Below are 72089 nucleotides of genomic sequence, written 5' to 3' on the forward strand. Positions count from 1 at the left end.
CTCGGTTTGTCCGTCGGTTTGAGGGTGGTGGCTGGTCGAAAGCCTCACATCAATTTGAGCCGACCGACAGCAACTTCGCCAAAAATGAGAAATAAATTGACTACCTCGATCCGAAATTAGAACTGAAGGAAAACCGTGTAGTCGGACGATGTTTTCGAGAAATTCTCGGGCCAGAGTTGCTGCTGTTGGTAAGCCTTTGAGTGGAATGAAATGCGCCATCTTGGAGAATAGGTCCACGATTACTAGGATCGTATTGTATCCGGAGCATGGAGGTAGATCGGTGATGAAGTCCATAGAAAGCGTATGCCAAGGGCGAGGCGGGATGTCAATAGGGCGTAAGAGGCCGGCTGGTTTTTCCTTTTGACTCTTGTTTTGGGCGCATACTCCACAGGACATTATAAAGTCTCTGATATCTTTTTTCCAAGACGGCCACCAGAAGTAGCGCTTGATCTTTTCCGAGGTCTTGGTCATACCGGGATGTCCTTCCATTAAAGAATCGTGATAACAAGAGATTACCTTTTTCTGTAAATCTGTGCTGGGCAGGTATAACCGTTCTTGGAAATATAATAGGTTGTCCTTCACCGTAAAGTCCTTTCCCTGCAGATGCCAATTATGTATGTCTGCTGGAGTTACCAGTAGCCTGGCTTTATCCTTAACTTCCTCTATGGATTGTGTGGCGATTACACCTAGAGTTCTTTGTTCGGGAATGATAGGTACAGGTTTAGGATTGATCAAATGTTCTTCCACTCCCATCCGAGAAAGGGCATCAGCTTTACCGTTTTTTGTACCAGGTCGATAGGTAATTATGAAGTCAAACTCAGCAAAGAATAGTGCCCAACGGAGTTGCCTAGAGGATTGAGCTTTTGCGGTTTTCAAATATTGCAGGTTTCGGTGATCTGTAATCACAGTAACAGTGTGTCGGGCCCCCAGAGAATAATGCCGCCAAGCCTTAAAGGCGGACTTGATAGCTAGAAGTTCCTTATCAGTAATAGTGTAATTGATTTCAGGAGGCGAGAATTTGCGGGATCAAAATGCCACGGGATGCAACTGATTGGTTACTGGGTCCTTTTGTGATAGAACTGCCCCCATGGCAAGACTCGAAGCATCAGTTTCAACGATGTAGGGGAGCTCTAGGCGAGGATGTTTTAAGATCGGGGCAGAGATAAATCTAGTCTTCAAATTCTGGAAAGCTTGTTCCGCCTCGGTAGACCATTCAAAAAGTTTGTTTTTCTTTAACAAGGCGGTGATGGGCTGGACTATTCGAGAGAATTCGGGGATAAACCTGCGGTAAAAGTTAGCGAAGCCTAACATGCTTTGAACACCTTTTACGGAGGATGGCGATGGCCATTTGAGAATTGCATCGACCTTTTTTGAATCCATACGCACTCCGCTAGGTGATAATATGAATCCCAAGAATTTAACTTCAGTCACGTTGAAAACACATTTTTCCAACTTAGCGAAAAGTTTGTGTTGACGCAATCTCTCGAGGACCATTTTCACGTGTTTCCGATGTTCAGTTTCCGATGAAGAATAAACGAGGATGTCGTCAATGTAAACAACAACACACACATCTATGAGCTCTCTGAGGACATCGTTCATAAAATATTGAAAGGCGGCCGGGACATTGCAAAGTCCGAAGGGCATGACCTGATATTCAAATAGCCCATACTTGGTGCGGAAGGCCGTCTTCCATTCATCGCCCTCTTTTACTCGTACCAAGTGGTAGGCTCCTCTAAGATCCAGCTTTGTATATATGCATGCTTTTCTGACTTGGTCCACGAGTTCAGGGATCCAAGGTAACGGATATCTATTCTTAACGGTGATCTGGTTCAGGGCGCGATAATCTATACAAGTTCTAAGGTCCCCTTATTTTTTTGGAACGAAGAACAAAGCTGAGGAAACAGGGGACTTGGAAGGACGAATAAACCCATTCGCTAGGTATTGATCCAGGTATTGTCGGAGGTGAAGATTCTCAGGCTCGGTGAGGGCATAAATTCTACTACAAGGAGGAGTAGATCCAGGTATCAGGTCTATCTGGCAGTCATAAGACCTATGAGGAGGTAGAGAGTTAGCCTGATCCTTCCGGAAAACATCTTGGAATTCTAGGTATTCAGGAGGTAACTGGGGAGCCTCCGAGGAAATTGCTGCCAGTGCAACACCAGGTCGAGGGTGACAAGTAGAGACACATTCTGGAAACTGAACCGTTCTTGCTCGCCAATCGATCTGAGGATTGTGCTTCTCTAACCAAGGAATTCCTAGAATAATCTGGAACTGACGGGCCTTGATCACATCGAACACGATCTTCTCATGGTGTCCATCTTGACTTACTAGCGTCACTTCTTGGGTGGTATGCGTTACCGGTCAGGAGGATATCTCCGTACCATCCACCGTAGTAATGACGTCCTTTACAGCCTTTGGACAAAGAGTCAGATTCATCCTCAAAACCATTTCATGATCCACATAATTGCTGATGGCACCGCTGTCGACGTAAGCTTCAATCGCATGTAATCGATCCGGATGTTCAGGGCTAATGAGGACCATAGGTATCACGAAATGCGAGGTCACGGAACTGGTTTTAACGCTCGGCAAGAGGACCTCTATTCTTGTCGGGCGAGGTCGTTTCCCTGCTCAGAGTTTGTGACCCTGGTAACTGCAGCTCCTACTGCCTTCTTGGCTGGTTTCACCGGACAGTCTCGAAGAAAGTGCCCCGAGTTTCCGCAATAGAGGCATAATTGCAGCTGTTTTCTCCTTTCCCGCTCCTTTTGTGTTAGTGGTCCTTTCAGGCCCCCTATTTGCATGGGTTCTCCGGAGTCTACTCCTTTGGTAGGAGTTGGTGGTTTGGAAAATACTCGAGCATCAAACTTGGAACGATCGGCCTTCCTGTTCTGCAGTCTGTGGTCAATTTGAACGACTAAGTCAATATAGTCCGAACAGTCTTGCGGGGGATTCACTACTTGGGCTAACACATCTTTGAGCTCTCCACGTAGACCTCTATAAAACAGCGTAATCCTTTTGTCCTCAGGCCATCGAGTTTCCACTATCAGTCTGTTGAAAGACGCAATATAAGCCAAAAGGTCTTGATTACCCTGTCGCAATGAAAGGAGCTCATTGTCCAAGGCCTGCCCCTGTGAATGTCTTGCAAACAGTTTTTCCATACTGAGCTGAAAAGCTTGAAAATCATGGAGAACCGGATCATCTTGATTAACTAGAGGGATCGACCAGTCTGCCGCATTGCCACTAAGGTACGAAAGCACGAAAGCTACCTTAGCTTGATCAGTTGGAAAGGCTGCTGGCCGGCATAAGAAGTGCAACCGGCACTGATTAATAAATACTGCAAACCTCTTTGGGTCACCAGAAAATCGTTCGGGCGGAGCCAGAGGTACATTCCCAGGTAGGTTGATCTGCACTGGGTTCGTAGAGGATGTTGAAGGAAGATTTGCCCCTGATGCGGGTAACGGAGTTTGTCCGGCTTGTGACTGTAGCAATTGTCTAGCGAGATCGTCTGTTCGCTCCTTGGAAATAATCAGTTCCCTTCTTAGAGCATTCGTTTCCTGACGGGCTGCATGCACTTCTGCTCTTAGTTCCCCAGGTAACTGGGCTAGCTGGTCAGTATCCGAGGTTTCCATAGCGCCTGGGTGGGAGTTTTGCGATAGGCTTTGCGTTCTGTAACGCTCACCTGATTCCCGCAGAGGCGCCGGTCTTGACTGGGTGAATGCCGTATCTTCAAAGGTGATGTGTAACACACGGTTGGCTCTTTGGGCTGGACCTCTGTGCACTGTATGTCTGACTCGAAGAGTAAGATGTCTGCAGATAGAAAATATGGGATTAATGAACTGGGGTTATTGGGTGCCTCTCTCCTCTTCCCTTTCTCTTCTCCTGTAGAACCCCAAAGGTTAACACCCTCACCTTAGGTAAGTGAACGCCGAGCTCTCCATCTGCCTCGGGGCAGGGTGCCGTAACCAGTTTCTTCACTGCATAAGGGTGCAGGCCTCTTGACCTCAGAGGACTGCTGTCCGTCGTTAACTGCACGAACGGTAAGTTCTGGGCACTTCAAATGTCTTAAAAGTCTTTTGTAATGATATCTTTTGTTTTGCAGGGTTCCGGCGATGGCGGATGGCGGGCTGATGAGAGTTGAGGATCGAACCCGCATGAGGAATAGCAGCGCCTGGAAGCACGTAAGTAAGCGCTTGTAGCCTGCCTGCTTCACGATACGCACTAACTGTCCCTTTTATCTTGCAGGTACAAGTTCGGAGCTTTAGAGAAGCTGAAGGGTGCTGGAATACCCACTGGATTCGGCGTGGGAAGGAGGAATGGCACGTGAGTAATAAAGTTGCCCAATGTCTTTAAACGCACCTTCTTTTGTCTTTCAGATGCGGGATGCAGCTCCGAAGGCCTCCGGAGCGTGCGAAGAGCTGGTAAGCTTTTGTCTTTCAGATGCCGGAATGCAGTGCGAAGACCTCCGGAGCATGCGAAGAGTAGGTAAGCCTTTGTCTTTCAGATGCCGGAATGCAGCGCGAGGCGTTGGTGACAGCCGATGGACCAGGTAAGAGATGCGCTGCCACTGAAGACCGTAGTGCTAACCTGTTCTTTCTTTGTCTTTACAGGTGCTGCTGAAGACTGGATTCCAGGATGGTAAGCCTTTGTTCCCTTAGGCCCAGGATCAGAAGCAGAAGACACGATGAGCGTTCTGCTGCACAGAATGCAGAATAACGCAAAGCAAGATTCATCCATCGGGTGTGGTTTAAATAGCCTCCTGTAGTGCTTAGGTGTCTCCTTCCACAGCCACGCCTAGGTAAGAAAAGAGTTCCTGCTTTCCAGAAGAGTTCCAGTGTTCTGAACCTAGGGAGTGGCTCCTGCCCCACCCAACAGGAAAAGTAGTCCCAAACAGAAGAGGATCAGGGGTTCAACTGGCAGGTAAGTAAGCAGCATGGTCTGCTGCAGGTAAGTCCACCCAAGCATTATGAGCCCAGCGCTTCCAGCGCTGGGACTGGGCATCTTTATGAGCCTGGTGCCACTGGCACCAGGACAGGGTCCAAAAGGTCCCAATTGGGACTGGCTGGCACTCGGAACCGGGGTTATGGGTCTGCTTCCAAGGGAGTCGGGCAAGTCCTGATCTTTTGGAAGCAGAGATCATGACACACGGTGGGGGTGGTTGTTTCGTGACACTCCCGTGCCTGTACACGGGACCTGTGACAGTACACATCTGTTCATGGTGCATCATTCTATGTTATGTACCACACATGGTTCACATCCTGTTGTGACATTGATTTACTGTGCTACCTTGGTTGTTACATCATTGTGGTAGTACTTGGCCTTTGTGAGGTACTGCTACGTCAAGTCATCTACTGGAGGGTGTTCGGGTTCGTTTTTCTGGCTTGGATTTTGTGATTTTGGAAATGAGTGTGGACTCTGAGGGTGCAGGCACCTTTTTACACACAAGGTGGGAGATGGTGACGAAGGGGAAAGGTGATCCTGTGGCCAGCTGGAATTGAGGGTTGAAGGCTCCATGACCCAGGTGCAGTTGTTCAGTGGGTCATGGTCATTTGTGAGGGGGGGGTTGTTGTTGATAGTTGCCTTGCCCTGCAGTGTGATGGGAACCCTGACATTGTAATGGTGGTATCCTATGTACATGTTGTGTTCTGCTGATCAATGCCTGTTCATGTGTTGTGTTTACCTTTCAGGTGCGAGGGGATAGTTGTGGTTTGACATGCTGGGGTGTACACATGGTGAATGTTCACATGTGATGTGTAGAGGACACTGATGGTCACTTGATTGCACATGAATATGTTTAGTGCATGTCCTTACTGACCAACACACTTGCACTCTGATGCACTACATGTACAACCACCCTTGCATATCCACGTGTACACTGTTTGCCTTCTGGTGCCTACTGTGTCCCTGCAGCACATGTTCTGTGACCAATTATGGATCCTGTACATGCCTAATTTGCTTTTTGATGTGGTCTGTCGCTTAGATGTGATGCTCAGGGTGTTCATCACACACAATGGCTGTTCACTGTGCTGTGCGCTGAGCAGTGTGTTGCAGGAGTTGGACACAGCACACAGAAGCTGCAGTGTTGATTTTGCAATGCACAATGTGCATGTAGACAGGCATTCATTGTTATGTTACGTCTTTAACTCTTGTAATGCATTTGGAAATGACTTATTTTGGGTGGGAGGTTGTTGGTCAGTCATTTCATCTGATTCCATGTCACGCATCATTGTCTGATGCCACTGTACATTTTGGACATGGCAATGTGTACCTTATTGTTACTGTGTTGGTGTATGGGTATTGCTTGCCATGTCATGTTGTGGTTTGGGAGGGTTTGAGTGACATACCAGTGATGGCCATGGCCTGTTTTGCAGGGATGTGTGATTCACACCTTGCATGTCAGGGTCATCCGCTTCTCAAAGCAACTAGCTGGGGGTAGATCTCTCTCCGCGGCAGGGGCCTCCCTCTGGAACAGCCTTCCTGCCTCACTGGAACTTGAGGGGAACCATCTCCGGTTCGGGAAGCACCTCAAGACCTTCCTCTTTGCTTCTGCGTTCTCTCTGCCTCTCCCTTGCAAAATTCTTCACTGGAATTGCACTGGATCTGCAACTGGGCCACTCTCACCGACCTCGGTCCCTGGCCCAGCCACTCTCCACTTGCACTGCCTCCCTGGCAACCCCTGCACTGCGGGACTGTCTCTCTATCCCTACAGCCCCCTCTTCCCAGCACTTGTCTGCACTTACCTTTACAGTTGCCACCAGCTGGCCTATGTATTTGTTTTTTAGTCTACTTACCCTGTACTGCACTCCCCCCTCCTCTTCCCCTTGCACTTTTCCCTTCCCCCTACCCCTGCACTTGCACAATCTACATGACACCTGGCCTAGTAGTATCGTTGTCTGTCTTCCCTTGTTCCCCCCTCCCTGCCTCATCGCACCTTGAAATACTTGTGTATAGGCCATATCATGTCATGTCATATGTGTGCCTTTTGGTCACACAGGATAGCTTGTGTTTAAGTAGCTAGGGATGCAGACAATGTGGCACTTCCATGGCAACTATCTCAGGGTGGTAGGGTTGTGACAGTTGACTGTCTCTTTGTCATCATCGATTGTCACCTGGTATGTGCCAGGCCTGTGTGCACTCCGCAGGGGTGGGAGTTTAGGTGAAACATGTGGCCACAAGCTGGGTCCGGGCTTCCTCGCCACGTGCCCTGTCCCCTCCCATGGGCAGCGCCTGTGCCTGTGGTTGGGCATGTGGGGGCACCACCATGTCCACCGGTACGCCCTGCTGTGTTGCAACATTGTGCAGGACACATGCTGCCACAATGATCCTGCACACTACTGGTGGTGCATAGAGTAGCTGCCCGCCAGAGTGGTCAAGGGAGCGGAAATGTGACTTGAGCACTCCGAATGTGCGCTCCACTATGGCCCTGGTTGCAATATGGGCGGCGTTGTATCTTACCTGGGGTGGTGTGGTGGGGTTCCGGATTGGCGTCATCATGTGGTTGCTCAGAGGGTAGGCACTGCCCCTGGGTAGGTGTAAATGGTTGTGATTATTGGGGTTTGGGTATTTGTGTGTGTGTGACATGCATGCATGTGCAAGGGCATTTGTACTCACCTAGGAGCCAGGTGTCGCCATGCTGCCCAGCTTCCAGGGCCCGGCTCAGGGCGGACATTCTGTATATGAAACTGTCATGGGTGGAGCCAAGGTAGTTTGCATAGACAGAGGTGATGATTCCCTTTGCATCGCATACCACCTGTACATTGATGGAATGCCAGTGCTTGCGGTTTCGGTAGACGTGCTCAGTGGCCCTAGGTGGACGTAGGGCCACATGGGTGCAATCTATGGCACCGAGCACTTTTGGGGAAGTGTGCCACCCTGAAAATATCCAGGACAACGGCCTGCCTTTCTGCGGGTGTTCTGGGCATGTATATGTGCCTGCGGACTGAGGGGCGCGCTGTCATGATTGCCAGTACCTAGTGTAGGCAGCGTGACTGCGTGGCCTGTGAGACCCCCCTCACTATGGCAGTAGTCCGCTGAAATGACCCAGTGGCCAAAAAATGCAGGACATTGAGCACCTTCTCCAAGGGGCTCAATGCTTGGGAGCAAAGGGTGGGGGATGTAAGGTCATCTTCCCACTCCCTGACCAGGTCTAGGATGATATGGGGTGGAAACCTATACCTGCCGTAGACCTGGTCGTCAGGCATCCCAAAAAGGCTTGTCCGTGGTGTGAAAATGCTTTCCCTGGCTATTCTCCTCCTCCTGCGGTGTCCCACGATCAGTGCTGCGACAAATGGGGCATTCATCGTAGCTGTATATACGTGTTTGTTGTTTGCGCGCACTTTTATACTGTGCGCGGGGACACTTCCGCCTGCCTTCATGTGGCGGACGCGTTGACGCCTGTGTGCATCTTTTGCCGTGTGCGGGTTTCCCGTATTCGAATCCATGAATACGGGGTGTTGGCGTGCGTGTGGGCGTTCCGTGTAGTTCCCTGCAGTACTTCCCCAGTTACGCCTTCTTTTTCCCGCGTTATTCCCCATTCCGCGTGTTACGCCCACTGTTCCGCCCACTTTGGTTGTTTGCGCTGCGCTACATGCGCTTTTGCTGTACGCATAGCGCACGCCGTGTGTGCCTGCGTGCGCCATGGCAGGATTGGGCGCACGGACAGCGGGAAACACGCGCAGCGTCTTCCTTGAATCGCACGCATGCGCGTGCGCTGCGTTTCTCATGCTTGCATTAGCTTGCGCCTGCTTGCGCTGGGATTTTCGGCACACGTTTGCTCCATGAATCGACCCCCGAGTGTCACTTTTATGGTGTGATTTTATAAGGTTAAGAATCCACCCCTCGCCTCTTGAACACAAAATCTACTTTCGGCACAATACATATTTCCACATGTGCAACCTCTATAAGAATCGCATATACAGATTACATATTTTCCATAGCAGCTATTCCTCAAAACCCCGTATCTGTGGGATCTTGTCTCTGCTTTTCACAAAGTTTTGCCCTTTTCATCAGGAACACAATGTCCAATTTATAAGAAAATTTCTACAAGTGTGTGCGTTTAACATAGGCATACGTGTATAAAGTTTCATACTTCTTGCAGAAATACATTTTGTGTAAAATCACATTTCCTGCCATTTCTTCCCAGAACATGTCACACGATTGTGCAGCCTCTTGAAACGTGAAGCCAAAATTTAGATTCACAAATCTGTTATTTTCATATTTTTCACAATTTTAAACAGTAAGTTATCCGTCTTTTTTTTTTCTTTTTTTTTTTAATCACTTTATTTAAAGATTCTAACAACAAACAAAGAAAAACAATCTCCAGTACATCGCATCGTGTTCAGATTGCTAAATCTAAAAGAAACTTAGAAAGAAACAAAATAATACTGAATACATGGACATCGATAATATTTGTAAAAAACAAATACAATTTGAACAAAAATTCCTGACACTCAACCATTAAGACAAAACAACAAGAAACCAAAACACACTACAAACACACAACCAAACAGCCCCCCAACTCCAGAAGTATCAAAGTATCCCCAACTCAAGGAAGGGATTATCCCCCCAGGTTTGGATCCCAACCTTCAGCCAAATAGGTCATTAAAGGGTCCCCAAAGTCGAGAGTAACGACCTTCTCTACCTTGTCCAGTGAGCAGAACTTTATCAAAGTTCGATAAGACCTGCATATCTGATAACCACCCATCCACACTCGGTTTCTTCCTTGACTTCCAGACCCGTAGGATTTGTTTCATTGCCAAAATCAACCCTTTATTAATCCATTCCGTACAGTCCCTAGCTCCGTCTCCTCTACCCCTGTTGGATAACAAAATGGTTGAAAGGAAAGAGCGAGGAAGATTCTCTTCCAATACAAGGTCCAGTCTATCCAATACCCCAGTCCAGAAGTCGGAAACTCTCAGACACGTCCACAACATATGTATCAAAGAGCCCACACCACATCCACAGCCCCAACATGAATCAGTGTCCGAGAGACCCAATCTGGCCATCTTGGACGGAGTCCAATACAGTCTAAAGAGGATCCTTTGCCTGATATAACGCAGCTGCAAGTCCATCTTTGCCTGTACTCCCACATGAAGTAAATACGTCCATTCCCGAACCGAGATGTCCGCCCCAAGATCATCCGCCCAGGTCTGACGAAGCTTATCCCATGCTCTCACATCACCCTCATCCGCGGGCATCAACTTCAGATAAGTCGAAACTCCATACGACGCTGAACGGAGAAGTTCACACAATGCAGGTCTCTCATTTATGCCTCCGTCTAACATCCCTGTCCTTTCAATCAGGAGCATCTTTAAGGCCTCATAACGATTTCTTTCTCTAGCTCCAATACCAAAGGAAGTTCTCAACTGTTCAAAGGAGATCATGTCACCATTATGCCACACATCACGGACTCTAAGTATGCCCTTACCTATCCAGCTTTTCCAGCATAAGGGTCTATTTTCCAATTGCAAACATGCATTTTGCCATAAAGACGCATCATAGTGCAACCCATCATTTTCACCTCCAAAGTCCAGAAAGCGCAGCACCGCTTCCCTAGTCGCACTCATTGTGGGCAGCTTCTGTACTGAGGCAGGCAATTTAGACATTGAATAGAGGTCTCTCAACGCATAAGGCGAAAACTGATAACTCTCAATTATATACCAATTGGGAACATATTCATGAACCTCAGAAAAATATGGGGTCGATTTTTTCAAGAGAAAACCTGTACAATAATTCATCAAGTTCGGGAATCCAAATCCTCCATCCTTTACTGGACCATGCAAAATAAATTTAGGAATTTTGGGCCGCTTGCCTTCTCCCCAAAGAAAATCCCGAAAGACTTTATCAATAGGAGCAACAACTCTCCTCGTAAAGGTCAATGGAATGGACTGTATGATGTAAAGAACCTTCGGCAAAAGTACCATTTTAACGGCATTAACCTTGGCCCAAATTCCCAACTGCAGCTGGCCCCATCTCAATATGTCCCTTTTAATTACCTCCAGTATCCTTGACACGTTGAAAACTGCCATCCTTTTCAAATCCCGAACTAAATGTATGCCCAAGTATTTCATTGTTCCCACCTCCCAGCGACAGTCCCAAGAGTCCAAGACATCACGCGGGACACTAACATCCAAAGGAAAAGCTACAGTCTTCCCCCAATTGATCCTATGGCCCGATAAACGTCCCACCTCATCAAAGATCTGTTTAAGTAGTACACATCCCTCAGCCGGATTAGACAATATCACTGTCATGTCATCAGCGTAGCATAGCACTTTCATTTCCGTATCTCCAAATCTAAGCCCCCGAAGGCCCTGCTCTTGTTTTAAGTATAGGATGAGAGGTTCCAAGGCCAGATTGAACAGATACGGAGACAATGGACATCCCTGCCTAGTTCCCCTAGATAACAAGAACGAGGAGGACATAACCCCATTGACCCACACCTTTGCACTAATATTAGAATTCATTGCCCTGATGATCTTAATAAACGTGTCCCCAAATCCCATTCTCTTGAGTGTGTGGTAAAGGAAGGACCATTTGACCCTGTCAAAAGCCTTTTCTGCATCCATAAATAACAACAAGGTATCCCTGGTCTTCGTCTTCGGTAGGCCCATCAAATCTATCAACGTCCTAATATGGTCATAACCGTATCTGCCTCTCATGAAACCAACCTGTGATCCACTGATCAGTTTGCCTATGCACATATTCAACCTATTAGTCAGAATCCTGCTAAAAATTTTTAGATCCACATTCAGGAGCGAAATCGGCCTATAATTCTCACATCTCTTACCATCTTTCCCCGGCTTCGGGATAACAATTACACAAGCTTCCTTCATAGTGGGACAAAGCAAACCATCCCGCATAAAACCATTATATAGATTGCATAGGAACGGCACAAGAACCCCACTCAGTGTCTGATAAAACTCCACCGGAAGACCATCTATCCCCGGTGATTTACCCTTGTTGAGCTGACCAATAGCTACTGACACCTCCTCTTCCTCAATAGGGCTATCCATCATCACAGCTTGGTCCACACTCAAATTTGGCATAACAATTTTATCAAAAAAGGAGTCCATGTCTACCTGACTTGGGAACTGATCTTCTCGATATAAAGTTTCATAAAATGTCCGAAAACCACTACATATCTCATCATTCTTGCTAATATGAACACCATTGTCATCGACCAGTTTTTGGATAAAAGAAGCATCCGATAGTCCCCGTAACCTATTCGCCAACAGTTTCCCACTTTTGTCACCTTGTTCCCAAAACCTTTGCTTCATAAAAAACATACCCTTCTCATATTGGGCATCCATTTTTTGTTTAAGTAAGTCCCTGAACCGTCCAACCAGCAACTTATCCTCAGGTCGCTTGGACACTGCAAAATCCTTCTGCACTTTTTCTAGTTCCCTTTCCAACTTCTGAATCTCCGCCAAGGTTTTTTTCCGCACCCGCGATGTAATATTCATCAGTTCCCCTCTCACAGTCGCCTTGAAGCTCTCCCAGACCATGACATCAGATGCAGTCCCAATATTAATATCAAAGTAATCCCTTGTAAAACTGTTCAGAGAATCAGCAATCCCCTGTTCTTGTAAAATATGAGTTTTAAGCCGCCATCTAGTGAACCCCGACCTTTCTTGTCCCATACTCAACTGCATCATAATCAAAGAATGATCTGAAATACTCCTTTCTTTTATAGTTACCTCCCGCAAACCCTCAGCCAACCGTTCAGAAATAAGAAAATAATCAATCCTCGAATGAGAGTCATGTACCGGTGAGTAAAAGGAGAACTCCCTCACAGCAGGGTTAAAAAATCTCCAAGCGTCAATTAAATCCAGGTTATCCACAAATTCTTTAAAGGATCTACTATTGTTCCCAGCAGTAAATCTACATTGCGCCGAACGGTCCATTTTACCGTCAATCACACTATTGAAATCACCTCCTAAAATTACATGTTCCCCTCTCATCTCCCTCAATAGCGTCGATAGCATCCTGAGAAAAGGGCCACCACTACTACATGGACCATAAACCGAACCAGTTGTGATCAATGTACCCTCATATTTAACATCAATAAGAAGTATCCTCCCCTCATCATCCATCACCACTTTCTCCACCTGAAACATTAGGCCTTTGCGCAGCAGTATACCCACCCCCCTAGATTTAGAACCATAGCAATTAAAAAAGGTCTTAGTAAACCATCTATTTCGGAGTAGATGCACTGACTCGTTCAACAAATGAGTTTCCTGGATGATGGCAATATCCGTCTTTTCCCTCCTCAGTCTGTTCGGCACTTCCTTCCTCTTCCTCGGAATATTTAGGCCCTTAACATTCCAGGTACATATTCTCAAATCACTCAACGACATTTGAACTCAAATCAAAACCAGCCATATTGACCAATCATATTAATCTTGGACAGATCCAAACCAAAAACTAAAGGGGAGCAAGCCAACTGAAGTATGCAAACACTACAGAACAACACGAAACAATACAAAACAAACACAGACATAACAAACCCATGAACACACAATAGCAAAACAAATGATACACCCCACAAAACTGTAAGGTGGTGTTGAGTGCAGTTATTTACAAAAAACAGCAAAGTCTCGAACTGCAACCACCCCAGAATCCACATCCAATGCATATACAGTGACAATCATAACTAATATTCCACCCCTATAATCCCTAACACTATCCACAAGAGCCCCAGAATAGCATGGAGATCAAAATAACTCACCAACCTTCCTTCAAAAGTATTAACCCATTCAAATCCGCCACATCAATTCCACAGTGCGTGGCCCAGTAACCACCCCAATAACATAGAACATATAGAATTCGTCCTTACAATCCCATTAACCCAATTACCCATACTAAATAATAGACCATAGGTGAATGACTACACTTATGATGCCCGACATCCACTTATACAAGTCAGTGAGAGACACTGTATACCGTTAGGCTTAATACCCACGTCAGGCTAAATGTCATCTCAGAATCCACAGCTGAAGAATAGTCCCAGGCCAGGCATGGCAAGGTCCACAGAGAGTCATTTAAACCATTGAAGTCATACAATACCCATAATTCCCATTCCACCTGCTATGCTAACTATGCACAACCATGGTTACCCCCCTCCACCCCCAGCAAACTCGAATCAATTAATCTACCATACTATTACCCACCCAGTTGCCATCAGAATAAAGGAATTCCCATGACCCATCACGTTCTCCCGAAGCCATAAACACTCCATTTCAGATATGTATTTCGCGTGCTGTGGATTTATGATCAATCAGCCAATTATGAAATGTCCTGTACTGTGTACACTAAGAGAAGTGATACCGTACATGAACCACACCAGGCAGGATGATATCTGATTTCCAACCCATTCAGGTGCGTAGCCACAGAAGAAAACACCCGCATGTAACTGAGGCCAATAATGTACGCCTGTTTGCGCTTCTCCTGTTTATGCTTTAACACATCTCATTCCATGCCCTTCAATATGATCCTTTAAGGCTGCAGTCACCAAGAGAAAAGCGATCAAGTCAGATAAGATCACTGTTTATGTTATAATGAATGGCAATGCAGCGTTAGAGGGGGAGGCGCTGCAAGTCTCCATGAGCGCGTTGTTAATCTCTGCCTCAGCCACCATAGTCCATATAACAGCTTGCACTGAATTTGGTCTCAGATCCTAGCGTAATTAACCATGAAATGAAGAAATGCAACCATGGGGCTTATCGCGGCGTTTTTCGAGTGATACCCCAAGCAAGCTTCAACAGCTGCTCCAAGCATCTGGCAGTGGTGTCCATTGACCATCATGGGCAGAGCAGGCTGTCAGAACAATTGGAGGCTCAAGGAAGGTCACGCAATCCAATTGTAGATGCGTGTAGGCGGGAGACACGGTTTCCGCTAGAGGCCGCGTACAGGCGTACAGGCGTCTCCGGAGGCAGGATAGGGGAGGGAGAAGGCGGAAGAAACTCGGTCGCGGATATTCCGAGTACCTCATTCATTAGTGTGAACTGTTACACCTACCGCCAGTCCGCTCCCCCAGCACAGCGTCCTCCATTCACACGCGTATCCTTCGTAACACGCACTGGCATCCACCAATCACATCTCCGTGACATGAAATGACGTGCAGGAGCGTCAAAAGTACTATGGCCTTTCCTCTAATGGCCCGTGACTGCGTTCTCAAACGAAAACATCTATCCCAACTGATTTTAACGATCGTTATATCCAAAATAATTGCAAGTGGATGACAATTAGATAAAAACAAAATGAATAAAACACACTTGTAAAAAAAAAACAACTCCACCGCTTTCTAAGCATCCAGTTTGTCTATCTCTTCTTTTTGGCTGGTATTCTCTGTGAAGCAGACACAGTAGCCTCCATAGCCTAGGTTGCTCAGGATCATTCCCGTTTTCAGTCCCTTCCAAGTCACTCAAAAAAGCCTCAGCTCCTTTGCTGTCATTGAAGGAGAACAACCTGCCATCCTTGATCACCCTGAAGATGGCAGGGTACACCATGTAGTATTTGAGGTTCTTCAGTCTTGCTTTATCTTTGGCTGTATTGAATTCTCTTCTTTTATCCAAGACATCCCGACTGAGGTCCCCGAATAGCATCACTCTGTGGCCATTCCAAGTCAGGTCACGTAATTCACGGGCCTTCCTTAACACCATTTCTTTGGTTGGAAAGCGCAGGAACTTAACCACAAAATGTCTAGATCGCTGGCCTTGCGCTGGCTTGGGTCCCAAGCTCCTATGGGCCCTCTCCAATTCTAGGTGTATCTTGGGATCCAGCTTGAGGACAGAAACCAAAACTCTCTCAATAAATTCAAGGGGCTTGCCCCTCTCCAAGTCCTCAGGAAGGCCAGCCACCCTCACATTGTTCCGCCTGGAAAAATTTTCCTGCTCAGAGAGCTTCAGAAACAGTCTTTCATTTTTTGATTGTAAATCTCTGATTTGGTTTCCCATCCTTTTCACTGTGTTATCCACATTAGTCAGATGAGACTCCACTCTGTTAAAGTTTGAAGTGAGTTCCAAGTATCTCTCTTCCGCACTGGACATCTTATCCTTGATCTCATTTACATCCAAGGTCAGCTTTGTGAGCATGTCCAGAATTTTATCAACTCTCTCATCTGAGGATTTCTCACCAGTCCCCTTCTGCCTCTTAGCAGGTTGTTTTGTATCAGGTGAAGTTGGTTCAGCCATCACAGTGTAGGGTAAGGATTCAGTCCAGGTGCAGGAGCTCAGCCTTCAGGCAGCCATCCCTGAAGCTGACAGTTCTAGAATCATCTATCCGTCTTTTTAAAATGTGTTCTTTGTCCTTGTTAAGCAACAAATGGTTGTTTTAGCTCCACCCCTTGGTCTCTCCTTGGAAGCCCAGGAGCCATCTCCTCCCTGTTTGCTCTTGGCAGAGGCCATTTATGACTGTCCTCACACCTCGCATTTCCTTAGCAGCAGCTGTTCATTGTTCCCTTTTGCCTCTGTAGACCAGGTTCTTTCCAAACCCTATAATTATCGCATTGGTGTGATTTCCTGCTAGAAGGAAATGCCTTCCTTCTGTGAGGAAACCTGATATTCCAGTTTGGTAGCTTTTAGCCAGGCTTGATTTAATTGTTAATTTTGTTGCATTTTCCCTTAGCCTAAAACAAACTTGTGATTTCAAAATAGCAGCTAGAATACTTGTTCAAGATTTTAAACCATGGGATCAAAACAATTACAACATAGGTTACTCTCAGTAACATGCCTCTTAGATTGCAAACATTTGATTTCAGTTTATACATGTTTAAAGTTTAATCAGGCAGGCTCCTGAGAGCTGTTATCCCTACAGTCCTCTGCTGCACAGAGATTTCTGACATCCACAGCCCGGCCACTTTTGCTGTGGAAATCCCTTTACGCTTTCAGCTTTTCAGGACCTTGCAAGTTCACAATGATTTCTTAGACTAAGTGAATTGTAGCACCCAGCAAGAATTTTGGATGTTTAAGGGTGTTCTGTACCGGCATTTTGTTGCAGTTTCAGCAACAAACAAAAAAAAGGGATTTAAAGCAAGATTTTGGGGTTTCATTAGCAAAACACTGCCTTTTCCTACTGTACTCCTTTTTCACTTATTGTGGAGCCCAGTGACACATTCCAGGAGCAATATCTCTGTTCCACCACTGACAACATGCGTGGCAGATTGGACAGCCATCTTTTTGTGCTTTGCAAAGCGTGCTTTTCAGAGGTTTTGGAGCGCACAAGGGTTTTTCAGCCATTTTGATGTTTTCTGGCACCATCATAACACAGTGCTGCAGCATAGCAGAACTGGAGTGGGTTAAAACATCCCACAGGGTGGAGGGCATGCAGTATTAATACCTCAAACCTTTTATATTGGAAATGAGCATGGGATCCTCACACAGGTGTCTGGCGGTGCCCAAACTCCTAATGACCATAATTTGTGCACTTTAGGGCATTTTACTGGTTGGGATAAATGCCAGAAAAAAGTGCCTTGCAGGCTGTGGTTTCACGGACGGCCATTTTTAAAGAGTCAGGGCCTGATTCATGGAAAAGTGTGAATTTCTCCTGCATTTGCCACGTGCCGAGAACCACACTGCATGAGCCTGTGCACAGAATAAAAAATGCATGTTACACATATTCATGGATCTAAATGTGCATTTCCAGCAGACATGCAAAGGGAATTGAGCTGCGTGAGGAACACCCACAAAACACCCCCACTCAAACCAAAAACATAGCCAAAGACCAACCTTTCCACAAAGCTCAGTGTCCGCCTCCGGCACAACATCCAACACCCCAGCTACTCTGTGCAAGGTTCCACGTAATGGCTGCACCCCAGCTACTCTGCGCAAGGTTCCACGTAAGTAATGGCTTCACCGTAGCTACTCTGCACAAAGTCCTGCATAAGTAACGGCTGTACCCAGCTACTGTGTTGCTTGCCCCTGGACAGTGCTGTAATGCAGCTGCCTGGTCAAGTGTACCCTTCACATGCAACCCTGCCATCTGGATGTTGCATTGTGGGGGGTATAGTACCAACACTGTCATGATGTGCCAGCTGCCACACTTATGCCTCTCCCTGTGCATGTCCCTGGGCAGCACAGCCACCACCTTCCCTGTACTTTTTCTGACTTCCACTGGGGCTGGTATTTAGGTGAAGTACGATTGCACCAGCTGTGTGCGTGCAGCCTCTCCATGTGCCCTTCGTCCAGGCATGGCCAAGGATACTGCCTGTGGGTGCAGGCAGTGTCCCACTGTTAAACCGTAATTATATAGTGCCTCCTTATTATTTATATTGGCCTAAGCCTATTCGTGCTACACCGAAAACCACGTTGCAAAGTTCCGATTTTTGGATTAACTTTGCTGCCATTTTAAGATTCATCCGCCATTTTGATTTGCACTCGTGTTCTATGTTCTAAAATGGTGGACTATGTTTTCGATTTACAGCCAAGCCTTACGATCTTTCAGTTCTGTTAATGTTTAACTTGTGTTATTCTTGATCTAAAATGGTGCTGGTGCGCAATGCATTCTGGGAGCCCTCGGAGCCATGATGGATATTTACTTCATACCACAGTGAAACGCTGCGCACATTTTGCTGAGTGTTAGATTCACAGTGCTGAGACAAACATGCTTTCCAAACCTGGTATGCGGTCAAGGACATTTCTGCTGGGAAAGCTAACATTGTTATGGATTGCTACTGTTCTCTGTGGAGCATGTTTTTAGAAAAGGGAGGCACTGCGCTTCTTGGGGGGAAGCTCTCGATTGACCCAGCTGGCAACCGACGGCTGTCCCTCAACTGCGCAAGTGCAATTTCCAGAATGTTCGAGAATTGACTCCCCATTGTGGAGTGTGGGTATATATGCGGAAGCCCGGAGGTGGTTAGGTGAGACTTCAGCCGGAGAAAGGACGCTTACGTCCGGCCCTCCTGTGAGCTGTGGTGCTCTCAGCCTGGCTGTTCCCAGGGTCTTCCAGCCGCTTCTGGACGAGATGAGGAATTCTGTTACGCTCACGGTGATGTATTTCCTTTTGACTTCTTTACTTCTTCTGTGATCTATGTCCATATTATTTTTGTGAATTATTTCTATGTACTTTTAAGATTTGAATAAATAGCCGTAAAGAGCTGATTATCTTCTAAGAGTATGTGGCTGTGAGTTATTGTGTCTGTCTGTCTATGGTTCAAAGTATTTGCTCTACAATACAATTGCATTGATGATTTATGGTTGTTCCGTGCACTTTTGGGGGAGAGCAATACATTTTTGGCGTCACAAACAGGGTGCTCGTGATGAGTTGTTCTGAGTATCTAAGAATCTGTTGAAACGTAGATAGGATTTGGTTGTCGTGTAAGTGAAGTTTTTGAATAGTGACGCTTTTTTCTCTCTTTTGTAAGTGTTTGAGTGCCTGTGGGAGTGATTGCAGTGTTGAGAAGAAAATATATAAATTCAACGAGGTTTTGTTTTGTTTGCGTTAATGAGTAGTTTGTTCAAGAAGAAGCACGTTACTGCTGGCGGTGACTGTTCTGATGTTGTTATTCCAGGCTGGACTAAGAGTCCATATGATAATTGGCTCAGGCGTGGGCATATGGTGCCGGTTTAAGTGAAACTTGGGATCAAGGATTGGGAGATGCCGATCTGGCTGATGTAATAGCATGCTTGCAACAAGTCCCACTAGAACGTGGCAAAGAATTTGCGGCATTAGGTAGGCGAGGTTGGGTTCTTTTGCATGCTTATAGGAAAATACATCAAATGAAGGTGGAAATGAAAAATGAGGTCTTGCGATTAGAGAGAGAGCTAGCTGCAGAACGGCAGTCTGCGTTAATGCAGAAGATTCAAATGAAACTGTTTAAAGATAAGGCCGACACCTATCAGGCGGTGGCCGAGAGGGCAGCAGTCCGAGTAGCCCGGTATAAGTATAGGAAACGACGGACAGGGGTCAACAAAAGAAAGGTGGCAACTGTAATCGCTACCGCTGGCGTAGACTGGGATCCGGATAAGTGGGATGGTGATATTTTTGATTCGACCAGTCTAGAAAGTAGTTCCGCAGAGGGGTCTGACCCCAAACCAGAGGTGAAACAGAAAACATTGGCGGCTAAGCCCGTTAGAAGATGGCGAGCCGGACCACACCTGCAGAATCATGGTGGTGGTATGGTGGATTTAACCACTTTTGAGGATTACACACAACAGGAGGTTGGGGAAATTATTACCCGGTTGAGGCAAAAATCAGGAGAAGCTTTATTGACATGGATGGTGAGATTGCTAGATGGGGGTGCTGCAGGGTTATTGGTAGATTCTATGGATTCACCGCGTTTTTACCCCTGTCAATTGACACCAAAGTACAGGAGGTCTTAAGAACAGGACCGCCACCTGACGCAAATGGTCAAGATACGCAGGTGTCTTTGTTGCACCTGGTAGCTCAAGCATGTAACCGTAAAAATCCTATTACTACAGATTGGCCCAGTGAAGAAACAAAGTGGTATACGTAGAGAGAAGCAATTTAAAAAGTCAGAGAGCATGCTATGAAAGAGGCGATTCACATAGATGTTCCTGATCACATGGGACCGTGCCGCTCTCAGTTTCAACTCGAAACATGGTGATTAGAACTGCGCCACCCGCATACAAAAGTGTCATTATGACTTTGCTCGTAGGTATGACGGGCAAGGCTACTGATGAGGTAGCAGATGCCATTCGGCAACTCGCAGATTCGGCAACTCACAGAGTGGGATAAGAGCGATAACAAGCCACTAGAGAGAGAGAGGGGCGTAGTGAGCGAAGTACTGAAGGCAGGCGGCAAGATAGCAGAGACTCCCGAGTGTCCCGAAAAGACGTGTTTTTGGCTTTGTTTAAAGATGGTGTGCCACACAAAGAAATTGATGGCATTGAAACCAGAGTAATGTATGAATTATACAAAAAACGAGGACTTGCAGCCAAAGAGCACTATAAACAAGTTAAGAAACAAGTAGTCACCACGCCACAGGGGGACACCTCACCTTCTGCTCCCCCTGTGGAAGAACAAGACAAAGGGTCTATGAGGACACCTTCCCCGCACCAGCCAACATACGCTGATCTTAGAAAGGTGGGGAGTGCGATGTTAGAGGCGGAGTCGAGTCACACTCATTCGAAGTTTGACTAGGGCTTCGGCCAAGCTCCGACAGCATCTGCCCGCATAAAAGTGGATAGGCGGCCTCATGTTGATGTTAAGATTTTTTGGGGGCCAGGAAATACACAAGGGGTGCGAGCATTGATAGACACCGGGGCAGAGGCCTCTTTGATTCATGGTAATCCGACACGATTTAAAGGGAAACAGTTTACTATTACAGGTTTAGGGGGAAAGGAGACTCCCGCAGTACAAACGAGAATGGAGATGAAAATAAGCAATTTAAAGAGGCAGAAGTACCAAGTGTTGATTGTCCCAATACCTGAATATATAATTGGCTTTGACATTTTGGAAGGGCTAACCTTGGGACTTGGCGGTAAAACGTACCAGTTTGGGCTGAGTGCATTAATCTGTACACCCATTACCGTAGGCAAATTGAAGATGCCCCCAGTGCAAGTGCTAGTGGCAACCAAGTAGGTAGCCATGAAACAATACTGCATTCCTGGGGGGCACAAGGAGATTTCAGACACCATTAACCATTAAAGAGTACATGGAGGCAGGTGTATTACGCCCTATTACTACCTCATGGAACAATCCTCTCTGGCCTATTAAAAAGGGAGATGGGTCGTGGAGGATGACGGTGGATTACAGGGAGTTGAATAAACACACTCCTCCCTTAGTGCCCGCAGTCCCAGATGCTATTACTTTGATTGAAAATGTCCAAAAGTTTGAGGCGACTTGGTATGCAGTGATCGATTTAGCTAATGCATTTTTCTCCGTGCCAATTGCGGACGAGTGTCAAGAACAGTTTGCATTTTCATGGGGTGGACGTCAGTACACTTTCACGATACTACCTATGCGGTACATGAACAGCCCGACTATCTGTCACCGGCTGGTGGCAGAGCACTTAGACAAGATACCATGTAAACCTGACATACAAATCTCTCATTACATTGATGATATTTTGATACAGGGCAAGGATGAGCACTGTGTGCAAAGTCAGCTAGATGTCCTTATGGAAGGATTGAAGAAGGAAGGGTGGGAGATTAATCCGAGTAAAATTCAAGGTCCAGCTGAAACAGTGATATTCCTAGGGATTCAGTGGCATCATGGGCATCGAGAAATGGTGCCAAAAGCTCGACAGAAAATACTTGAATTCACCACTCCAACGAACAAAAAGCAGCTCAGCAGTTTATAGGACTGTTTGGGTTTTGGAGACAGCACATTCCTCATTTAGGGCAGATATTGCCCCCCCTCTACAAGGTGACACAAAAAAATATGAGTTTCAGTGGGGGAAGAGCAGCAGAAAGCCTTTGAGATGGCGAAAGACACGGTGCAGCAGGTGCTTGATTTATGGCCCTTGAAGGAAGGCAAAGTGGAATTAAATGTGTCTGTATAAGACAATTATGCTAACTGGAGTGTGTGGCAGAAACAAGGCAGGAAACGTGTGCCATTAGGGTTCTGGAGACGTAAGTTGCCCGACGCTGGTAACTCATATACTCCGTTTGAGAAGCAATTGCTGGCATGTTATTGGGCTCTTGTTGATACCGAGCAGATGACGGTGGGCATGATGTATTCATGAGACCTGAAATACCAATCATGCAGTGGGTACTGAGCTCTCCTAAAATGCATCGTATAGGACATGCTCAAGAAGCCAGCATAATTAAGTGGAAATGGTATATTCAAGACAGAGCCAAATCAGGAAAGGGTGGAGTGGCAAAATTACATGAGCAAGTAGCCAACATACCGCCCTCAGATTATATACCACTGGAAGTGCCTGAAAAACATGAGTCTCCCGTGAAATGGGGAGTACATTATAGCGATTTCACCGTGGAGCAAACAGAACATGCTTGGTTCACTGGAGGATTAATAACATACGTTTGTAGTGTTGCGCGTTAGGTGTTAAGCATTGGTAAAAAACATCATTAACTGTAACATCTACACTGAATTTAAGGCCGTGTCTATTAGTAACATACGTTTGTAGTGTTGCACGTTGGTATACGATACTCGTATTTGTTAAAAGTCGGTGAAATGCGTTAGCAAAACGAAAACGGGGCGGCATGTCAAAGCCTGCCAGTTTCGAGCGTGCCATTTCCTGATTGGCCCGTCATTTAGATTCGAAACAAGGTATCTTTCCCAAAATATGGCCGACAGCGTACAGGAAACTGAGAAAGGACTTTTCAAGTTGCCCAGGCAACCTTATATACACGCCTGCACTAGGGGGCTCGCATTTCGAATCCGACGCTTGAAGCGGAAAACCTGATTTTTAAGGTAAGCCCTGAGACTAAGTTTAAGCCCGCCTAAATGACGGGCCAATCAGGAAATGGCCCGCTCGAAACTGGCACGCTTTGACGTGCCGCCCAGTTTTAGCTTTTGGAGTGCCTTTGCAGATTCAAAGTGACAATGGGTCACATTTGAAAGGCAAACTAATCCAGGAGTTTTGTCAGGAAAAGAGCATTGAGTGGATCTATCACGTGCCGCACCATTCAGCTGCGACACGGTTAATTGAACGAATGAATGGGTTACTGAAAGAACAGTTGCGCAAATCTGGAGATGGCAGTTTGGCAGGCTGGCGTGATCGTGTGTTTGATGTGGTGCAAGTATTGAACAATAGGCCTGTGTATGAACATGAAACTCCTTTGATGCGATTAATGACTCCTTCTTTACAGGTTGAACCCAATTCAGTAAGAGAAACACTATTATACTGGGAAATTACTCCAGGTTCTTTAGCTCCCTATCGAGCAACTCCAGAGTCAGCAGGGGTAGACTTGCATTCCCATGAAGAAATCAGATTAGATCCAAGAGGAATAGTTGTAATTGAAACGGGGATTGGAGTACAGATTCCCCCAGAGCATATGGGATGGATTGCCCCTAGATCTGGCCTAGCATTGAAGGGAGTTCAAGTGTTGGGAGGGGTAATTGATGCTGATTACCAAGACGAGATTAAAGTCATCCTAATGAATAGTGGGGATCAATTGTTATCAATACACAAGTGTGATCGAGTGGCCCAATTGATAGTCATTCCATTAGGTTGTCCATGATTAAGAAAGGGGAGCCTCCTACAGTGTTAACTACCCGTGGGGATCGTGGTTTTGGCTCTTCAGACAGTATGGTACCGGGTGCAAAGGTGTGAGTGGAAAAGCCAAGTGGCCCACCAGTGCCCACAGATGTCATTGCATCAGGCAAAGATCAAGTAGTTTTAGTTATGGAGCCTGGTAGAAAGAAATGGCAATATGTACCAGCAGACAAATGTTACCTGGGAGAGTGATATGCAACACTGATATCTCTTTTCTGGGTTTGCTTTGTAGATCCTGGGTCTGGTTGGTGTAACTGTGGCACTAAATGGACTCCATTTGGGCGAGTTAAACAGTCTGCTGCTACCAACGAAAAATGTCACATCTGTGCCAGTGATCAAGGGGATACTGATAGTGAAGAATAATGTTGTCCCCAAGCAGCCTTATGCCAGTGCCGACAAGCCCGCCAGACCGAAGACATGGATTCTTGAAATGCGACAAACACATCAGGGGCAAGTGAAAACAACCTTGATGCCAGTCGTGCAAGATTCGCTTGTAGGAAGACGGAAACACTCTCCTATGATTACCCAAGAGGAGAATATGTGGATATATAATAATATCTGGCACAGCAAGTACTGAACATATCACACTTTTGTCTTACTGATGTGCCCAATGCTGAATCATTATTGACTACGTGTTTAGTAGCGGTGCCGACGCCTGTTCCGGTTTTAAAGCATATCTTCGGCGTCACACATAATGATTCTTTAGTTCAAGACTCAGACATTAGGCAATCTTTTTCAGTTTATGAGTACTGTCGGTTCTGCCAAGAGACTGACAGGAAATGGAGAAATTTGACACGTGTTATTGCTTACAAAATAACTCAAGGTGATGTATGTTAAATTAGGACGTGCAAGGCACAAGAAATTGGCAAAAGCCGACAAACAGAGTTGACCAATCAGTACAATCATACTATGTTCGAGAGGCGATTATGTTCGCGAATGTCGCGCTAATGCACCAGTGTAAATAACACTATGTCCTGCAATCATACAGTGATAACTGCTAGTCATTTGAATCATGTGAAACTTCCAACAGGATGGCTCTTTTCATGTGGTAACATTACATATACTTATATTCCAGCTAACATTTCTGGAGGTCCATGTGCTTTGACTCGATTAGGGCTAATGATGTTTCCTTTACACTCAGCGATAACTCGAGGTAAAAGGTCAACTTTTGAATCTGTAGGGCTATCTCCTGACTGTGATTCACATGAACATTTGTTATCAGAAGCTGAGGTTCTAGCATTAACCCTTTCATTAGTGGGAATTTGGGGTTTAGCTGCTGGAGGTTACAAATCTTTGATGAAATTAGCGTGTTTAGTAGTTCAAAGTCTTAATCATACTTTGCAGGCTTTAGAGGAATTACTCCTTGATAGTCAAGTTATTAGAAAAGCAACTTTGCAGAACAGAGATGCTGTTGATTACCTATTGCTAAAACATAATTTAGGGTGTATTGCATTTGAAGGAATGTGTTGTTTCAACTTAAGTGACCACTCACGATCTATTGAAAGTCATATTCGAGGTTTGAGGGATCTCATTTCTCAAGTGTCTCAAGATCGTAATAGAAATTGGTGGGATTGGTTATTTTCATGGATTCCTGATATTCGGGGTACACTATGTTACATTTTTGCTTGCATTTTTATTATACTGTCTATTATAATTGCTTGTTGTTGTTGCATTCAATGTATTCCCAATTTAGTCTTAACATTTTGTAGGTTTCAGAGACCGGTTCCTGTGCCACCGGGATATGGAAGATAAATATCCAAAGGGTGGAATTGTTATGCTTGGTTCTAAAATGCCGTTGGTGCGCAAAGCATTCTGGGAGCGCTTGGAGCCATGATGTATATTTACTTCATACCGCAGTGAAACACTGCACACATTTTGCTGAGTGTTAGATTCACAGTGCTGGGACAAACATGCTTTCCAAACCTGGTATGCGGTCAAGGACATTTCTGCTGGGAAAGCTAACGTTGTTATGGCTTGCTACTGTTCTCCGTGGAGTGTGTTTTTAGAAAAGGGAGGCACTGCGCTTCTTGGGGGGAAGCTCTCAATTGACCCAGCTGGCAACCGACGGCTGTTCCTCAACTGCGCAAGTGCAATTTCCAGAATGTTCGAGAATTGACTCCCCATTGTGGAGTGTGTGTATATATGCGGAAGCCCGGAGGTGGTCAGGTGAGACTTCAGCCGGAGAAAGGACGCTTACGTCCGGCCCTCCTGTGAGCTGTGGTGCTCTCGGCCTGGCTGTTCCCGGGGTCTTCCAGCCGCTTCTGGACAAGATGAGGAATTCTGTTACGCTCACGGTGATGTATTTCTTTTGACTTCTTTACTTCTTCTGTGATCTATGTCCATATTATTTTTGTGAGTTATTTCTATGTACTTTTAATATTTGAATAAATAGCCGTAAAGAGCTGATTATCTTCTAAGAGTGCATGGCTGTGAGTTATTGTGTCTGTATGTCTATGGTTCAAAGTATTTGCTCTATAATTGCATTGATGATTTATGGTTTTTCCGTGCACTTTTGGGGGAGAGCAATACAGGTTGTCCGAGAGCTGACTGTTTAAACTGAGCAAAGAAACCTTGTGCTTCATATGAACTGCCATTCAAGTGTTGTCTGTGCTCACAAACCTCATCCTCGTATAAACATTGAGACAATGAAGAACAAACCTTGAGTGTATGCTTTAACTGAACTACATTGTAGAGACTCTTGAAATAATGCTTACTGTGGGATCCAAGAACATACATCATTATTGTGTTTTCATGGAAGTACAAACTTGTGTAATCCGTTGCATAATATTGTAAAATCTGTATGTGAACTAGGCACAAACTCTAGACCACAAATTATTAACGTGAAGAGAGGCTGGACAATATTGTAGGAAATTTATAAAAATGCTAGTGTTTAGATGTCCAGCACTCTCTCTCCTCTCTGTGTCGGCTGGTACACACGGTGAGGTGTTGGGAGCCAGATAGCTATCTGTTTTGCTTTGAAAACTGTACAGTAATAAAAAATACTTGTATATTTTTAGCCTGTGATTGTTGTATTTCTTTTGTGGTACTCAGCCTCGATATTTCTTTGTTCTTTCAGATGGCGCCCGAATAGGGACCCTCAAGATTGATGCCACCGCGTTGAAGAGTAGACGCGGCTATCGGACCGGAATCGGATGGTGAGAAAAAAGGGGCCCCTTTTTGATGAGACGCGATACCTCAACAGTACTGCACAATCCAATCCCCATATATCGAGGGGAGCAGTTTTGCCGAAATCACCAACCACAAGGGTCCATGTCCTTTGTAATCCGATCGGACCCCCTTAGTCCTTTGAATCAGGTGAGTCGTGCCCTGATTCCTAAGTATCCTGATATTTAGTTGCAGTTTTGTACTCATGAGCACAAATGACGCAAGGTAACACCAGCAATCTGACAAGCCTGGGAAATTGTCTGCCTGTTTCAGGGGATTATTCTGCAGAGACAGATATCTTTGGAATTTGGCCAACCGGGGCCACAGGAGGGGTTGCCGGCATGTACTATGTACTGCAACTACGGCTTTGTTAGTATAGTATTCAACGATATTTGGTACAGACAAACTAGACATGCTTCTGAATTTCAGTGGCCAGTCAATGGTAGTTTTGAGATTGCCCGAATAGAGTATTTAGAGTCCATATTGTTAAAGAAAAAAGCTAGACCTGCAGCATTTGATGTAATTCAAAATTGGAAAAAAGAAGCTATGCAGCAATTTAAGAGTAAAGAGAAGCATGCACGTCGTCATATGTCAAATTCAGAAAAGGCATTATTGGACGATCAACAAAAACAGTCAGAATCTGTTAGAAACATGGATAGGGCTTTTCAACTTGGTGTACAGAAAACATATCCGTCTAAAGATTTTCATGTCTCAGATGAACTAATTGATAAACTCTTAAATGAACATAGGCTGGTGCCACTGCACCACCTCCTTATGTACCTATTCCTGCGGTCTTACCTCTTCCTGTTGTCGCACCTCCTCCCGTAGTAATTCCTGTTATTCCCGTTGCTCCTCCGCCATTCCAGTTATTGCTCCTCTTCCTATTGTTGTTCCTTCACCTGTACCTCCTCCTTTACTGATTGCAACTGTTCTAGTAATTCTGTCTTTGTTACCAGCGGTAGTGTCTCCACTACTTGTTGTACAGGATCTGTCTACTCTCTTTCCCAAGTGGTTCTGCTCCACTTGTAGCTGATGAAGGAGCGAGTGTTGAATCAAAAGAATCAGAGCACAGTTTCTAAAGATAAGAGGAAAAATTTAAATGCATGGGCTAAGCAATGTATAGAGAAAAGTGAAAAATCTACTGTTTTAGCTACACTCCTTAATCTAGAAAGTATTCCCAAACAGAATGTCTTTATTGAGGGGATGGGAATACATTTGGCTGTAATGTTGAATAATTTGTCGGACATGGATGTCCCACAAGGGTTGAGGGATTTGAATGTTTTAGCCTATTCAAGGGATACTGCGGAGAAAGTATATGAGCATGTCAAGAGGGTTTTTGAGTTAAGAAGGGAGTTAAAACGGTTACAGAATGATGAAACAGATCTTTGATAGCCTGGATGCTTTGTATGTGCAGAAACGGATCCTTCCTCCTTGTAAGTCAATGAGTGAAGAGACGTGAATTTGCACAATGGATACGCTGAGATGGATTTCGGATGTGTCGATGTCTCCAATAGAAGTACATGATACATATAGTCAGTATACTCCAGAAATGTAGAGGAACGTATTACAGGTAATGGTAGAATACCTGCAGGATTAGTGTATAAAGAAAAAGATTTGTTGTCCCGCAGAACTGATGATTATTTATAAGGGAGCTTTTGCGCCTGATACTGCTTCCACCACTTTAGCACTTGATCTGGCTCTGTTGCTTAACAAACATTCGGAGTTGCCTACTTCTCAGTTGCCTATAAGAGAGATTCCTCTGACATTTGTTCTTAAAGTTGAGATTCCAGCTAATGTCGCAGCAGGTACAGTAGCCACTACTATTGAAGCTCACTATGTATCACAATTTGTTCATGTCCCGTTCTCCAGACAGGAAGTAAATACTATTAGACAGTTGATCCCAGACATTAGGAAAAATCCAACAGGGTTTTACAAAGAAATAGACTCTGTCCTGCATTCGTCAGTTTTCACTTTGGGTGATATAGACTTGTTTCCCGTGATCCTACCTGCTGATTTATGGAAGCAGATTAGGACTGTAGATGACCCAGCAGGGTTACGTGACACGTGGGTTAACCTGGTGAGGATAGACGGCGAAAGGAAAGCTGGTGAGCGCCCAACGCAAGTGATACTGACTTTGCCTGACAGAATAGTGATGAAATTAAAAATGTTGGTTCCCGAGAGAAGGATTGTTTGGGACAAACTCACTGCTTTTTCCCAAGGAAAATCTGAAGGTGCTACCGAATTCTTTAATCGGTTCGAACAAGTATTTTCAGATTTTAGCAGACAGGATTTAAGCACTGAGTCAGGGAAAAGATTTTTTGTGGATAAGTTTGTGCGTGGATTGTTGCCTGATATCCAGTGACAAATCATGACTTCCGAGAGTGCTTGGCAAGCAAAATCACAGTCCGAAGTATTGCACATGGCTCAGTATTACGAAAATAGATTCAATAATGAAAAAGAAAGGATTGAAAATAAAAGGGGAGATTTAAAAACCAAAGTATTATTGCAACAGATGGTTCAAGGGCCTAGAGGTGGGAGTACGGAGTTTCGAGGTCAATTTGTTCCACAAGGTAATGCACCGTTGGGTCCTGTACACGCAAACCAATGTGATTATTGCAGACAAGAGGGTCATTGGTGAGCACAATCCCCGATCCTTCAGCAAAGGTTGAATTACATATATAGTTTCATGGGTAGATGATCCAGAGGCCACCCTGGAGTAGGGGGTCCTGGTAGAAGCCAGTTTGCTCAAAACCCACAGTCATTCTAGCAAGATAATCAGCAACCTAGTATGGATAGCAAAAATATTTTTGATAAACCCTTCAACTGCCTATCTTTCTGAAGATCTTGTCTTCGACGATATATTGTTTCGGTAGGATAGCCAGAAGCAGGTTCTGGAACCAACGCCTATTCCCGTCAATCAGAAAGGGCCCTACATTGAAATGACCGTGGGCAATACGAAGCATCTATTTTTGATAGATACAGGAGCACAGAAGTGTTCCATTGATTATTCACGGGTTCCAGACATCCCACTGTCAGGGCAAAATAACATTTCTGTAGGGTTTTCTGGCATACCAACGGTTAGTCTGGTTTCTCTGCCGGTAACAATTTCACTGGGGCCATTCACGGATCACTGTCCGTTTCTTCTGACAACGAACTGTGGAGAGAATTTGTTGGGGTTGAATCTGTTGAAGGAATTAAATGCGGTAATTCATTGTTCTTCGGATGGAGTACGTTTGACGATTTCACCCCAGCAATCTTCTGCCTCAGAGTTTCTGACTAGACCTTTGCCACCAGAATTTAGTAAAGTTCCAGCATGTTTATGGGTGGTTGATGACAATGATGTTGGTATTTTGCAAATTGAGCCTGTAAAATTGTTTTGAAACCAGGAGTTAAGTTGCCACGTATTCCACAATATAAGATTTCAGTTGATGGTGAACAAGTTTTGAAGAGTATAGTTTCCGATTTTGTATATCGTGGAGTAATTGAAGAAATTGCAGGAAGTTTGTGCAATAGCCCGATTTTACCGGTGTACAAGAAAGCGGATAATTCAATTCCTTTTTGTTTCATTATCGATTTGGATGCTATCAATAAGATTGTTGCTCCACAATTTCCAATTGTGCCTCATGTAACTACGATATTAACAATTATCCCAGCTTCTGTTACTCATTTTAGTGTGGTGGATCTTAAGGATGCCTTCTTTAGAATTCCCATACACGTGTATAGTAGATATTTGTTCGCGTTCACCCTAAGGAGACGCTCGTTTACATTCACCCGTGCACCACAAGGGTACACGGAGAGTCCGAGCATTTATAGTAGGGCTTTGAAAGAGCAGCTCGATACACTTGAGTTGCCTTCCATTTGTACATTGTTGCAATACGTTGACAACCTTCTATTAGCTGCAGACTCAGAAAGTGCTTGCAGGGAAGGTACTGTGTTATTGCTTATTCATCTAGCAAAGCATGGGCATAAAGCTTCATTAAAAAAGTTTCAGCATTGTCGACAGGAGGTCGCCTATTTAGGCTACGTCCTGTCAAAGGAGGGAAGAAGATTAACACCTGAAAGGATAAAAAGCATTTCTTGCATGTCTGTCCCAAATACACAGAAGGAAGCCAGGACCTTGATAGGAATGGCTTCTTACTGTAGACAGTGGATCCCAAACTTTTCACTAGTGATAAAACCAATGTTGGCATTGACAAAGAAGAGCATTTCTTTGTCACTACTGTGGAACTTGGAACACCAGAAAGCTTTTGATCTGCTCAAGACTGCACTGTGTTCAGCACCGGTTTTGGGCACACCAAATTATGAAAAGGCCTTTGTGTTGTATGTGCATGAATGTGATGGATGTGCTTTGGCCGTGTTAACGCAGGAACATGGGGGAAGAATAGACTGTGCGGTTATTTTTCCTCCACACTTGATCCTGTTGCATGCGCTCGAGATGTTTGAGAGCTGTCACTGCTGCTGCTGCATCTGTAAAACAAAGTGAGGCTAAGGTTTTAGGTCACACTTTAACCGTGATGGTACCCAAAAGAAGGCAAACGCAACACCTTACTTCCGCACGATTAACAAGATACAAACTGATCCTATTTGCACAGCATATCCAAATTAAGAGGTGTTGCGTATTGAATCTGGCTGAATTGTTACCTCTTCCACAAGATATTGCTTGCAGTGACAAAGTGTCACATGACTGCCTTTAGACCACAGAGCAAGAAACTAAAGGCAGGATTGATTTAAATGATACTCCTCTGAATGATCCACAAGGGGAGCTGTTTTGCGATGGCTCCTGCTTCAAACTTCCGGATGGTACATCCACTGCTGCTTACGACATCACTACACTAAGCACGATTGTGGAAACCAAGAGAATTCTGCATAACTCTGCATAGGCCACAGAAATGATTGCACTGATTCGAGCTTGTGAACTTTCCAAAGGGCTTAGAGTAAATATATTTAAAGATAGCCAGTATGCCTTTGGGGTGGTTAACAACTTCGGTAGACTATGGGCAGAACGAGGTTTCTTGACCTCACACGGAACAAAAATCCAACATGGCATATTGATAGTTCAGCTACTCTCTGCACTTGCGCTTCCTACTCAACTAGCAATCATGAAGTGCGCCGCACATCAGAAGGTAGTAGATGATGTAGGGAGAGGAAACTCTTTTGCTGACAGGACAACTAAACAGACTGCCACTGATTTATATTCAGAAATGTATGTCACGAAAGTAATCACAAATACCTGTACAGTAGATGAAGGGATTGAGTCGATTAAGAATATTCAAGCTGATGCCACTCCAGAAGAACTGAAACACTGGGTTGAGGGATTAGCAAGTTTGGATGAGGAAGGTTGTTGGGTAGACATTTTAAGAGGAAGATGGATGCTACCCAATGCATATGTCATCGCCATGGTTACAATGGCTCATTTTCCCACTCACATATGTGCTAGTAAAATCTGTACATTATTAGAACATGTCTGGGTAAATGTAAACATCTCAAAAACTGCTGAGTGTTTTGTCCAAAACTGTATGGTGTGCTTACAGCATAATGTGAGGAAGGGTACAACGACACAGAGGGGTGGTTCTGGTCCCCCCTCTGTGCCTTTTGAAGTGATTCATTTCAACTTCATCGAGCTGGAGTGCTGCTATAACTACAAATATGTCTTGGTAGCCATGTGTGCCTTTAGCAAGTGGGTTAAAGCCTTCACTGTGAAAGATGCCACAGCAATGACAATGGCGAAAACCATGCCTAAGGAATATTTTCCTAGCTTTGGTTTGCCGAGGGTCATCTGGTCAGATAATGGTCCACATTTTATCGCTGCTTTTATCCTGCAAGTATGCACGGGGTTGCAGTTCGATAAACGGGTCCATTCGGCTAGACACGCTAAGAGTGCTGGAATCGTAGAACGCCATAATGGTATCCTGAAGAACAAGCTTGCAAAAGTCTGTGGTAGCAGTAATTTGAAATGGCCAGACACCTTACCTATAGCTCTACTGTGCATGCGGATGACCCCACAGACTAGAACTGGACTCTCCCCGTATGAAATAGTGATGGGGAGGCCAGCTAACATTTGGAACATGCCAAAGCCCAAAGTGTTGAAAGATGTGGAGCATTTGCTTCTTGCTGAATTCTGTGACCAGTTAACTCAAAACTTGCATTTGATTTATCAACAGGTGCAAGAAGCCCTCCCAGTTAAGTACGAGGGGCCAGGTCACAGAATTCGACCAGATGAATGGGTGCTCACAAAGTCATTTGAGAGAGCATCCAGTCTCACACCGCGCTGGAGAGGACAATTTCAGGTCCTGTTGGCCACACAGACAGCCGTGCGAGTAGCTGGCAGGAGACACTGGATATAAGCAACACACACCAAGATACCCTTTCCTTTGCCACACGACGAAGGGAAAAAGAAGGAAACTACTTGCTCTGCTTCTGGTGATCAATCTGTCTTGAACAACATCAAGGGTGTGTCGGAGACTCTTCCTGAGCCCATGGGGCCTGGGGAGACTGCTGCTTTGTCTTTGAATACTTCTTCGGATCTTTCTGCACCCTTGAGCAATCTTGCCTCTGTTTCACCACTTCCACCAGGAAGCAATGACACTCTGTTCGCAGATCACGCAGTGCCTGGAGTCTTAAGGTACGATCTGCGTCCACGGCACTAGACTTACAGCACAGCACGGCTGTGCCCACAGGAAACGACTGTTGAGCTAGTCCCTTGCCACTCTCTCGCTGAAACATAAGTAAGTGGCTGGAACCGGCAAAGCTATCTTCAATCAAGATAAATCACGTGGTCAGGAGATCACCAACAAGGAGTCTGTTGCAGAAACTTCCCTGAACGAACTTTGAGGAACAATGCCTGTCACTATCTCTACTCGTGCGAAGCAACCAATCGATTGTGTGGCTAACAATGACATTGAGCAGACAAATTCATGGTCCTTGAGGACCTATTATTTTCTCGTAATTATGTTAACTGGTCTGACAGTAGTAATTGCTCTTGGGTTTTGGTATATTGAAGGGGTGCGTCCACTTAAAACGTTGATACCCACTGAGAGTGTTCCCACTATGTCTTCTCCTGTTGTGCATCTGCACACTCTATCTTCTAGGGATTCCCAACGCAGACAGAGTTATCACAACAATACACTTTTGTTAATCATGAATGCGACCCATGCAATTTTAAATAGAACTAATTGCTGGATATGTGCGCATTTGCCACAACATGGGGAAAAAGGTTTGGGCTGTTATATTTATCCTTTGCCTTTAACTACTGGACGCTACGCCTCTCTAAGGGCACTATTCTTTGGTTGTTGGAATGACAGCATCTCAGGGAACTTCGACAGGACTAATTTGAATGAGTTTGAAAGGCGAGACCTGACACCTCTGGGATGCTCCCTTTTTGCAAATAGGAGCAAGCTTAACGTTGCTTTTATTAGGCTTTCTGATAGACTTTCTAGACCTTGCCAATCACTAATTTCTTTCAAGATGGCTCCCGTAGGCAACCGGGATGCCACGCCTCCTTCTTACACTATCAATCACAGACCCAACTCTGTTTCCTTCTGCATACAAAGGAATGATTCTCAGTCAATGGGTACTTTTGAGGGTTGTACCAATATTGCGAATTTGACTAGTGAGGACAGACCCTTGTATGTAGGTGACCCTGTTTATTTCATTTGTGGCAATGAAGCTTATCCTTGGTGTGATGCTGGAAATGCATCGGAGGGACAAGGCCTCCGTATCGTTGTCCTTTTCTGTTTTTATCGTGTGTTCTGTCATGTTTGCGGCACAGGAGTTCATCTGGGACTCCTGGCGGTGCAGTTCTCTCCTTTGGTTTTGGTGAACAGATCCATGGGATACCCTTATGGCACCCATGGGTAGGGGTACAACCCTGTGCCCCTGGTGTATGTTTTTGGGCACCTGTGTGTGACCCACAGAGCAGGGTACGGGCTGGTGGTAGCTCTGTGCTGAATTGACTATTGCCCTGGGCGTCCTCCATTTTGGGATGCCCAGACCCTGTCATTGGAATCGGTAGATTCCTGATGGAGACAAGATGGCCCCCATGGCCTCTTGCCTTACATCACCTGTTACCTTGATTTTCCCGAAGTCCCGGGAAGCCCTGACTCTGTCCCTTCCCCCTGACTGGCTATTGGGTGGAGGTTCCATATATGGTAGTATGAGGAAGTGCCTGTGGGTGGGACCTGGGTGAATGGAGTGTGTGACGAATACGCATTCTATGTTGTGGGTGTCTAGTATCTGGTGGTTGACACAATGACTGAGACATCCCTGCCCGAAACCGGTATGTTGGAGTGTTGAATGGCTGGGTACCTGTCGCAATATAAATAACCTGTTGTGTGTGTGGAGAGAAGTGAATGGCCTGAATGCACTATGCACCTGATTGGCTGCCTGCCTGCATGGATGCCCTTCTGACCGATTGGTTGCCTGAGTGTGACCCAGCAGAATGAATGGGAGATCAACTACTATATCTGGGGGCCTCTCACTGCTAGAATTCATGTTCAGAAGCTGAAGAGAAACTGGAGTGAAACTGAAGATTGACCTTGAAGCCCCGCTGGACGAGAAGAATTGCTGTTGCACTCCTTCACAATTTGAAAGCTGCTGTGTCTCCAAGGACTGACCCAGAGAGGACCTGGTAAGGCACCCTCTTCCCGAGCTACGAGGGACCATTGTGCACCAGCTGATCTTTGCCAAAGCTCCCTGGTAGACAGACCTTGGAAAGGCTGCCGACCCGAGACGGGGACCACCGCGGAATCACAAGCAAAAGCACCCGGACTGTTGTCTGCCACTGTCGATGACCGCCGTCGTCGACTGGAGCCGCCGTGCTCCCGTTTGCCTAAGAACTTCATTTGATCCAAGGACGCACTCGTCTGCATCGTCGCCGCTGTATCCTGCTGGAGAAGGCCTGACCATCGACGTGCCGAGGAGTGTCATCCGGTGGGTTTCCCGCCACCCTGGGACCACAGAGACGCCGACGACTCGATGCCCTTGCTGGGCCACAGTTCTTCAAACTCTTTGCGGTCCAGAACTATCGACACTGAGGTGCCCCCCATGCCTCTTCCTTGCAGGACGTTTATGCTTCCCAGTCAACGAGCACCGCTAGGAACGGAGCTGCCACTTCACCATCGTAGCTCACACTGTTCTCCGTCGGACGTTCGACGACCCGTGACTCCTGCCTTAAAGGGAGGGCACTCAAGAAGGGCCGTCGATTCCACGCTGAGGAACGCTACAACGCCAGGTACTTTGGGGTTGCAGAACTATTGGAAAGTCTATTGTGAACAATATATGGACTGGGCTTGTATCTTTACCTTACAGGTTGCCCAGGTGGGGGGATCTCCACACAGAACTGTGTCTAGTGGTACGGAGCCAGCATCCTGCCAATTGTTCAACCATCTTGCTTTCCTTCCTCTCTCTACTGCTGGTTTCCTCTTTATTGATCAGTGTGACATTTTGACATTATAGTTGATGCACTTTAATGAGATCTGATAATATTTGTGGTACCACTGTAGAACTGCATATATTTACCATTGTTGATTTTCTGAGCACAAAGTGAGTTATTGTGATAGTGTACATAACATTGAATATTAATTATATAAAGACTGTGTTTTAACCGATACAGTGTGTGGACCTTCCTTTGTGGGTGTTTGGGGACTACACTGTACTTAAGAACCAGCCTGCATCACCTCCTGAGAAGCTAGGCCTTAATTGCTCGACTACGTTACCAATAATAGAGAATCTTGGCTGGGGTCCTCTGTGCCTCTCCTCTACCATATAGAGAGCAGAAGTACAGACACTCCCTCCAGTCTTTACACTTGGTTACCTAGTGATTGGCAGGGTACTTGTTATTTAGGTATCTTGCTACCAGAGTTATTTGTAGCTAGCACTTCTGAGGTCTCTAGAGCTCGTCCAAGGTGGGACGAGAACGGTGATACTCCTTCGCAGGTCATGGGTGATGTAACAAAATCATTTGTGCCATTTTGGGGACAGATCATGAATTCCGAGGATATTAGGAGACCGGCAAGAATATTGGAGAAAACCATCAACCGGACCACCAATATACTCTACAATATGACGTTGGAACAGAAAGCAATTAGATTAGTGGCTCTACAGAACCGGATGGTGTTAGACGTCATCCTGGCTGAGCGTGGTGGAGTATGCAAATTGGTGGGATCTGCTTGTTGCGTTTTCGTACCCGACTCCTCCCCTACCACATTCAAGGCAATACAGAATCTGTGTCATGATGCCTACCCCCGGGCATCAGGACCAAGGCCCTCAGCTCCGGGAGCAGGCATCCAAACATTTGTTTAAACCTCAGCAGCCCCGGCTAGGGGCTGTCTGGGTTCAGTCCTGGCGCCTTAGGCGCCAGGCTCATAGACTTTACTTACCTGATGCAGACCATGCTGAAAAAGAGTCCAAGCCTACATGAGGCCTGGATGGGACTATTTTGTTACAGCGACTATTTTTTACTCAGGCGTGGCTCTAGGGAACTTCTTACCTGGAACTACTTTGGAGGCTATTTAAACCACACCCGAACAGCAGCACATGCTTTGCGTTATTCTGCATCCAGCAGCGTGACGCTCACCGTGCCTGCAGCCAGCATCCAGTCTTCTGCCACGCCCGCGTGCCTGCAGCCAGAATCCAATCATCTGCCACGCCCGCCTCGAATCCGGAGCTCCTAGAATAAAGAAGAAGAAAAGGACAAGGTTAGAAAACGGACTTATTTCAAATTCCTCACCTAATTCCGGAACCATTTCATCTCCTGACCTGGAAAGTACATCAGTCCTGCACGTGTCGCTTCGCCAGCTCCAGCACGGTGCCATACTCACCAGTTCTCACAGCATCTTTCGATCCGGCACTGTCTCCATCATTTCTTCGCCATAATCCGGCACCTAGGGGACACAAGAAAAAACAAGGTGAGCCAAAGGAATCAAAAAATACAAACTCTTACCACCAGAGACTTACCACCGGCGGTATTATTCCATAACTCTCCACATTTTCATATGCCGCATCTGTAAAGAGGGAGAAAAACAACACGTTAATGCATGCAATAGTTACCGGACAGCGTTGGGTAACACAGACTCTTACCTTTACGCCAGCAGCAGCTACGAGACGTTCTTCTCACGAACTCAGTTGCAACTTAAGGAAGGAAGGGGACAAGAGTGAACATCGGGCACATTGAACTCTTTGAACTTGCTACTTACCAATCCTGCCAGGGTCTTCAGAGTCAATACTTACCAGAACTCTCCCAAAGCCTTCAAACCAGTGATGTAACTGGTATCTACGCGCCCCTGCAAGACACGCAGGATGGAGAGCTCATCTTTTACGAACATAAGGAAAATACTTCTTCGGGTCCAGCAGACAAGAATAGGCGGGCCAGTCCAGACAGTCATCTCTGCACTACACATCACGGTGAAGGAGACTGCAGCTGTCCGGGTCCGATCGACACCCCCTTGGGGTCCAGGTGAGCGTAACAGAACGCGAAGCCTCTCTACAAATGCCCACCCGGGTGTTATGGAAACCTCGGAAACCGACCAACTGGCCCAATTATTGGGGGAATTTAGGGCGGAAGTACATGCCGCTTGCCAAGAGACTAATGCCCTCAGGAGAGAACTGATTGTCTCAAAGGAGCGCACAGATGATCTGGCTAGGCAACTACTGCAAAACCAAGCTGGGCAAATGCCCCTACCTGGATATGGGAGAAACCCAACCCCTGTTTCATCAAGCAATCCAGTGAAAGTGGTTTTACCAGCAAATATTCTGTTAGTTCCACCGAACGCTTTGCTGGGGACCCCAAAAGTTTTGCCGTGTTTATGAACCAATGCCGCTTGCACTTTTTATGCAGACCGGTAGCATTTCCAAATGACCAAGCCAAAGTAGCCTTTGTATTGTCATATATTAGTGGCAGCGCAGCGGATTGGTCCATTCCATTAGTCAACCAGAATGATCCTCTTCTCCGGGATTTTCAGGATTTTCAAAGGAGCATGGAAAAACTATTCGCCAGAGACTCACAGAGTCAAGCCCTGAACAACAAACTTTTCTGCTTACGACAAGGTAACCAGGATCTGCTAACCTATACTGCAACCTTCAATAGGTTGGTGGTGGAAACCGGGTGGCCGGAGGAAAAACGAATTACATTGTTTCATCGTGGAGTTCGGGGAGAACTCAAAGATGTCTTGGCTCAAGTTGTGAACCCACCTCAGGATTGCACAGAATTTATAGACTTAGTGGTCCAGCTAGACCACCGACTTCAGAACCGAAAGACTGATCGAGCTAAGTTCGAGAACTGGGTATTGGTTAAACCCAACGTTGCCCCCAAAGGAACAGATGCATCTGAACCTATGCAAATCGGGGGGGGTTAAAGGACCCTTAACTGAAAAGGAAAGAGAAAGAAGACAACAGATGCAGTTGTGTCTGTACTGTGGAACCTCAGGACATTTTCCACAGGATTACCCTACAAAACCACCCAAGAAGGTGGTAGGAGTTGCTGATAAAAGCCACATAGAGCCTGATTCGGGAAACGACCACGCCCGACAAGCGTAGAGGTCCGCTTGCCGAGCTTAAAGAAGGACACTCAGTCCTCGCATCTGATCATCCCAATGGTCCTACTTGATCCCAGGCAGCCATCACGTATGCATGCAGTAAGGGTATACATAAATAGCGGGGCCATAGGAAACTATATGGACCACGAATTGGTGTCAAGGATGAATCTACCTCTTTGCAAAAAGACCACTTCGGATGTCATCACCACAGTTGATGGAACTGAGATTGCCTCGGGGCCTGTAACTCATTCCACTACAGAGATGACACTGTTGAGTCAAGATGGCCATCGAGAGACTATTGTGTTTGATCTAATCAAAGCCCCACAGTTCCAGATAATACTGGGGATGCCATGGTTGGAAACACATAATCCTTGTATAGATTGGCGAGAGAAGAGAATAACCTTCCCGGATTGTGCACACACCTGTTACCCGGAGAAAACTTTGAACAAAGGCCTGGCTACAGTCATTAACCCAATCATGCAGTTACCTCAGGAATACCAAGAATTTCAGGATGTTTTTCAAAAAGAACAGGCCAATACATTACCTCCTCACAGATCATACGATTGTCAAATCGACCTCCTACCCGGTGCACAACCCCCATGCAGTAGAATCTACGCCCTTACGGAACCTGAAAATCGTCACCTACGGCAATACTTGGACCAAATCCTTTCTAATGGCTTTATTCGTCCTTCCAAGTCTCCTGCATCCTCAGCTTTATTCTTCGTGCCAAAAAAGGAAGGTGACCTTAGAACGTGCATAGATTACCGCGCATTAAATCAGATTATGGTAAAAAAACAATACCCATTGCCTCTGATCCCCGAATTACTAGACCAAGTAAAGGATGCTTGTATCTACACTAAGTTAGATCTCCGAGTGGCATACCATCTGGTACGTGTCAAGAAAGGCAACGAATGGAAGACTGCCTTTCGCACCAAGTACGGATTATTCGAATATCAGGTGATGCCCTTCGGGTTGTGCAATGCACCAGCAGCCTTCCAGTATTTTATGAATGATGTCCTTCGTGAACTCATTGATGTCTGTGTCGTCGTATACATAGATGATATTCTAGTGTACTCCTCCTCAGAATCAGACCATGTTAAGCACGTGCGTGCAGTCCTTGAGAAACTACGCCAGCACAAGTTATATGCAAAATTGAAAAATGTGTTTTTCATGCTACAGAAGTTGAATTTCTTGGATTTATCCTGACTCCAAAAGGAGTCCGAATGGACTCTCAAAAGGTGGACGCAATTCTCAAGTGGCCATCACCCAGTTCACTCAAATGGGTACACAGCATGCTCGGATTTGCTGATTTCTACTGCAGATTCATTCCGGACTTCTCCCATGTTGTACACCCCATCACAGCACTTTTGCGAAAAAAACAAATGCTTCTTGTGGACCGAAGAGGCTGAAAAGGCCTTCCAAGAGCTGAAAGCGAATTTCACATCAGCACCTGTCTTAAAGCATCCACGCCCTTAGCTTCCATACATAGTAGAAACTGATGCATCCAGTTTAGCCATGGGAGCTGTCCTGTCCCAGAAGGATCCTGAAACCGGTCAACTTCACCCAGCAGCGTTTTGGTCCAGAAAGTTCTCAGCACCTGAGTTAAACTATGTGGTTACCGATAAAGAGCTATTAGCCATCAAATCCGCCTTTAAGGCTTGGCGGCACTATCTTCTTGGTGCTTCTCATACTATTACCGTAATCACCGATCAGCGGAACCTGCAGTATTTAAAAACAGCCAAAGCCCAATCATCGCGACAACTTCGATGGGCATTGTTCTTTGCCGAATTCGATTTCGTGATCACTTATTGACCAGGCTGCAAAAATGGCAAAGCAGATGCCTTATCCCGAATAGGGATGGGAGAAGCATATGCAAACCCGAGACCGGTGCCAATAATTCCCGAGCAAAGAATTCTTGGCATAACTACTCTACAGACACTAGAAGATATTCATTCAAAAATCCAACAGCTCTTCGATCCAGCAACCCTGCAGGACTGGGTAAAGAAAGGCCCAGACTACTCAGTCATCAATGACCGACCTTACTATCAAGGATGACTATTTCTACCACACAAGGAAATACAAGAACTAGTCATCTCCAATTACCATGACACCCTGATGGAAGGGCACCCAGGTATCGCAAAAACTGAAGCGAAAATTAAGAGACAGTTCTGGTGGCCCACTTGGCAAAAAGATGTAAAGTCATTTGTGATGTCTTGTGGCATTTGCGCCCAAAACAAAAGCCAGACGAAAAAACCTGCTGGCCTTTTACAACCTTTGGATATTCCACCTTCACCATGGCACACCTTGTCTTTAGACTTTATTACAGATCTACCTCCATGTAATGAATTTAACACCATCCTAGTTATTGTGGATCTTTTTTCCAAGATGGCCCACTTTATTCCTTTAAAGGGGTTACCTTCTGCTTCGATTCTGGCCAAGGAGTTCCTCGAAAACATTGTTCGATTACACAGATTCCCTTCCGTATTGGTTTCTGACCGAGGTAGTCAATTTATCTCGCATTTTTGGAAGAAATGTTGTCAACTGGCACAAATCGACGTGAGGCTATCAACAAGTCACCATCCCCACACCGATGGTCGGACGGAAAGGACCAACCAGACCCTTGAACAGTACCTACGCTGCATGCTACACTAGACCGAAAGCAATTGGAAAGATATTTTATGGATTTCCAAATACGCATACAATAACTCTGTACATTCAGGAACCGGACAAAGCCCTTTTTATACCATATATGGGATCACCCTCGAACCTCAGAACTCGATTCACCTCAGCACTTAGAAATGCCAGCAGTTAGTCATTTGCACTCTACTATTACACAAGCATTTAAGGACGCCACAGAACATTTGAAACAAGCAAAAGAGAAATACAAGAAAAATGCTGATCAACATAGAAGTGAAACTCCACAATACCAGATTGGGGATCAAGTTTGGCTGGCTACAAAACATATAGCTCTGAAGGGAACTCTGACTTTTAATCCTAGATATTTGGGACCTTATTAAGGCCATTATCAACCCGGTGGCCGTCAAATTGGAATTACCCTCTAATATGCGAATTCATCCTGTCTTTCATGTTTCACTTCTAAAACCAGTTCAACCAGGGACAAGATTAACCAAACCACCTGACCCCATCTTGATAGATGGAGAACCTGAATTCGAGGTAAAAAATATCCTGGACTCCAAGATGATTAAATCAAAACTTTTTTATTTGATCGATTGGAAGGGCTACGAACCACAAGAAAGATCATGGGAGCCTAGCGACCACGTCCATGCACCTCGGTTGGTGAAAAGATTCCATCGGAACTTCCCAGACAAACCGGGGCCAGGGGGAAGAACAACTTTAGGAGGGGCCTTGGGGGGGAGTGCTGTCATGATGCCTACCCCCGGGCATCAGGACCAAGGCCCTCAGCAGGCATCCAGACATTGGTTTAAACCTCAGCAGCCCCGGCTAGGGGCTGTCTGGGTTCAGTCCTGGCACCTTAGGCGCCAGGCTCATCATAGAAATCAGTCCTGGCGCCATAGGCGCCAGGCTCATAGACTTTACTTACCTGATGCAGACCATGCTGCAAAAGAGTCCAAGCCTACATGAGGCCTGGAAGGGACTATTTTGTTACAGGGACTATTTTTTACTCGGGTGTGGGTCTAGGGAACTTCTTACCTGGAACTACTTTGGAGGCTATTTAAACCACCCCCGAACAGCAGCACATGCTTCGCGTTATTCTGCATCCAGCAGCGTGACGCTCAACGTGCCTGCAGCCAGCATCCAGTATTCTGCCACGCCCGCGTGCCTGCAGCCAGCATCCAGTCTTCTGCCACGCCCGCCTCGAATCCGGAGCTCCTAGAATAAAGAAGAAGAAAAGGACAAGGTTAGAAAACAAACTTATTTCAAATTCCTCACCTAATTCCGGAACCATTTCATCTCCGGACCTGGAAAGTACATCAGTCCTGCACGCGTCGCTTCGCCAGCTCCAGCACGGCGCCATACTCACCAGTTCTCACAGTATCTTTCGATCCGGCACTGTCTCCATCAGTTCTTCGCCGTAATCCGGCACCTAGGGGACACAAGAAAAAACAAGGTGAGCCAAGGGAATCAACAAATACAACCTCTTACCACCATAGACTTACCACCGGCGGTATTATTCCATAACTCTCCACATTTTCATATGGTGCATCTGTAAAGAGGGAGAAAAACAACATGTTAACGCATGCAATAGTTACCGGACAGCGTTGGGTAACACAGACTCTTACCTGAATGCCAGCAGCAGCTAAGAGACCTTCTTCTCACGAACTCAGTTGCAACTTAAGGAAGGAAGGGGACAAGAGTGAACATCGGGCACATTGAACTCTTTGAACTTGATACTTACCAATCCCCGCCAGGGACTTCAGAGTCAATACTTACCGGAACTCTCCCAAAGCCTTCAAACCAGTGAAGTAACTGGTATCTACGCGCCCCTGCAAGACACGCAGGATGGAGAGCTCATCTTTTATGAACATAAGGAAAATACTTCTTCGGGTCCAGCAGATAAGACTAGGCGGGCCAGTCCAGACAGTCATCTCTGCACTACGCATCACGTTGAAGGAGACTGCAGCTGTCCGGGTCCGATCGACACCCCTGTGGGGTCCAGGTGAGCGTAACAATCTGCACGTCCTAAGTACTCAAGTACATGTTCCTGAGGGAAATTGGGATGTTAGTGCTTGGTTCTGGGGCTCTTTACAGTTTTGGGGATGGAAACTCTTCTCAGCCTTAGTGGTAATCCTTGGCATTCTATTGTTCTGTTGTTGTTGCATACAATGTCTTCCTGCCATATGTTCTATGTTAGGGGGATGTTGTGCGCAAAATGTAGGAACATTAGGACCAAAAATACACGCACTGAGAAGATGACTAATGTTTTCGTAATGAAGGATATTACTGTCAAGGATCTAATGGTGATCGATATATCTGATGAATGAGATTCAGGATGTACGGACATTGAAACGTGGAGTTACGAGTAAAGCGAATATTTTTAGTAAAGCTCTTGGTTTAGGCAAAAAGGAGGGTTTGTTAAACCGTAATTATATAGTGCCTCCTTATTATTCATATTGGCCTAAGCCTATTCGCGCTACACAGAAAACTGTGTTGCAAAGTTCCGATTTTTGGATTAACTTCGCCGCCATTTTAAAATTCATCCACCATTTTGAATTTCACTCGTGTTCTACGTTTTAATATGGTGGATTATGTTTTCAATTTACAGCCAAGCCTTACGACCTTTGAGTTCTGTTAATGTTTAGGTTATCCAAGTGCCGACTGTTTAAACTGAGCAAAGAAACCTTGTGCTTCATATGAACTGCCATTCAAGTGTTGTCTGCACTCACAAGCCTCATCCTCATATAAACATTGGGACAATGAAGAACAAACCTCAAGCGTATGCTTTAACTGAACTACATTGTACAGTTACTTGAAATAAGGCTTACTGCAGGATCTGAGAACATACATCACTATTGTGTTTACATGGAAGTACAAACTTGTGTAATCCATTGCATAATATTGTAAAATCTGTATGTGAACTAGGCACAAACTCTAGACCAAAAAATATGAACGTGAAGAGAGGCTGAACAATATTGTAGGAAATGTATGTTTAGATGTCCAGCACTTTCTTTCCTCTCTGTGTCGGCTGGTACACACACTGCGAGGTGTTGGGAGCCAGATAGCTATCTGCTTTGCTTTGTAAACTGTACAGTAATAAAAGATACTTGCATCTTTTTAGCCTGTGATTGGTGTATTTCTTTCGTGGTGCTCAGCCTCGATATTTCTTTGTTCTTTCACCACCTGCAAGTCCAATGGTACACCGTGCCATGTGGTAACATTGTGCAGGACACATCCAGTCACAATTATTCAACAGACTCCTGGTGGTGCATACAGCAACACCCCACCAGTCTGGTCAAGGGAGCGGGTGACTTTAGCACTCCGAATGTGCACTCCACTATGCCCTAAGTGGTTATATGTGCAGTATTTTACCTCACGTGAGCTGGTGTTGTGGGGTTCCTGATGGGTATCATCATGAATGTAGTCAGCGGGTAGGCATTGTCCCCTGTACATGTCGTCATGGTTGTTATTGTCATTTTTGGGCAATGTCTATTGTTCAGTGTGTGACGTTCATACTCACCAATGAGCCATGCGTTGCCAGGTTTTTCAGCTACCAGGGCCCGGTGCAGTGGTGAAAAACGGAAGATGTAGCTGTCTTGTGTTCTACCCAGGAAGTTAGCATAGAACTCCATGATGATTCCCTTGGTATCACACACGACCTGCACATTAATGGAGTACCAGTGCTTTCTGACCTTTGTATTTTCTCTGTCAATCTGGGTGGCCATAGCGCTATATGGGTGCAGTCTATGACACCTAATACACAGGGAAAGTGTGCCACTGCATAGAACTCCTGCATGACTGTCTGCCTTTCTGCCCATGTTTGGGGCATACATATGTGCCTGCGCACACATGCATGTGATGATATACAGGACAGCACCTGGTGTAGAGAGTGTGACTGGGTGCCCTGTGATATCCCACCAACTACTGCAGTGGTCCACTGGAAGGACCTGGTGGCAAGGAAATGTGGTACAGTGAGCACTTTTTCCATCGGGTTAAGGGGCTGGGACCAGATGGTGGGCGATGTTAGGTCATCTTCCCACTCCCTGACAAGATCTAGGATTATATGGAGGGGGAAGGGGGACTTGTACCTGCCATTGACCTGATCATTGGGCATCCCAAAAAGTGTGGTGCATTTTGCGATGATCCAGGCCCTGGGCATCCTCCTCCTCCTGGGGTGTCCGTGCACAATGGCTTCTAATACTGCTGAATTCATTGTGGCTGTAGATGTTCATTTGGAGTCTATTGCTTGCTTTATATGCATTTGGTCCTATGCGCGATGACGTTTACAACCGCTATCATGTGGCGTATGGGTTCTGGGATTTGCGTGTACTTTTTCGCTAGGCGACGTTCCCAGTTAAAATCCATCAATACAGACATATTTGCACAGCGATGGGCGTGCGATTGGTTGCCCATGTACGTCCCTCGACATGGCTACATTTTCTCATGTTCTTCCTCATTCTGCATGTTCCACCCCCTATTTTGGTCGATTTGGAATTTTCACTAGTGAATTGGAGTCATAAGCATAATTTTGCCATCATGAAATAAGTTTATCAATTTCCAATTGAACTATGCACGCGGACTCGATTTAAATTGCATGATGGTTTTGTTCATTGCTTTTGTTCTAACATACCACAGGTGCAATTTTAGATGATATCGCCTGGGCTGGGTAGCATCCCTCCGACAGTGGTGTCACTAGATGGGTGGGGGGATCCAGACTGCACCGGGTGACATTCCTCAGAGGGGGTGGCACCAGGGGTGCCGGGTACGTGCGCCCACCCGACCCCCCCTAGTGGAGCCACTGTATAGGCTGCGCACATAATGCGTTTGTATTCCTCAAAGGTGCAGCCTATTAGGCACTGCAGGATCCGGGGTCGTGACAGGGGAGACATCGTCTCACTCATTTTCACTTCTGCTGTAGTGCCGACACCGTCGCCGCTAACTAAAGTGTTAGGCAGAATCGTATGCAGTACCCTTTGGGAACACCACACACAATTAAGACTACAAGTGTCAGTACAATTTCACCTTTGGTACAAGCCTGTACTATACAGTCTTGTGGTAGCAGTGGCCGAGCAGCCAGACTTATCTCAAGAGTAAAGTTAGCAGTACACAGAGTTATACAAAGGACCAACAATTACAGTGATTCAAGTAAACACTTACTCAAGGTTTCTTGGTAAAAGAGGCTGTTGTTCCTGGCAGTTCATGCAGTTCTCGCTGTTCCTGAGCTTCAGTCGTGGGGACAAGAAGGAGGATGTCGGGAGGTTCCTGCACTGCCCAGGGAAGAGGCCACAAGCCTGGCAAAATGTTGGTTTAAGGTGCGAATGCCTTAAAGTCCACAAGCTGGTTTCCTTCCCACTGGCTATCTGGTTTTCGACAGCACTCTGAAGAAAATTCAACCAGAGCAGGGACGATGTCCAGGTGGCTTGCGAGTTGGTTGTTCCCACCAAACTCAAGGGAAGAAGTTAATGTTGAAGGGCTTCTCTGTCGATGGAGTTTCAGGCAATTCGGATCTGCAGCAGGGCTTCACCGGTTGTCCAGGAGTTGCTGCAGTCGTCTTCCTTCAGCTCGTCTTCTGTTCTTTCGTTCCAATGGTCGACTCTGCTTTCCAAGTCCCAGAGACCTGCTTTTAAACAGTTTTCCCCCATTCATTCCAGCCTGGCTGTCACTCACACAGCAGGGTGGCTGTCCTTGCCGGACAGCCAGCCGTCCAATCACACCAGAGTGCCTTCCGATCTCCTAGGACACTAAGCACAGGGAGTTTCGGGCACCTCGCTCACATTCTGTCCACCCCAGACACCCTGGTGCCAGAGGAGGGCTTCAGCACTGAAGCCCGCCAAAGGCCAACGAACAAAGGGACCAAACCTGGTTTGGCGGGCAGAGCTGAACACAAGAAGGACCTTTCCTAAAAGAAATGGTGAAAAAAGTTGACCAGAGTCTGTTTTTACAGATAGGTCTTGCGCGCCATATTGAAAAACATGACTGACCTGATTTTTAGCTACCGTTGTTCGCGGTCGGGAAAAATCATGGTAGTTTGATCTAAACCAATGCCACTAGCCATTTAAAGTAGGAAATGGTAACATTTGACGGTTATTTGAGTGTTTTGACTCAGGGGATGCTAGGAAACCCCTCCAGCACTCTATAGGAAGATAGTGTGTGCTGGGTCAGTAAATTTAAAGAGACTAGTAAAGTCAATTTAACTTTACATGCTCTGGGAGCCAGTAGTCAGTCCCAGAGAAAGTATTTAAATCTTGGGGAGTCTGAAAGACACCCCTGTGCCACTGCACTAAGGGTGCTGTGTGACACACAAGAAAAAGATGATGCCTATGGAGTTGTTTTAAAACCCCATAACCAAAGAACACAAAAGTAAAACACATGAAAGAGTGGGGAAAAGGCTCACACTCTTTCCAGGTAAAAATGAAAATCCTCGAAATCCTGAAAAGTTGCTGGGGGTCTCAAAAGGTAAGGGAAATTAGCACCTTCTTGAGAATTCCCCCTAACATAAAGTAAACATCCCCGCCCAGACCGTGATCGTGCCTGTCAGGCTTCTTCATTTGAATTACTGGAACATGATCATGAAACCATAAGACTTGAGGGGCTGCCACTGCTTGTCCAAAGTGTGATTGGTAGTAGTGATTGGCCGTGCATCAAGCAGGGCTGCTGTACAGGCAAAGGTGAGCTGCGCAAAAAGTTTTATAATGCACAACGTATAGCTGCACTGCGGTGAGCAGGCATAAAGGGAATGCATGCATGCCAGCAGAAAGAATTCCCAAAGTTAATGATTGATGCCTGCAGGATAGCTCAGTGGGATACACGCTCACATGAGACAAGCAGTGAACTTGCATTTAGCAAGTTCGAGTTCCTGAAGGGACGACCAGTGGCATCACTAGGGTGGGTGACACCACCCTAGTCACTCCACTCCCTCCCGATCAACACCTGTGCATATTTCAAGACGTGTTCCGATATTAATAATGCAGGCAGGAAAAAGTGGTTGCGCATCGTAGGAATTACAATTAGTGGCGGTGAAGAGATGCATTGACGTGTGATGTTATTTCTGGTTTGGTTTCTCTACTAAATGTTTTGGATGTTTAACTGCTGAATTGTGAATGCTTTAGCTTGGTTTTAAATAGTCTTGTTTATGGTATTGACATAGTTGCAAGAATGCGCGATACATTCGGAGTGGAGGGGGGTGCAAGCTAGAATGCACGACTAATGTTATGTGGCTGCCAGGGATCAAGGTTGCATTACATCCATATTCAGTGAGAGGTGGGCTGGCGTGCTCAGAATGTAGGCCCCTATCGGTAAGGTGCCTCATTTTTGTTGGGAGCACTGTATGTCATGTTATAGATCGACTTTGTGTGCCAGTTATGGATCGACTTTGTCTGTAAGCTGTATGTGTTGGCAAGGTTATTCACTGTATAGAGGTGTGTGGGCCCCAGGAACGCCCTTCACAGGAGGTGGGGCAGATTGAGGTGCCATGCATCCCCTTTGTCATGAGGTGGGGTGCAAAGGCCGTTGTCTGCTTTTTTTTTTGCCAAATGGCATTCTGGTATTTGTCGTCTTCCATTGAAGATTGGGAGTGAGTGCAATATATTTGTTTTGCACAGATCACTTATGTTAGTAATTGTTTTCGTGTCGATCGTCCTTGCTAGTAGGACCACTGTTGTGGGAGACTGTCCAATGTCATTCCTGAGCGGTGTGACCTAGTCCGGCTAGATGGCCGTGCGGGGCATTCCCCCACCCCTTGTTAAAAGATTTTGATTTCTGTGTTGGTTTCCGGGGGTCATGTGTGATGTATGTGAAGTCCCAGTGGAAACTTCAGGCAGGTAGGGTCTGTCGGGCGGACAGGTGATCAAGATCTGGGTGGGTGTACGGGATGCAGGGCAGGGGTCTGTAAAATTCACGGGTATCGTTTCTCATAGGGTGTGGGTAGGAGAGAGGCCACACCTTTTTTCTGCTGGTCATTTGCCCATTGTTAGTAACTGGTTTTCAGTGTGGTTGTTTTGGGAGCTTGTGTGGTAGATGCTTGCCTCCTGGCGTCAGTCCTAGTTTCCAGAGCCATTGGTTTGTGGGGGTACCAGTTGGAGCGGGGCTGGAGGGCTTTCGTCAACATAGGGTTGGCAGGGACCGGGTGATTGGGTATGAGGGTGATGGACACAGGCTGAGGTACGGTGGGCTCCCCTGGTATTGTTTCTCAAGGGGTGCAGCTGGGGAGGTGCCACACCTTCCTTCGGGGTATTTGCCCAGGCTATTTGACAGGTTTTAGAAGTGTCCATATTTCAGTCAATATTCAAGAAAGTACATTTCTTCTTTTAAGTAATCGTACATTCAAAGTAAATGGTGTCATTCAACATAAGAATTGGTAAATAACTTAATTTTTACAATCTTTGTGAATATTTAGTATCTCTTCATCAGGAGCAGAAATTATATCTTTAGTCTTCAAATTTCATACTGAAAGTTCATATGAAATTTGAAGGCTAAAGATGAAATTTGAAGACTAAAGATCAACGGGGCAATTCAAAGAATTCAGCGCAAAAGCAGCACACACGCTAGCGCAGGGAAGCAGCGTGAGACAGCCGCGTGCGCTAAACAGCATTCTGGCATACTGGGTATTCATGGATTCCCCAAGCCATTTTGAGCCGTGGCTCAGCGAACATTCTGCAGCGCCAGTTACGCCCCCAAGAACGCCCCTTGCGCAAGGAAAAGCCATAGAAATCCCCAATACGGCGCAAAGGGCCGCACTAACCCTGGACCAGCTTACAGACCCGCTACACTGTAATCGCATGAAAAACTATGCGGACCCCACTCACGGCAGCCGAAAGTGTGAAAATGTACTCGCGCACCCCCTTGAATACGGGTATCCCACTCGCGGCAGCTGAAACTTGTTCAAATCAACTCGCGCACCCCCTTGAATATGCATACTCCACCTGTGCCAGGCAAATTGCGTGGAAAATGTCCCCACTGTGGTGTGGGCTGCCTGCGGGTCATGGTCTGAGTGATGGGCTGCCTGCGGGTCATGGTCAGGGTGGATGGGCTGCCTGTGGGGCATGGTCAGGGTCGATGGGCTGCCTGCGGGGCATGGTCTGGGTGGATGGGCTGCCTTCGGGGCATATTTCGGGGGTGTGCATGGAGTTTCACACGCGATTGGTCTGGCGCAAGCAGAGTATGCATATGCCAGGGGTGCACATGGAGTTTCACATGCGATTGGCCTGGCACTAGCGGGGTACGTGTATTCCGGGGGTGCGTGGGGAGTTTCACACGCGATTGACCTGGCACGAGTGGGGTATGCCAATTCTGGGGGTGTACGGGGAGTTTTACATGCGATTAGCCTGGCGCGAGCGGGGTACGTGTATTCCGTTGTGCATGTGAAGTTTCACATGCGATTGTCCTGGTGCGAGTGGGGTACGCATATTCCGGGGGTGAGCATGAAGTTTCACATGCGATTGGCCTGGCGCGAGCGGGTTACGCGTATTCCAGGGGTGCGCAGTGAGTTTCACACGCGATTGGCCTGGCGCGAACGGGGTACGCCAATTCCGGGGGTGCGCGGGGAGTTTTACATGCGATTGGCGATTGGCCTGGCGCGAGTGGGGTACGCATATTCCGTGGTGCGTGTGAAGTTTCACATGCGATTGGCCTGGCCGGAGTGGGGTAGGCGTATTTTGGGGTGCTTGTTGAGTTTCACATGCGATTGGTCTGGTGCGAGCAGGGTACGCATATGCCGGGGGTGTGCGTGGAGTTTCACATGCGATTGGCCTGGCGCGAGCGTGGTTCACGTATTCTGGGGGTGCGCATGAAGTTTCACACGCGATTGCCCTGGCGCGAGCGGGGTATGCCAATTCCAGGGGTGTGCGGGGAGTTTTACACGCGATTGGCCTGGCGCAAGCGGGGTACGCGTATTCCGGGGGTGCACATGGAGTTTTACATGCGATTGGCCTGGTGCGAGCGGGGTACACGTATTCTGCGGTGTGCGTGGAGTTTCACACGTGATTGGCCTGGCGCAAGCAGGATACGCGTATTCCAGGGGTGCGCATGAAGTTTCACATGCGATTGGCCTGGCGCAAGTGGGTTACGTGTATTCCGGGGGTGCGCAGGGAGTTTCACATGCGATTGGCCTGGTGTGAGCTGTGTACGCTTATTCCGGGGGTGCACGTGGAGTTTTACATACAATTGGCTTGGCGCAAGCGGGTTACGCATATTCCGGGGGTGCACGTGGTGTTTCACACGTGATTAGCGTGGCACGAGCGGGGTACGCATATTCTAGGCATTTTACATGCGATTTGGCAGTGTGGGCCCTTCCAGGTGTACCCCTCCCCCCCTCCCCATGCCCTGCAGGCAGCCCACACCACAGGGGACCACCCTACACCCCTGGGCATGCCCCACAGGCAGCCCATCACCCCTCCTCATGCCCCGCAGGCATCCCACACCACAAGGTACCACCCTACACCCCTGGGCATGCCCCGCAGGCAGCCCATCACCCCAGACCATGATCCGCAGCCAGCCCATCACCCCTCCCCATGCCCTGCAGGCAACCCACACCACAGGGGACCACCCTACACCACTGGGCATGCCCCACAGGCAGCCCATCACCCCAGACCATGACCTGCAGCCAGCCCATCACTCCTCCCCATGCCCCGCAGGCAGTCCACACCACAGGAGACCACCCTACTCCTCTGGGCATGCCCCGCAGGCAAGACATCACCCCAGATCATGACCCGCAGCCAGCCCAGGGGACCACCCTACACCCTGGGCATGCCCCACAGGCAGCCCATCACCCCAGACCATGACCCGCAGCCAGCCCATCACCCCAGACCATGACCCGCAGCCAGCCCATCACCCCTCCCCATGCCCCACAGGCAGCCCATCACCCGAAACCATGACCAGTAGGCAGTCCATCACCTCTGACCATGCCCTGCAGGCAGGCCACATGGCACCATGCACTTCGGAGCCCCGACACATGTCCTCCAACCCACCCCCAGTGAGGGCACCTGCCAGCAGGCCCCGACTCATGTCCCCCACCCCACCCCCAGTGACGGGCACCTGCCAGCAGGCCCTGACTCATGTCCCCCACCCAACACGTCACCACAATCCAGACCCATGGCCCTTATGGCCAACCAAATCCCATGCCACCACAGTCCAAACACCCAACCAAGTATTCCATCCACTCCACATTGAATTTGCCATGTCATGATAGATACCAAATAACCAGTATGCCCATGAATACATGTCCGTCAGAGCCCCACAAGGCCGACACATGACTGAGAAAACCCACATTGTGACATGCACGAAAACAATGAGAGAACACCACACAAATAAAGTAGAAATAAATATGTATTAAATAGAAAAATGAATGAATGAAATCACACAAGAAAACAAATAATAAATACAAGTCTGGATGTCCAAAAATAAGGAAAGAAAATGAAGGCTGAAATCAATAAAATCCAAAGTAAAATGGCTCCAAAGCGTCTGTCCATAAAACAAAAAATCCAAAGTTCCAAAAAAAGCAAAGCAATCCTCCATGGGTAAAAAAAAAAAAAAAGTAAAACCAGGTCCATAACTATATACAAATGAATAATCAAGGGTCCATGAGCCCAACAATCCAAAGGAAACCTAAACAAAAACCTACCTAATAAGTAACTATTTACAAAAAGGCGGATCATAGTCCATGCGCCCCAAAGAAAAATAAAAATAAAAGGAAACCTACACCTACATAACTATTTACAAAGGCGGCGGGCTAGTCCGACGGCTCACTCATTGATGTCCCGGGCCAGGGAATCATCGAACTCCACTTCAACATTCCGGAGGTGGGCCTCTTCCCTGGCCTCGAGGTCTCACAGGGATGCAGCCATGGCCTCCTCTAACTCCCTGCGAATTGCCTCGAGGCACGCAGCCCGCCTCAATGCATGGAGTTCTCTGCCCTGATCATTGTGAGCCGTGCCCTCTCCGCCCGCCGCCGCTCCGCATCTATTAGCCGGCCCTACCGCTGCCACATGGAAGACACTGCCAATCCTGAGTCCTCCTGCCCAATGGCCGATGTCTGTCCCTGGGATGTTGATGGCCCCAAGCCATGATCGCTCCCACCCTGACCCTGCTGCTGCCGTGCACATGCCCTGCCTGTTGATGCCTACACGTCCTCCTCTTGCTGGGGTCTAGTTGGTGGGGTGGCCACCCCTGCTGGACCTCCGACTCCCGACTGTGGCAGGGAAGTGTCCTCCACCAGCCTAGCCACTGGCTCAGGGGCAGCTCCACAGGGGACCCAGGTGATATTTGGGGACTCAGTTGAGGAGGGGGGTCGCAAGAAGTTCCAGCACACGGATGAACCCAGTGCCGACAACCAGTCCTAGTAGGTCGACACGGCCGAAGAGGTATTCGAAACGACGTGCACTGTCCAGACGAGAACCATGCACGTCATCCCGAATACCACATTGGTGCAACGTCATCCCAGCTAGGACATGCGAAATACGGTCACGGATTAAACGTCCGCAGGGAGAGGAAGTCCTGTTGTATGCGCATCCCCTCCCTGAAAACGGGTCTGGACGGAGGCAGCCCTGCTGGTGCCGGATGATGCAGTCACAGGATTGGGGACAGGATTACACACAGGCACCTCCGTGGCACCTGTGCTGCCTCCTGTCTCTGCCCCTGGACTGCACCACTACCACCAGTGGAATCCCCCTACATGCCCCGTACGTGGGCCTTCCACAGCCTCCTCCTCAGCCAAACCCCCCTCCAACCTGGATGACTTTGTGCCATCTTCCTCCGTAGGCCCCTGTGGGGGCTCAGCTGCCACTACTGCTGCCGAGGATTCCACCTCCAAACTCCGCCTCTTGGACCTTCCCTCGGCAGCTGCGGCCATGGACATGGCACCAGACTCCTCACTCCGAGATGACTACCTGGGAGAGGAGCTGGGCCTTGCGTCTCCGGCTGGTGGTGGGATCCCTGCTGCTGTGCTCCACAGCACCGTCTCCGCCCTCTTCATCAGTCGACGCTGCAGACAGGGAGAGATAGAACACAGGCATCAGGGCACTGTACAATGGTTGGATACACACAGGACAGTTGCACATGGGTGACCATGTCAAACTTCACAGATGGCATCACACTCCCCAACACTCATATCATTTGAACCCACACATATGCACAAATTAACAGGAATCGTGCAGCAGGCAGCAGAATCCATACACACACAACAGCATGAACATCCGAAGGTTGGCATGACGTCACAAGCAACATGGGCAGTCCCGAACACATGCACACACACCACCAGACAGACATGCATCTGTACATCTCCACCACCTGTCACAGTGCAATCATTGGCAACTATGTAAAATCTGCCAATCGGGTTCCTACATGTCTGTGTCACATGCATCCATGGCGTATCACAGTCACACACATGTCAAACTCACACATGCACCTGTACACTGTGCACGTACATGAAGGTGGAACCAGCATCCATGTGTCACTCCCCAACCATGCCGTAGTACATACACAGAAATGCTAACATGTGTGCATCTCCACATGCAGTTGTGCACCATGCTTTGGAACACATACACCATTGATGTGCATCACACATGACTGGACTCACATGCAGCACGGTCATGTGCCTGCACATACACATCCCTACATGGCCCTTTTCAGACATATGTCCAAGCTGCACACTCATGGCACAACTCAACATGCGCTGCGTCCAATAAGTACGCATGGACAATTACCGCTCGACTCCGGATGGGTCTCCCTCTCGAGGACCTGGTGGTTAATGCCTTCCAGGACCCTCATGTCGTCGGTGGTAAGGTGGACCCGGCACCTCACTGCATCCGCTGCTTCCAAGAGGCACCGGGCCTTCCTGAGAGTCCTGGACCTGAAGTCCTCCCAGCGCTTATGGACATGTGGTAGGTTGCGGCTTGCCACCCCCTCTGCATTGATGGCAACCACGATGTCGATCAAGATCCTCCTCCGTCCATTCTTGTCAGCGCCCGTTCTTCCGAAGAGGGCCTCATAATGCACCAGGACTTGCTCCACCAGGATGCCAATCTCTCCTGCTGTGAAGCTGGCAGCCCTCTTCCTTTGTGGCTGGGGGTTGCTGGTGGTCTCAGATGGTGTTTCCCCTGACATGGCAACCCCCGAGGCAGGTGTGGGTATGCAACTGGGTCCTGGTGCTGGGCTGTGGAGCGATGGAACTGCAGTCAGGAGTCTTCTGTTCCAGCAGGGGTGGTCACAGCAACTGGACCCCTGCAGATGGCTGACGTGCAGGCACCAAACAGCAGGGCACGTTGCCAGCAGGCAGGCGGCCAGCAGCACATGGCTCGTAGGAGGTGGCTCGGGCTGTGGGGGCAGGAAAATGGCCTTCTGGGCAGGAGCGTGGTCTTTATGTGTTGTCGCGTGGCCAGCTTGACACTGAGTGATTTGGCACGTGAAAAAACAGCACATCAGCGTGTAATTCGAAGAAAGGCCCTTAGCGTATAAGCACGTAAGTGACGTGATGCACACAGGCGTTTCCCTCGGCACAGGTGCATGGTGAATCCGCACGTGCAAAAACAGCACGTCCGGGTGTCACTGCGTGTAATTGTAGGAAAGGCCATTAGAGCATAAGCGCGTAAGTGACATGGCACGCATGGGCGTTTCTGTGGGCAGGGTTTAAAGGTATGCGTAGGACACCATTTTCTTGTACATGCTTTTTGTGGAGAGCAATCGGGTGATTCTTGTACTTCGTGTCGGTTCACACGCGATTACTTCACAACGGTTGCAGTGAGTACTCCTTGTTTACTGAGACAGTGTTCAATTCTTCTTTTGGTGGGGGTGTTGCCAACGCGCCCACGTGCATCTTTTTCGCGCACGTATTTTTCCACTGTGGTTGCCCCAGTGTGTCGCGTACCCATTCAGAGGTCATTGTAGCCTGTGTTTAACACGCGTATGCTTTTTTTGTGTTTCTGGGTGCCACAGTGTACTGCGGGTCCTTAAACCCACGTCAGGCTACTGAGGGCTCGTGTGCACGTTAATTTTGTGTTTGGGGTGTCTGAGCATTGCGTGACCCGGTAGGTAGGGAACGTGGGCAGGATGACCAGGGTGGCCAAGGTGGCAGTGGTGACCAATGTGGGCAGGGTGGCCCAAGAGGCCAGTGTGTGGAGGACCAAACAGGGACACCTATGCCCCCCCAATGGGTCAGGGAGATGCACCTGACACCATCCCAGCTCAGGCCCTGTTAACCCGGCCCAGATTGGTCACGGAACTGGCATGGGATGACTCACAGTCTGGCTTCTGTGTCACAAAGTCAAAGCCACTTGTGGCGGTGAAAGTTGCTGTCACTAGGCCACGTGGATCTGGGGCAGCAATGTCATCTGCTGCCCCAAGTAGCCAGGGTGAGGAGTCTGCAGGGGCAGCTGCAGCTCAATCCACCCTGGCTTTGAGTCACCCAGCCGTGACAGTGTTGGTCCGAGACCATCACACCTAGGCAGTTGTGCCGCTTGGTCCTGGCAACAGCACCCGGCAACCAATGCCTGCAGTGAGACCTTTGGTCATCGTGCCATTGCCTGCTTCCAGTGCCCAGTCCACGTGCACTTCAGCCCCTACCGACCAGAGTGGCGTAAGCCACTCAGGGTCTGCACCAGCTCTCAAGAGGAAGAAGCATGCTCTTGCGGAACAGGCTGGGACCCCAAACATGGCTCGTCCCTCCGACACGTCAAAGAAGAAGAGTTTCAATGATGTGGAACTAGACGCACTTGTGGGTTACGTGTCGGCCCATGGCCTCAACATGCTGCTGACTGAAGGGTGCAAGACTATGACTGCTCAACATAGGGCCCACTGGCAGTGCATCGCAGACCAGATTAGTTCCCTTGGATTTGTAAAGCGCACAGCTGATGATTGCTCAAAGCAGTGGAACGACCTCAAAAACCGAGCAAAAAACAAGCTGGCTTCCAATTATGCCTCTACTCTGGTGACTGGCAGTGGGTCTTCACCAGAGGAGGATGAACTCACAGAACATGAGGCAATCGCTGTAGAGTTCATCACAGAGGATCAGATCCAAGGCGTGGGAGACCTACAAGATCTTGAGGAAATGTCTGGTGATTGGCCATGCGTGTGTGTGCAAACCATGTGTATGTTACTTGGGTGATATATTCTGATTGAGTGACAGGTCAGGCTGTGTAGTCATAACTGCTATAGGTCACCCATGGGGTGCCTCCAAACCATCCCCCGCCCTTGGGTTTGGGTTTCACAGTATCCCTACTGCCCACAGAAAAAACACTTTGCACCTGATGACTGCACTTGCCCTTCAACTGGCATCATGCCACAACATTGTTAATACTGTTTTTCTTTTCATTGTGCCTGATTGATGGAATCATTTGCATGATAAACACACATTTTTGTGCCGTTCTGCCCCAAATTCACCATACGTAAAACATAGATTTCAACCCACAATGCATTTGTTGACTTTTTATGGAAATTATTTCATCAATCAGGCTGATTGACTATTGTTCACCTACACATGCACTGCACACGATCACTTTGGAGCCCTGTTTGAATGTTCAACATGACAATTGACTTGTGTCATGTGCAAGTGACCTACCATTGATGTATCCATGTGCCTACCATCACTGTATTAGTAAACACTGGCGTGGTTGCAGCGTGTGACACGTGTGTTTTGTCACACTCTTTTGCATGTTCTATTTCCTGATGTGCGTCTCACATGGATGGGGGACAGTACTGATTTACTACCATATGGGTGTCCTTGTCAATTCTGCCATGGATATGCTAAGTGGCATCTGTGTGCTAGCATGTGTCATGTTTGTGGATTGTCCATGCCACTCACAAGCTAATGTGTGATGCAGGTGCTATGCACCATGCAGCACATGTGTTGCTTTTCCATTTTGCGGTCCTCAGTGTCTGCTTTTAGGGTCCCCTTCCACGTTATTGCCAGTGCATGCATGCCAGAGTTAGTGTCATGTGTGACATGTCTCATTAATGTATTTGATGTGTAGATTGTGATGCCTATGTGTGTCGGCTATTCTGTTCATGCCTGTCTTCCTTACTTTTGTTTTATTTGTGTGCAGGTGATGAGGCACTAGATGCTGTTGAGGAGGAGGAGATGGCGCAGGGCAGGAGTACTCAGAGCGCCAACCAGGCACCAGTGGAGGACGTGGGGTGGTGGTGCAGGAAAATCCATTAGTCCTACAGACCATCCTGTCCACGGGTGTCTCTGGGTACACCTCCGATGACCTCTATGGCTCAGGTGCTGAATCAGACATTGAGACCGATGTCCAGTCACAGGTTAGTGTTTCTGGCAGGGATGCTGTTCTGTCCAATGCACCTGCACTGGGGGTAGACCCCTCAATGGGCCATTCAGAGTTGGAATGTCTGCCTGTGGCGGTTACGGATGCAGGGTCACACTCCACTATATTTTCTTTTGTTCCTGGGCCAGCAGATCAAAGTAGGAGTGCAGTCCTGCAGCCTCAGGCAGTGCCAGCACAGCAAAGTGCACATCACCTTGGCCCACACAAGTGTGATGCCCGCCAACGGGGTGGCCGTGCGCCACCAGGCAATACTGTGTGGGAGAACTCCATGTTTACTATTGCAACAAAACAGGGGGCATTGTGTGAGATGATGGCTCAGGCCGTGGATAGGGTGGCCACTTCCATTATCCCACCTGAAAGGCAGGTGGAGCTCCAGCAGCAGGCAACGGAGTCCACGTGCTGCTCCCACAGGGAGGACATGTTAACGCCCAACAGGGACCGACGGGCTGAACTGGAGACTCTGCCCACAGTCATATCTGCAGAGTCACAGGCCAACAGGGATGCCCTGAGGTTAGAACACAGGTCCCTCAGAGGTACTCTGGGTGCACTTGAGGTGTCCCAGAGTACAAGGTCAGAACAGCAGCTGGAGCAGCTAACACGCACAATCTCAGCTGACCCAAGCAACCCATGAGGAGATCCGGGCATCACGTGAGGCCTTGCAGGCATAAGTCTGTGCTACCCGTGCTACCCGTGAGGTGCTGCATGGGGATCTCCGGACCATCATCCTGCAGAACCAAACCTTTCAGACCTGCATGCTTGCTGGCATGGAAGAGCATGCCAGGGCTTTGTGTGGTCTGCCTCCCATACCATGCACACCTTCTAATGTACCACCAAAGGGTGACAACAGCGACGGCAGTTCTACCACTATCGGGTAGCGGTGCAGGCCATGAGCCCATGGATTCTTTTTTTCTCAACATCCACGCATTTGGGTGTTGGGGTGCACCCTGTATCTCCTCCCTCCTGGGTGGTCCCCCCGGTTGACCCATCGCCATTTTTTATTTTAATTTTTAATTTTAATTTTTCTTTTATTTTTCATTTTTATAGTATTTTTTAATGTTTCAGATTGAATTTGATTTTTTATTTTCATTTTCAATTAGAATTTTTAATTTTCAATTTTTTCTTTTACATTTTTTAGTTTATTTTTTCATTTTCATTTTCTTTTCATATTTCATTTTCATTTGATTTTTTCTTTTTTCATTTTCATTTTTTCATTTGAATTAGTATTTTTAATTTTTAATTTTAATTTGAATTTTTTTAGTTTTACTTTTCATTTTCATTTTATTTTCATTTTTTTTTTATAACTATTTTTTTTCAGATTGTACATTCATGTTACAGTGTGGCTCTTTGTGTGGCTCCCGTAGGCATCCACTGTGTGTTCCAGCTGGGCCCATGCAGGTTTATCCTGTGTTTGTGTTTGAAACTTGGGGTCCTGACAAATATGCCACTCCTGCTTCCCCTTTCCATGGGCTCGCAAGGGTGTCACTGTGACAGTAACTTACACAGAGGCATTGGGCTTCCATAAATTGTGTGGGCAGTCTGTAGTCCAAACTGTGTATACACCCCTAGTGGGGATTGCTGATGATTTCTCCACTGCATGGTTGATTTGTATATTGTATTCCATACTGGCCATTATACATATTTGCATGTAGCTTCTTCATGTCTTAACTTGCCTGTCTCCATTGGAGATGCAGTTCATGTTGTATGCAGTACACTGCCACATTTACCTACCAGCAACACACTGGAGATGGAAGGGGTCGATGTGCTGCCTTTGTCAGGTTGTGACACTTGCACTATTATGATTGCTTACTGTCATACGTTGCCACTGTTGGGTCCTGTATTAATGTTTTGTCTTGCAGTATTTGTTCATGTGTGCTGTTTCTTTTTCATTGGTGAGAGGGAATTGTCTCTGGCCTGTTTCCATTTTGGACAGTGCACTTTGTGACACTTGTGTCATGTGTTGTGCATTCATTTGTTTGCTTTGACATTGCATGCCATGCCATGGTGTGTTGGGTACATGAGATGGGGTTTGGGAGGGATTGGGTGACATACCACTACTTGGCTGTACTATTTTGCAAGGGGGTAGTGCTTCATGCTGCATGAATGTGTGCCTTTTACTGACACAGCATTGGGTCTGTTTAAGTAGCTAGGGATGCACACAATGTAGCACTTCCAGGAAAACAATCTCAGGGTGGTATGGTTGTGACAGTTGACCTTTTGGCATAATCATCAATTGTCAACTGGTATGTGCCAGGCCTGTGTGCACTCCGCAGGGGTGGGATTTTAGGTGAAGAAATTTGCCACGAGCTGGGTACAGGCTGTCTCACCACGTGTCCTTTCCCCTCCCATACGCAGCGGCCGTGCATGTGGTTGGGGATGTGGGGGCACCACCATGCCCACCGGCACACCCTGCTGGGTTGCAACGTTGTGCAGGACACATGCTGCCACTATGATCCTGCACACTACTGGGGGCGCATATAGCAGCTGGCCACCAGAACGGTCAAGGGAGCGAAAACATGACTGGAGCACTCCAAATGTGCGCTCCACTATGCCCCGGGTTGCAATATGGGCTGTGTTGTATCTTACCTGGGGTGGTGTGGTGGGTTTCCGTATTGGCGTCATCATGTAGGTGCTCAGAGGGTAGGCACTGTCCCCTGGGGAGGTGATAATGGTGGTCATTAGTTGGGTTTTCCCATTTCTCAGTGTTTGACATACATGCATGTGCAGAGGCATTTGTACTCACCAATGAGCCATGTGTCGCCATGCATCCCAGCTTCCAGGTCCCGGTTTAGGGGTGACATTCTGAATATAAAACTATCATGACTGGACCCCGGATAGCTGGCATATACAGAGGTGATGATTCCCTTGGCATCACATACAACCTGCACGTTGATGGAATGCCAGTGCTTGTGTTTTCGATAGATGTGCTCAGTGGCCCTTGGAGGACATAGAGCCACATGGGTGCAATTAATAGCACATAGCACTTTGGGGAAGTGTGCCACCCCGTAAAAGTCCTGGACCACGGCCTTCCTTTTTGCAGGGGTTCTGGGCATGCAAAAGTGCCTGCGGACTGAGGGGCGTGCAGTCATGATCGCCAACACCTGGTGTAGGCAGCGTGACTGCGTGGCCTGTGAGACGCCCTCAACTATGGCACTTGTCTGCTGAAATGACTCAGTTGCCAAGAAATGCAGTACATTGAGCACCTTTTCCAAGGGGCTCAGTGCTTGGGAGCACAGGGTGGGTGATGTGAGGTCATCCTCCCACTCAGCAACCAGTTCTAGGATGATTTGGGGTGGAAACCTGTACCTCCCATAGACCTGGTCATCAGGCATCCCAAAAAGGCTTGTTCTGGGTAGAAATATGCAGGGCCTGGCTATCCTCCTCCTCCTGCAGTGTCCCATGACCACTGCTGCGAGGAACGGTATATTCATCGTAGCATATGAGCTTCTTTGTTGTTTGTGTGCACTTTTATGCTGCGCGGGGCCACGTACGCCTGCTTCCTGCTGGCGGATGTGTTTCCGGATTAGCGCGTCTTTTGTGGCACGCAGGTTTCCCCTGTTCGATTCCATGAATACGTGTTGTTAGTGTGCGCGTGGGCGTTGCGAGGATTTAGCAGAGGTACTTCCCCCATAATGCCCACATTTTCACGTGTTGTTACCCATTCCGTGTGTTCCACCCCCTTTTTAGGAGTGTGCGTTGCCCTGTGTGCGCCTTCACTGGCCGTCTCACGCACAGGCTTTGGGATGTTGCAATGATGTGTGCGCCACATGCGGATTCAGCGCACATCTCAGGTAAGCCACGCGCAGCGCATTCCATGAATTGACAAACGGCTGAGTGCGTAACTTTAGCACGCGTGCGCTGTGATTTTCACGCTTGCACTCCCCTTTTCAGCGCACATTCATTCCATGAATTACCCTGGAAATTACTGCTCCTGGTGAAGAGATTCTATTCTCGAAACGCATCAAGCTCTTTTTATTTCCTATTTTGTACTGTCATTTTTTTAAAAAAATGCATTTGTAAAAAAAGCTGTTGTATTGATAAAAAAATGTCAAACACAATTTTTGTTGAATGACACTATTTACTTTGAATGTACAATATACTTCTTGAATATTGACTGAAAATTGGTTTCAGTAAATATAGGTGTTCTAGGGACAGGAGTGCCCATGAAATATGGACACTTTGTTTTCTACTTATACTGTTGACTTTTGATACCAGAGTCAATTATCTCTCCCTCATACCCTTAACTTTAGACAAATTCTGATGAGCTGGATAGCTCTATATACCTCAAATAGCAGACTACAATTTCTTAAACCTGGTGTGCTTAGCCACTTTCCAATTCTGTATGTAACAGGTTTTGTCAGTGGTGGCTTCTTGAGGCCTGCTGTGATAGATGCTTGTGAAAGAACAAAGAAATATCGAGGCTGAGTACCACAAAGGAAATACACCAATCACGGGCTGAAAAGATTCACAGATCTTTTATTACTTTACAGTTTACAAAGCAAAACTGGCTCCCAACACCTCGCAATGTGTACCAGCCGACAAGGAGAGGTGAGAGAGTTCTGAACATCTAAACATTCGTGCTTTTATACAGTTCGTGTAATATTGTCCAGCCTCTCTTCATGTTAATAATTTGTGGTCTAGAGTTCGTGCCTAGTTCACATACAGGTTATACAATATTATGCAAAGGATTACATAGGTTTGCATTTCCATGAAGACACAATAGCGATGTATGTTCTCGGATCCGGCGGTAAGCCTTATACTAAGTTTCTTCATAATGTAGTTCAGCTAACGCATACGCTCAAGGTTTGTTCTTCATTGTCCCAATGTTCATACAAGGATGAGTTTTGTGAGTGCAGACAACACTTGAATGACAGTTCATATGAAGCACAAGGTCTCATTACTTAGTCTAAAGAGTCAGCTCTTGGACAGCCTAAACATTAACAGAACTCAAAGGTCGGAAGGCTTGGTTTCAAATTGAAAACATAGTCCACCATTTTAGAATGAAGAACACACGGGTAGAAATCAAAATGGTGGATGAATCTTAAAATGGCAGACAAGTTAACCCAAAAATCGGAACTTTGCAATGCGGGTTTCCGTGTAGCGTGGATAGGTTTAGGCCAATATAAATACTAAGGAGGCACTATATAATTACCGTTTAACAAACCCTCCTTTTGGCCTAAGCCAAGAGCCTTACTTAAAATATTCGCTTTACTCGTAACTCCACGTTTCAATGTCCATACATCCTGAATCACATTCATCAGATATATCAATTGCCATCAAATCTTCGACAGCATTATCCTTCATTACAAAAACATTAGTCATCTTCTCAGGTGTGTGCATTTTCGATCCCAATGTTCCTCCAGTTTGTGCAACAGCCTCCTAACATCGAACATATGGCAGGAAGACATTGTATGCAACAACAACAGAACAACAAAATACCAAGGATTACCATTAAGATTGAAAAGAGTTTCCATCCCCAAGACCATAAAAAAAACCAGAACCAAGTACTAAGATCCCAGTTACCCTCGGGAACATGCACTTCTGTACTTAGTACATGCAGATTTTGTATTGCCTTGAATATGGTAGGGGAGGAGTCAGGTACAAAAACGCAACAAGCAGATCCCACCAATTTACATACTCCACCACGCTCAGCCAGGATGACGTCTAACTCTATCCGGTTCAGTAGAGCCACTAATCGAATAGCTTTCTGTTCTAATGTCATGTTGTAGAGTATATCGGTGGTCCGGTTGATGGTTCTCTCCAATTCTCTTGCTAGTCTCCTAATATCCTCGGAATTCATGATCTGTCCCCAAAATGGCACAAAGGATTTTGCTACATCGCCCATGACTTGAGAATGAGTATCACCATTCTCGTCCCGCCTTGGACAAGCCCAGGAGACCTCAGAGGTGCTAGCTACATATACCCCTGGTAGCAAGAAACCCAAATAGCAAGTACCCTGCCAATCCCTAGGTAGCCAAGGATAAGCTTCATTTCCACAAACGAAATAAACAGGATCACCTACATAGAAAGGTCTGTACTCACTAGTCAAATTCGTAATATTGGTACAACCCTCAAAAGTACCCTTTGGCTGAGAACCATTCCTTTGTATGCAGACGAAAACGGATTTGGAGCTGTGACTGATAGTATAGGAAGGAGGCATAGCATCCCGGTTGCCTAACGGAGCCATCTTGAAAGAAATTAACGATTGAAAAGGTCTAGAAAGTTTATCGGAAGGCCTAATAGAAGCAACATTAAGTTTGCTCCTATTTGCAAAAAGAGATCATCCCAGAGGCGTCAGTCCTCACCTTTCAAATTCGTTTACATTAGTCCTGTCGAAGTTCCCTGAGATGCTATCATTCCAACGACCAAAGAATAGTTCCCTTAGAGAGGCGTAACATGCAGTAGTTAGAGGCAAAGGATGACTATACCAGCCCAACCCTTTTTCCCCGTGCTGTGGCAGATGCGAACATATCCAGCAATTAGTTCTGTTTAAGAATGCATGAGTTGCATTCATGATTAGCAAAAGTGTATTGTTGTGATAACTCTGTCTGTGTTGGGAATCCCTAGGAGATAGAGTGTGCAGATGCACGAAAGGTGTAGAGATAGTGGGACCACTCCCAGTGGGTATAAAAGTTTCAAGTGGGCGCACCCCTTCAATGTACCAAAACCCAAACTATCAGACCAGTTAACATAATTACAAGAAAACAATACGTCCTCAAGGACCATGTATTTTTCTGTCCAATGTCTTTGTTAGCCACACAATCGATTGGTTGTTCCGTACGAGTGGAGATAGCTACAGGCATTGTTCCTCAAAGCTCTTTCCTTGAAAGTTTCTGCAACAGACTCCATAGTTCATTTGCTGGTGATCTACTGACCACGTGATTTTCATTGAAGAGAGCTTTTGCCGATTCCAGCCACTTACTTATGTTTCAGCGCAAAAGTGGCAGAGGACGAACTCAACAGTCATGTCCTGTGTGCACAGCCGTGCTGTGCTGTAAGTCTAGTGCCGTGGACGCAGATCGTACCTTAAGACTCCAGGTACTGCGTGATCTGTGAACAGGGTGTCATTGCTTCCTGATGGAAGTGGTGAAACAGAGGCAAAGTCTCTCAAGGGTGCAGGAAGATTTGAAAAGAATCCAGAGATGAAGCAGCATTTTCCCCAGGTCCCACAGGCTCAGGAAGAGTCTTCGAAATACCCTTGATGTTGTTCAAGACCGATCGATCACCAGAAACAGAGCAAGTAGGTTCCTTAATTTCCTCTCTGCCGTGTGGCAAAGGGAAAGGTATCTTCTTGACGTGTGTAGAGTGTATCCAATATCGTCTGCCAGCTACTCGTACAGCAGTCTGTGTGGCTAAGAGGACCTGAAACGGTCCTGTCCAGCGTGGTGCGAGGCTGGATGCTCTCTCAAATGACTTTGTGAGCACCCAGTCACCGGGTCGAATTCTGTGACCTGGCCCCTCATATTTAACTGGGAGGGCTTCTCAGACCTGTTGATAAATCAAATACAAGTTTTGAGTTAACTGGTCACAGTATTCAGAAAGAAGCAAATGCTCTACATCCTTTAATTTCTTAGGCTTTGGCAGGCTCCAAATGTTGGCTGGCCTCCTGTCATGACCCTTGCCCCTGGCCCTCATTGGCAAGTCAGCCTTCCAGTTAGGGCCAGGTCAAAGGCCTTGAAACCACATCCAAGGCTCTCTTGAAGTCAGTACTGGCGCCTTTGGCGCCAGGCTCATAACCATCATGAAGACCAACATTAGATTGGGTCTATTTACATGGGATTATTTAACTAGGGGGGGTTCAGCCAACATGGAGGCACACACATGGCTCAGTTACAAGTAACTGAGCTATGCAGTCTAGTCTTTTGGTTTTGGCAGGCCTGGGACAACCTTACCTGCACTACCTTGAGTGTGGCAGGCCTGGGACTATTTTACCTGGACTACTTTACCTGAGACTATTTAAACCGCACCCAAACAGCAGATCATGCTTTGCGTTATTCTACTGTGGGCAGTGCAACGCTCATCGTGTCCAGTTCTTTGATGCCAGATTACCTGAAACCAAGGACCTGCAGAGAGAGAAAGCACACTACGAAACTTACCTGAAACAGTATCCTGTCTTCAATCCATCAGAGACTTCAGTTCCACTCACCTGAAGGTACAAACTCCATCATCCGGCACCGCATGCATCCTGGAATAAAATAACCTGGAAAGAGGAGAAAAAAAGACAGCATTAGTAAGCGTTTACTCACGTTTCCTCCCGAATGAAGAAAGCCACACAATTCTTACCTGGTTAGTCATCTCCTGATCAGTGTCATTGCTGGAACATTACGGCCCTCGGCGAGGAACATCACAACCTGCAAGGAGAGAAAAGACACAGGTTAGCAATATAAAAGGCGAAACAGTGCCGCTCATCGCGCATTACTCACTAGAGAGCATCGCGCACACCGCGCTTTCACCTACCGGCCCATGCAAATCTTCAAACTGCATGACAACACCAAAATACCTTTCCATACCTAAAAGGAAAGAAGCAAGACATTATTATTCGAACTAAGAGGAACATAAGAACTGCATATAAAGACTGTAAAGCATCAAACCTACGGAGTCACAGCAGGCCTGGATTCCCACAGGAGGGCTTGCACCAGTGAAGTAACTTGGTCGTTGCTGCCCCCCCCACATCTACGCGCCCCTGCCACAAGGAGCAGGACGGAGAATCCACCTTGTACATAAATTAAGGTAAGGAGAGGGCCCAAGGAGGAAGAAGGAGTTGAGGCCAAGGGAGGTGGGAAAACATAAAGACAATCTGGTATTGAATCCAGCTCTCCTATATTGCAGAGCCATCTTTAACCAGAGGCCTTATCAAGGGACCGGGAGAGGGTTCTAGAGTGCAAATCATCCAACCAGGCTGGGTGGCGTCCCCGTAGATACCAAGTGAGCGTAACACCTCCCCATTATAATTTCATACGGGGAGAGTCCAGTTCTAGTCTGTGGGGTTGTCTGCATGGACAGTAGTGCTATAGGTAAAGTGTCTGGCCATTTCTAATTACTACTAGCACAGACTTTGACAATTATATTCTTCCAGATACCATTATGGCGTTCTACAAGTCCAGCACTTTCAGCGTGTCTAGCCGAATGGAACCGTTTATTGATCTGTAATCCCGTGCATACATGCAGAATAACAGCAGCGATACAATGTGGACCATTATCCGACCAGATGACCCTCGGCAAACCAAACCTAGGAAAATATTGCTTAAGCATGGTTTTCGCCGTTGTCATTGCTGTAGCATCTTTCACAGGGAAGGCTTCAATCCACTGCTAAAGGCACCAATGACTACCAAGAAATATTTGTAATTATTCCAGCGCTCCATCTCGATGAAGTCGAAATTAATCACTTCAAAGGGCACAGAGGGGGGACCAAAACTACCCCTTGGTGTCGTTGCACTCTTCCCCTCATTATGCTGTAAGCAAACCATCCAATTCTGGACAAAACGCTCAGCAGTTTTTGAGATGTTGACATTCACCCAGACAGATTCTACCATTTTACAGATTTTCCTAGCACATATGTGAGTGGGACCATTGGCCATTGTAATCATGGCGGTGACATATGCATCGGGTAGCATCCATCTTCCTTTTCAAACGTCTACCCAACACCATTCCTCATCCAACCTTGCCAAACCCTCAGCCCAGTGTTTAAGTTCTTCTAGGGTGGCATCAGCTTGAATATTCTTTATCGAGACAATCCCTTAATCTACTGTACAGGTGTTTATAGCTTCCTTTGTAACATACATTTCTGAATATAAATCAGTAGCAATCTGTTTAGCTATCCTGTCAGCAAAAGTGTGCCCTTTCCCTACCTCATCTACTACTTTCTGATGTGCTGCGCACTTCATGATTACTAGTTCAGTAGGATGCGCAAGTGCTGAGAGTAGCTGAACTATAAAGGTACCATGCTGGATTTTCATTTGGTGTGAGGTCAAGAAACCTTGTTCTGCCCATAATCTACCAAAGTTGTGAACCACCCCAAAGGCATACTGTCTGTCAGTATATAGATTCACTCTGTGCCCTTCAGAAAGTTCACAAGCTCGAGTCAGTGCAATAATCTGTGCGGCCTGCGTGGAGTTATGCAGAATTCTCTTGGTTTCCACAATCATGCTTAGTGTAGGGATGGCATAAGCAGCAGTGTATGTACCATCCGGAAGTTTGAAGCAAGAGCCATCGCAAAACAGTTCCCCTTGTGGATCAGTCAGAGATGTATCTTTTAAATCAATCCTGCCTTTAGTTTCTTGTTCTGTGGTATAAAGGCAGTCATGTGACATTTCATCACTGCAAGCAATTTCTTGCGGAAGAGGTAACAATTCAGCCGGATTCAATACACAACACCTTTTAATTTGGATATGCGTTGCAAATAGGATCAGTTCATATCTTGTTAATCGTGCGGAAGTAAGGTGTTGCTTTTGCGTTCGCGTTCTATTTAATAGAACATCTACAGGGTGAGGTACCAACACGGTTAGAGTATGGCCTAAAACCATGCCCTCACTCTGCTTTACAGATGCAGCAGCAGCAGCAACAGCTCTCAAACATCTCGGCAAAGCGCATGCAACAGGATCAAGTGTGGAGGAAAAATAACCACACAGTCTATTCTTCCCCCCCATGTTCCTGCGTTAACACAGCCAAAGCACATCATCACGTTCATGCACATACAACTCAAAGGCCTTATCATAATTTGGTGTGCCCAAAACTGGTGCTGAACACAGCGCAGTCTTGAGCATATCAAAAGCTTTCTGGTATTCCAAGTTCCACGGTATTGGCAAAGAAATGCACTTCTTTGTCAATGCCAACATTGGTTTGATCACTAGTGAGAAGTTAGGGATCCACTGTGAACAGTAAGAAGCCATTCCTATCAAGGATCTGTCTTCCTTCTGTGTATTTGGGACAGACATGCTAGAAATGCTTTTAATTCATTAAATAGGCGACCTCCTGTCGACAATACTGAAGCTTTATGCCCATCCTTTGCTAGATGAATAAGCAATAACACAGTGCCTTCCTTGCAAGCACTTTCTGAGTCTGCAGCTAAGAGAAGGTCGTCAACATACTGTAGCAATGTACAAGTACAAGGCAACTCAAATGTATCGAGCTGCTCTTTCAAAGCCCTACTATAAATGCTCAGACTCTCCGTGTACCCTTGTGGCGCACGGGTGAATGTAAACGAACGTCCCCTTAGAGTGAACATGAACAAATATCTACTATCCACGTGTATGGGAATGCTAAAGAAGGCATTCTTAAGATCCACCACACTGAAATGAGTAGCAGAAGCTGGAATCATCGTTAGTATCGTCGTTACATCAGGCACAATTAGGAAATGTGGAGCAACAATCTTATCTATAGCGCGCAAATCGATAATGAAACGGAAAGGAATCACATTATCCCCTTTGTTATACACCGGTAAAATCTGGCTATTGCACAAACTTCCTGCAATGTCTTCAATTACTCCACGATGTACAAAGTCGGAAACTATACACTTCAAAGCTTGCTCACCATCAACTGAAATCCTATATTGTGGGATTTGTGGCAACTTAACTCCTGGTTTCAAACATTTTTAACAGGCTCAACTTGCTAAATACCAACATCATTGTCATCAACCGCCCATAAACACACCAGAACTTCACTAAATTCTGGCGGCAAAGGTCTAGTCAAAAACTGTGAGCCAGAAATTGCTGTGGTGAAATCATCAAACGCACTCCATCCAAAGAACAATGAATTACCGCATTTAATTCCTTCAACAGATTCAACCCCAACAAATTCTCTCCACAGTTCGTTGTCAGAAGAAATGGACAGTGATCCGTAAATGTCCCAAGGGAAATCGGTACCGGCAGAGAAACCGGACTAACCACTGGCGTACCAGAAAACCCTACAAAAACGTTATTCTGCCCTGACAGTGGTATGTCTGAAACCCATGAATGATCAATGGAACACTCTGTGCTCCTGTGTCTATCAAAAATAGATGCTTCCTATTCCCCACCATCATCTCAATGTAGGAACCGTTCTGATTAATGGGAATAGGCGTTGGTTCCAGACCCTGCTTCGGGCTGTCCAAACAAAACAATATATCGTCAAAGACAAGATCTTCAGAAAGATAGGCAGTTGAAGGATTATCAAAAATATTTCTGCTATCTACACTAGGGTGCTGATTATCTTGCGAGACAGACTGAGGATTTTGAGCAAACTGGCTTCTACCAGTACCCCCCTACCCCAGGGCGGCCTCTGGATCATCTACCCATGACACCATATGTGTTATTTGACCTTTGCTGGAGGATCAGGCATTGTGCTCGCCAAGGACCCTCTTGTCTGCAATAAGCACATTGGTTC

The sequence above is a fragment of the Ambystoma mexicanum genome, chromosome 6q (assembly GCF_040938575.1).
Source record: "Ambystoma mexicanum isolate Mex_15411 chromosome 6q, UKY_AmexF1_1, whole genome shotgun sequence".
NCBI classification, from domain to species: Eukaryota; Metazoa; Chordata; class Amphibia; order Caudata; family Ambystomatidae; genus Ambystoma; species Ambystoma mexicanum.